Source organism: Equus caballus, chromosome 7 (assembly GCF_041296265.1).
Source record: "Equus caballus isolate H_3958 breed thoroughbred chromosome 7, TB-T2T, whole genome shotgun sequence".
Taxonomy (NCBI): Eukaryota; Metazoa; Chordata; class Mammalia; order Perissodactyla; family Equidae; genus Equus; species Equus caballus.
The window spans coordinates 75,057,098-75,129,186 of NC_091690.1; the positions used below are offsets into that span (position 1 = coordinate 75,057,098).

The window sequence follows — 72,089 nt, forward strand, 5'->3', positions numbered from 1 at the left end:
TCATTGTGTGGTCTTCTATATATTTAACATTTTCTGTTCATGTTTTCCTGGATATTGTTTCTATTTACCATAGACTGTCTTCTGCACCATGAGGAAGGGAGGAGTTATCCTGTCATGGGGAGGAAGAATCCACTGTTAGCACTTCATCTGGGTCCAGGGGTTCTCTATTTCTCCTGGATGTTGCTAGAGTTAAAGTGCAGACCTGCCTCAGTGGCAGAATCATTCATATTCATTTTTTCCACCTTTAGGCAAATTTCTCTGTGGCCTAAGATACAGCACAGTGAGGGCCAGGTTGGGGTTAGAGGGCAGAAGTAAAATAATCATATTTTCAATTGAATTCTCCAGTCCAACACTTTAGGATTGGAACATCCCTTAGAATAGCTTCCACTGCCCTTCCCTTTCAATATTCTCCTGTACAAAATGTAGGCTGTTTCATCCATCAATGTTATTTCATCATTTGTTCTATCTTTCATAATTTTCCTAAATTCATAGGTCAGTAATTATACTCTTATATTCTAGTGACACTATTGATTTCATTTTTATCCAGAACAATCTTCTCTTTTTTCTAGGGTGAGAGCATGTGTGATCTCTCCACTTTCTTTATAATTTTCAATTCTCCTTTTAAAAAATGTGTCTTATTGTGATACAATTCACATACAATACAATTCATCCATTTAATGTGTAAAATTTAATGGTTTTTATGATATTCACAGAGTTGTGCAATTATCACCGCAAAAATTTTTAGGACATTTTCATAATCACAAAATAACTGTGATACTGGTAAATGACTGGTGAGCAAAATCATGGGTGACCACTTCTCCCTTTCTTCGCCCTATGCAAGTTGCAAGTTTTGACTTACAGCTGTTCAAGGGAGCAAGAAGGTCTTGAATGAGAACTGGAATTGCAATTCATAACCAAGATTCACCTTTGGGAAAGTAAGAGTGAATCTAGACTGAAAAGAAATTGCCCTTTAGAGCCTGTCATTTGGGGCAGAGTGCTAGCAGGACACAAGTGTATAGAGTTGTCTCCTAGGAATTTGTTTTTCTGCAGGGTAAATGGCCCTCACCAGGCAGCTTCTGGGCTCCTAATAAAGGCTGTCTTTCTCAAATCTGACAACCCTCCTATTCCAGAGACCTCTCCCCATGAGCTTTCCTGGCAAAAGAGGACCTCTTTGTAGATGGTTTAAGGGTGCCGGACTGATCAGGGACTGTTCCCCCAGCCTCAGGACAGAAGGACTTTTCTGCCTGTAAGTTTGTGAGATTATCTATCTCTGTCTCTCTCTCTGGCTTTAAAAGACTCTTGACTGCTACCTGGGATGACTCTTCAAAGAGCAGAGGGCAGGATCAAATGAGTCACTTTCCAGAGCCAAGAGTTTTTCTTTGCAGGAGGTCAGTGTTTTGGTGCACTGCAGTCTTTTCTGAAAACATCAGGGATTATATAGTCTTCAGATAGTTTATAAAACCAACAGTTCAGAGGTAATTGGGGAACTCAGTAGTATATATTCAACAGATTCATTTATTATGTCAGTTTAAAAATAATTGCTGCAATGTTCCAAATAGTTATTACAAATATAGACGTCAGTCATAAGCATGTGTCCATTCATTTCACAATTAAAGAAATGTTATTTTAAAACAGGGATTGGCCAAAGCATGGCATTGGGAGTCAGCAGGAAAAGGGTTCAATTCCTGAATCTGCCAATGGTTTGTTGGGTGAATGTAGAAAGTAACATGAGTTCTCTGAGCCTCAGCTTTCTAACTTTAGCCTCAGTTCTTCCATATTAAAAATAAGCTAATAAGGTCCAATGCATGTTGTTGTGATAGCAATGGATATGACACTTTGTAGTGGGATCTGTCTATTTATCTGTTCCTAGCAGTCTGGTTATAGGAAAGAATTCTTCCTATAGATGGAGGAAAGAGACATTCAAATATATCTTTTCAAAAATAGTTATTTAATATTTCCTCATTAGCTTCAGTGCAAGAAAACTCAGTTGTGGTTAAGGAATCATAGAATTAAAAAAAGGGAACTCTAAGGTGACCTAAGGACTTTCAGTTCTTATGATGTGTCAAGGTAGGTTCACCAGTTGTAACAAAGGTACCATCTGGTGGGGGATGTTGCTAATGGGGAAGGCTACACACGTGTGGGGGTAGGGAGTATATAGGAAATCTCTGTACCTACCTCTTAATTTTGCTGTGAATTTAAAACTACTCTAAAAAATAAAGTCCTAAAGATCATAAAAACAACAACAGTTAAATAGGGTAATATTTAACATTTTTCATTCTGATTATTCCTATATCTAAAATTGATACTGGTCTATTAATTTAAATTTTCAATTCAATTCAATTGTCTTTTGTAATACTCTACATGAAAATTATTCACCAATCAGAAAAAAATCTTAAGTAACATTCTCAGGCAATATGAGAAGATACCCTCCCCCCCCAGCACCTTCCCCAACAAACACAGAGAAAGAGCAAAGGGAAGAGAATGAGATGCTATGAAAAGGGAAAGAAAAAGAAAGCTATTTCTACCCCCTAGCTTTGCTAATAAAGTTTGCTGCATTAGAATAGTCCTAGTATGTTTCCCTTGATTATGGGAGTTGAAAAAGATACCATGAGAAGCATGCAGAATAGCAGAAAGAGGGATTCAGACAAAAAGATATAATGAGGTAAATTCTCAGGTCCATAGGAGTCATTTAACACATTTTCATTATTGTTATTAGAGAGAAAAGCTGGCTTGAACACTTAGATAATCCACTGGGATCTCAATTTATTTGCTATTATAGAAATAGCATTAAATCCAGGGTCTTTTTTTTTTTTTTTTTTTTTACAGTAAAAAGCATATGATTTTAAGGTCCTTACTACTTTATTTTGAAAAATTGTTTTTTATCATCAGATCTAAATTAAAGCAAAGTCCGAGTCTCAAGGATGAATGCCAGATTAATAAGAAAACTGTTAGTTTTCCTCCTATTTTAAAATCTGTCAATATGATTACATGAAATTTATTTCTAATTTGAGGTGGCCATATATCAGGTATCACAGTACATGCCTGATATTAAGTGTCTAGGATCTATCACTATTATCAGTGGCAATGAATTCATTTATTCAACAGATCCTCTTAGATACTGTTGTGCCAGGCATTTTTCCTGCCTCTGAGATCACAGATCTGAGAAAAACTCATGACCTTGCATTTTCCCGTAGGTCATTTTCATCTTAGAGGCCATGCCTCTGCAGTCTCATTCGGAGGTGCTTTTTCTGTCTTTTCCTTAAATAACTGCTATTCCCTAGGGCTCTTTCCTCAGATAACTTTTCCCTTAGATTTTATTACTCCGAGATGTTTTTCATCACTCCTGTGACTTCAACCCAAACACTAGTTTGACAACTCTCAAGACTTACTATCAGAGTGGGACACACGGAGATTCTTGCATGTATGTCACAAGTGAAAAACTGAGGCTTGTCTTCCAACTGATGTCCAAGTGCTCACTCCAAACTCCTGGATTTTATTTTGCTTTGCATTGCCTCAATTCGAATTTCCAAGCCATTGACTATTTTAGTAAGTCCTCAAGAAGCTTCCTATATTGAACATTTTCCTCTTCTCCTTTCTACAAATAGTTGGAGAAACATCTTCTTAGCTACACCTCCTATAACCAATTATTCTCATTCAAATTGAAGCCACTGCCTGATCATTCAGGGGTGAGACTGAAAGTCACCAAATTAATTTACACTCAGATATTTTCTTTCCCAGAGTCATGGACAGACCTTCTTGGAGTACCAGGTCTACTTCTAATTCTGGACATTGCATACACTAACACTTTGTAGGTATTTGCATATTTGTTGAGAGAATGCAAGCATAAATGAGTGAAAGAGGAGCAAATGTTGAAAACCAAGCATTCTTCCTGTATAAAAAAATAGGTTGTCAGGAAACTTAGAGGAAGACCCAATATAGAGGAACTCCTTTGATCCTACAGATTTCTTAATCTGGGTGAGTGCGTGCTCATATCCTCAAACAGAGGAGATGGTTCATAGTCATCATCCTCCATCTGAGTGGACATGAGTCCAGACTCAGCGAGGATTTCTGAGGGGACTCCCTGCCCCATTATATTTTCAATGCCCTTTTGCAAAAATGGAATATCAAGACACTTTTGGGTAATTCTTCTCCAGTTGATATCTGAGAGTGTCCAATGAGTTTAATTGTTCTTGTAGGGGTTACCTGAGGCTGTCTATCTCCAGGCAGAATTTCCCTTAAACAATGTCAGGTTCACAGCTACCACCTATGTAAACATTTTAACAGCTATCACCCACCATGGTCTATTTTCACAGATTGATTGGTTCTTTACTAGTATTTAGTTTTTATCAACAGCAGTTTTGTATTTGTTCAATCAGAAGCATTTTTCTAGAAAATATTTAATATTCTATTTTTTATCTTATTTTCATTCCATATATAAGTACTCATAAATCTTAATGGATCTCTCAAATGTTTTTGCTCTGGAGACTAAGTGAAGAAAAGCAGGATGAATTGCCTTTTGTGTTGTCCTATGGTGAGCAGAAATATCCTATCCGCCCATGAGCATAGAATCACAGAACTAGAAAATATGTCACCATTATCTAATCTGATCTCCTCTTTTATACATGTATGTGGAAATATACTGAAGCCTAGATGTAACAAGTGGGCCTCTTGCTAAAACCCAGGTGCCATCATACAATTTAGTGGTCTGTCTCTTTCTCTAGTTTACCCAGCATCAACTGGAAATTGAAGAAAAGAATGGTGTATGAACTTCCATTGAAGAGCAGAACAGGGTTCATTAGAGATCCTAAATTGTATGATATATAGAAGAGAGCGAAATCATTTTTTCTTCCCTGTTTTCACAGAATCTTGTCATGTCTCCCAAGGAAATCTGTCCCTTCACTCATCATGCCATCCTTCAATCAGAGCATTTTCCACCCTGCAGTCTTCTTTCTTACTGGCATCCCTGGTTTGGAAACCTACCATGCCTGGATCTCCATCCCGTTCTGTTGTCTCTATGCCATTGCCATCTCTGGGAATGGCATGATCCTGCTTGTCATCATCACTGAGTCCAGCCTCCATGAACCCATGTACTATTTCCTCTCCATGCTATCCTTCACGGACCTAGGGCTGTGCCTTTCCACGTTAGTTACCATGCTGGGCATTTTCTGGTTCAATGCTCGAGAAATCAGCTTTGATGCCTGCATTGGCCAAATGTTCTTTATCCATGGATTAACACTGATGGAGTCCTCAGTACTTCTGGTGATGGCCTTTGACCACTTCATTGCCATCTGTAACCCACTGAGATATGCCACAATCTTAACCAATTCAAGGATCATCAAAGTGGGCTTTGCAATTGTTATTAGGGGGACAACAGCTCTTGTGCCTTTACTCCTGCTTCTTAAGCGCCTGTCCTTCTGCCATAGTCATATTCTGCACCATTCATACTGTTTCCATCCTGATGTGATGAAGCTTTCATGCACAGACACCAAGATCAACAGTGCATTTGGCCTGACCATTGTCATCTCTACTACTGGCTTGGATACTATCTTGATCCTCCTCTCCTATGTTCTGATCATCCACTCTGTGCTCAGCATTGCCTCCCCCGAGGAGCGTAAGAAGGCCTTTGGTACCTGTGTCTCACATGTAAGTGCCGTTGCCATCTTCTACATTCCCATGATCAGCTTGTCACTGGTGCATAGATTTGGGAAGCATGCCCCTCCCCTTGTACACACTCTCATTGCCAATGTTTATCTACTCATCCCTCCTGTAATGAATCCCATTATCTACAGTGTGAAGACCAAGCAAATTTGCAAGGCAATCTCAAAATATTCCTTTCTAAGCTAATTTAGGACATTTTCAGTGTGTCTTTTCTTTACGTAGTATCTCTGACTTATGTTTGGTCATTTACTAGTGTGTATTATGACTATATATTGAAGAAGCCTGTTTATACATACTTTCATTCTTTTCTGATGGTCCATTTACTGACTATTAACACATTTCTGGAGTGTGAATTCTTTGAGAAAAGAGGCTATCTTTTGTGTACCTCTAACTATCATAAATGCTCTACCTTGCACAGAATATTGCCCCAATTAAAAAATGTCTGCAAAATAGACAAATGAAGCCATACATTGGGGTCCAAACAGTCTCACCAACTCTAGGGTATGAAGCTATCCAAGGGATGTTTGATATAATTTAGGTCAATATGAAAGTCTAAGTTGCCATAATTCTAACCATTTATTGGTAATGCTCTTTATTCCCCCAAATAGATTATTCATGGCTGAGGAACATGAATAAGTGCAGAAAATGAGAAAAAAATCAAATTAAATGCATATTTTCCTATTTTCTAAAAAGAGTTCTTCAAGTCCCTTCAGTAAATGTAATAACATTTTAATTATGCAATACCTAGTGATTCACCTTCTAAATATGTGTCTAATGGGGTAAATGGCCAAAGACGTATTGTGATGTTCAACACATCATTATGCATTGCAATGAAAATTTGGAAACTGCTTAAATAATTACTTTTGGATATTGAGTAAATAAAATATGAACTATCATGCAACAAGCTAAACACTGATATAGATATAAATGATATATTGTTACGAGAATAGATAGATTTGTATACAGGGTACTTATCACAGTTTGTGTGTGTGTTTCATGTGACTATGCACACACATGTACACACACATGACCACTCACACATATACATTATAAAGGTATGGATAAACATGTTCCAAATGTGAAAAGTGATTATCTTTTGATAATTGGATATTTTTTTGCTTATGCTTCCTTGTACTTCCCTGCAGTTTAAAAATGCTCAATAATGAGTTTTTAAATTTTTTCAGATAATGAAATAATCGATTTCTATTTAACACCCGCCTAAAAACATGTCAACAAATAAGAGGCATATACTGCAAGAGAAGCAAAAAGTTTATTTGGGGTCTCAGAGAATTGCCATTTGGGAGACACAGATTTGAGTAGAATCTCAAATGTGCTCTGATTACAGGAGACAGGCTTGGGGTTTTTATGGAGAAAAAGGAGGAAGATGAGATAGGTAAGTTGTATTAAGGGAGAGTTCATTGGTGTTAGATGGGGTAAGGTTAGGCTTGTGCTTCATAGATTGGCTTGAGATTCAGTCATCAGGCAAAAGGCTAGACTTGTACTTCATTGATTGGTTAGCGATTTGGTCATCAGCAAAGTTCGGTTTCCTCAGTCCTTACAAACAGGATAGCCTTGTCCTCACTGACTTGTTGGAATGTTGGTACTTTGGTCCAGTTTTGAAGATAAAGAAAAGAAGACATCTAAGGCATTTCCTCTGAAATGGCTGCTTTGACTCTGTTTTAGTATGGCTCCACTCTTGTCATCTTTCACACACAATAACTTTTTGTTCTCCATCTTCCATACAATTGTTATTCCCATGTGTCTTCACAATTTTTCTTCAAATTTTGGTAAACACTGTGGGAAGTACTGGAGGTGAAACAGTGAAGACACAGTCTCCATTCTTAAGGAGTAACAATCAGATTAAACATACCTAAACTGAAATAATATTTTAACTAGTGGTTTCTTTTGAATGAGACTGTGCATAAAACATTGTACCAGATGCTAAGATAAGTCATAAAGGGTAGTCTCTCTTTTTCCCAGGAAGAGCCTGAACTAAGAGGAAAATCATCAGCCTAGGAAATTCTTAGCCTGATGAGAAAAAATATGGCTTCAAGAAACCTGTTATTTAACAGAGGAGATATAATACATATTCAAATCTAAGGAATAAAAGAATAAACAGTGGAGATTCAAATTTTGTCGATGCTCAGGAAAAATTTTGAAAGTGGAGAATTTTGAAGATGGGGCAACCAAATTTTTTAATGTGTTTTAAAATAGATGTGTTTGAGAAGTTTCTGATAAAAGCAACAATTTTGACAAATGTTGCAATAAGAAGCGTGATTCATGAAGTGTGAATTACATATAATTTTGCATAGTATAGTTGTATGTGTGCATTAATAAAATCCATTTTAAAGTATGTTCCTTTTCCCTCTTTATAAAATGATACAATTCATAGAAAACCACCTAATTGTACTTTTTCTTTAATCTTACAGGAAATACTTTTCTCTCTTCTATTAGCTATATTTTCTTGTGAATTCAGCATTGTCCAATACATAGGTATACAAATTTTTACAACTTTTGCGTGTATTTACAGACCTATGAAAGAATGCTTATTTAGCACTGTCTGAGCCTATGCTGAAAATAATAGTCTGATTAATCTGATGTAGAATTTGGAAGAGTAAGTAACCAAGTGTTCTGCTGAGACTCTATGAGCTCATTGAAATTCTATATGAGAATGTTCCTAATTGATATTTCTGCATAACTGATGTATTGTGGCTTAGAGGGAAAATTTGACATTCTTGTAATTTAATTTGATATTGCATCAAGCAGGGAACTGTACTATATAATGTAGCCTCAAATAAGATGCGTGTATTCTTCAGTTGCTTCTCAAGGATCTGTTGGAATGTATTTTCCTAAGAAAAGAGAAAGATTAAATTCCATACTGAGAAATTTCTATTATGGTATTTAAATTCAAATGCTTTAGGGAGCCTATTGAGGTCTTCTGTGACATGGATCTTGTCTCCTTGTTTAGCTTTTTGACTTGCCACTTGCTCCCTCACCTGCACTCAGGGTTCTAGATGTGCTGAATATGTTATGGCTCACTCCTTTTTTTCCTGTGCCCTATTCTCCCTTGTTTCCTGACAGACCTGGGGCTGACCTTCCTGAAGGATAAATACATGCTCTTCTCTGCTCTTATCATAAATATCACCAGTTATCATCACTGGGTTTTATGTCTCTTTTCTCACTGGGTTTTGAGGCCCGGGAGAAAGCAACTCTATTCTATTCTCTGTATTACCAGTGCAAAACCCTGAAATGTGATGGATACTTAAAGTGTTTTATGAAAGAATTAATGAAGGTTTTTTTTTTTTCATAAATGGAGAGGTTTCTTAAAAGTGTACAAAATTCACTCAGGTGATGTTGGAGGAGGGTACATTTATCAGCTGGGTGTGTGTGGAAGGTCGGGCCAGGAGTGAGCTCATGCATACAGCAGGTATTTTATTTTGAAATTTTAATCACAAATTTACTTTTAATAAAATTTTACCATGATACAAGGGCAGGGAACTGTAATACCGGCCCTGTAGAGAAATGACAAAGATACGTATGATGAAGTAGAAGGGGAAGGAAGCCATGAGGGAGAAGGAACCCTTGGGGAGCTTCATACTCTGCGGGCCACAAAAAAGTCCACCAAGAGTTTGCTAATTAAGCAATTTCACGCAGCCTGAGTCACAGCTCCTTATATATGCTACCTATCCCTGAGCAGAAAACCTTCCCAGCTCCTCAGGCCTTTTCCTGGCAAACAGGCCTGGAGAGAACACATCTCCATACTTTGTAAGTAAAACTGCTGCATTCAGGGAAAACATTAGACTTTATACATACTTGTTTCCTTTAAGAATGAGGAAGATTTTATTAACTACAAAAAGCTTTCATGGGTGCATTAAGAAAAATTGTGGAAAACTTTTTCCTGAAATCTGTATTTGGGGACATTATATTTTAACTGATTGGGATCCATTGGTCTATAGACCATATGTCTTGATGCTTAGAACAATTTGTTAACGTGCCCTTGAAGTCATGAATTTTCTGCTTAATTGTATGACATTTCAAAACCATTGTCTAAGGGCAGCTGGCAATACTGCCACCATCTACCACCAACACCGCCCTCATCCTCATCCTCATTTACCATTATTAAATGCCTCCCACGTACTAGTTATCAGATTAAATGCTTTACAAATGCCATCTCATTTAATGCTTTCAAACTAATGCTACTGGTAAGCTACCAGTTTCACAGAAGTAGAATCTAATGTAAAGAGCTTATTTGTAAAACCTCTGCTACTTGGTGGCAGAGTCAGCATTTGAACCCAGGTTTGCTTCACTCTACAACCATATTAGTGACTTTCTTTAATCAAAAGAGCGAACTCAAGGTAGTCCTGCTGAGAACCTGCAGCATGCTCTTACGGTGGGACTGGTATATTAGCTTCAAATAAAGAAAGAATTACTATCAAAAAATGGAGAGAGGCACATAAAAGTTTACTCTGAAATACTAGAACAGAGTCTTCCACCAAAAAAAAAAAAACCCCGCGCACACACCCACACCCACACCCACACACACACAGCTCATTTTGTGGGAATGAAGGGGAGTTCAGTGAGATTCTTAAAATAGTCACATAAGTAATTTCAGGCTACACAGCATGAATTAAATGGACAAAGCTGTAATGTGTTGAGATCCCGATATGTTTCTGGAATCCTTGGTCAGTTTACAACTCTTAGATTTAATTTATATCAAAAAGTATCTGTTGTCTTCCCACACTGTACAATACAGTGCAAGGTATTGGGAATACAATGATGAAAAACAGTGATCTACCTGCCAGTAGTTTATTTTAGTTGGAGAGGCATGTTTTCAAATAACGCATAGTCATGCAATGGAATGACCACTATTTTAGATGTATGAATAAAAAAGGATGTGATTCCAGAGGAAGAAGAAATTCCTTCTTACTTGACTTGGAGAAGGTGATACCACAAAACGCTTCCAGAAGTAAATAAATTAATGTTGAATTTATAAATGGATCAATGGAGCAATGAGTCTAAAGAATTCAGGCTCATTCAAAGAAGAGTTGAAACATATAAATTAGCCAAAGCACACCACTGTGAAAGAACTTCCTGTATTTGGTAGTTTGGTGAAGAAGGAAAAGTCCTGTACCAAAAGGTTCCTAGGGTAGAGAAGAGGATAGGCAGCAGCAAAAGCAGATTTTGGTCAGATTGGGAAGATCCTCGACTGCTATAATAAAGAGAGAAAGAGTTTTGACCTCATGCTCAAACAATGAAGAGCTCTGTGTAAACAGTGACATGAATGTATTTTTAAGAGATCAGGTTGGTATCAATATGGAGATAGTTTGGCAACAGTTGAAACTTATGAGAATATTGCTGTAGTTCCTGTAAAAACTAATGGGAGTGTTATGTAAAATAGCGGTAATGGAATTGGATAATGAGGACGGTGAATCAAAGGCCATTTCAGAAGTTGAACCTATATTAAGTCTAGATATTGGATGGCCTAGATAGTTGTGGTAGGCAGAATTCTAAAAAGTCTCTCAAAATTCCTGCCTTCTTTGTACTTGTCTAGTATAAAACCCACCTCTTGAATGTGAGTAGACCTATAAATACGATGGGATATCATTCCTATTATTATGTTGCATTATATGGCAAAGGGAGTTTGCATATGCAACAAAGGTCCCTGATTCCTTGACTTTGAGTTAATCAAAATGGAGATTAGGCTGGGTGGGCCTGAGTTAATCATGTGAGTCTTTAAAAGAGACAAGAAGCAGCAGAGATTCTCCTGCTGGATTAGAATAGTCAAGATGCCATGTTGTGAGAGGTCCAGAAGGCTGGGACTGAGGATAATCTCTAGGAGCTAAGAGCAACCCATGGTGACACAGTCAGCAAGAGAATGGAGACCTCAATCCTACACCACAAGGAGCTCAATTCTGCCAACAACCTGAATGAGTCTGGAAGAGGACCCTGAGCGCCACATAGGAACACAGTCCTGGCTGAAACCTTGACTTTAGCTTAGTGAGCTAACTCATGTTGTGCTCAGACATCTGACTTACTGAAATGTGAACTAGTGAATGTGTCTCGTTTTAAAGCATGAATCGGTGGTAGTTTTTATGCAGCAATAGACAACTAAATATACTCTATATGCAACAGAGTATATTTCAGTCCAAAAAGAAGCCTGATTTCAACTATGGATGTAAACCATTAAAGAGGAAAACGAGGATAGACGAATATTCATTCAGTAGGTTGTTGCTGAAGGGTTGGAGACACATGCAACACGGAAGCAGGGTTAATAAGAAATTGTTTTTTCTTTCTTTTTTCTTCCTTTCTTTTTCTTCCTTCCTTTCTCTTTTTCTTTCTTTCTTTCCTTCCTTCCTTCTCTCCCTCCCACTCACTCTCTCCCTCCCCCCTTCCTTCCTTCCTTCCTTCTTTCCTCCCTTCATTCCATGTTCCTTCTTTCCTTTCTTCCTTCCTTATGTTTAGAGTGAGAAAAAATTTGTAATATTTACAAACTACGGTGATGGTACAAATGAGAGGGAATACAAGTTTTAAAAAGATAAGGAAACATTGGTGAGTTTATTTCTCAAAGCTGAAAGAGACCTATGTGTTCATTCTTTGCTCAGTGTTTAGAAAACATCTACATACCTTGCCCTTTTAAAGGCGAGACAATAATTCCATGCTGAATCCCTACCTTTAAACACTACCTTTTAGCACTTTGTATCGCACAATTTAGTGGCATTTCTAAAATATCTGAAAGTACATACCTTGGATGTGCTTAGAATATCTTCATGGTAGTGTTTACCTACCATCTCCTGCACAGGTCACATTTATGTTCTCAAGGAAGCCTGTCTTGTCCCTTCCCCCACACAACTTTCTAATATATACAGCCTCTGTATTTTAAACTCAAACCCGTTATTGTATACATCACACTGCATTTTGTTTCTTTACTTATTTGTTTTCCTAACTATCCTATCCTTTTCTAAATACCCTTAAAGGCAGGTCCCATATCTAATTTGGTTCTGTATCTCTATAGTCTGGATTACAGCGTGCACTCAGTAATTTAACGTTAAACTTAACTCATGTCAAAATTAATTGAGAAGCTAGGTGGAAGGATTGTCTTTGGAAAGGAGCAAGACTTGTTCTTCTTCTGATTCAGGAAAGAATGAAGAAAGTTTGAGAAAAAACTGCGGAGGAGGTAGTGATCACATGAAGAAAATATTAACCAGTGGACATTGCCTAAGTTCAGATTTAGATAATATTTTCATCTTTCTTCTCAACTCTGAGATAATATTACATGTGGCTTATGGAGAGGGGTTTGGGTATAGAAGTGGGAAAGAAAGGGAGAGAAATAATTGTATAGTATTTTAACTTTATTTATTTATTTATTTTGAGGAATATTAGCCCTGAGCTAACTGCTGCCAATCCTCCTTTTGTTGCTGAGGAAGACTGGCCCTGAGCTAACATCCATGCCCATCTTCCCCTCTCCTTTTATATATGGGACACCTACCATAGCATGATTTTTGCCAAGTGGTGCCATGTCCACACCCGAGATCCGAACCAGCGAACCCTGGACGGCCCAGAAGTGGAATGTGTGAACTTAACCGCTGTGCCACCGGGCAGGCCCATCAACTTTAATTTTTTAAGGTGATAATAGCTTATATTTGGTGAACTTTTACATCGTAGTTAGGTACCCTCCTAAGATCTTCACATACATTAACTAATTTAATCCTTGAATTATCCAATAGGTTGTGTATATCATTATTATTTTAGAGATGGAAAAGTTCAGGCACACACAGTTTAGTAACTTATCGTGTGGGTAACTCAGAAGATAAATACAGTAATCCATGCTTGAATGTATCAAAGTTTAGAATATGCATATGCAATACTAAAAAATTTATTTGGAATGCCAAATAAAAATTCAGAACATCAAAATATCCATAATACTTTTGAGAGCCTTTATACTCAAATAGTTCTGTTTGTAATTGTCTTGACTGCTTATACTTGTTATGTGGTATGAGAATTAATTAGGTACAGTTCAAATGATCATATTGCAAATAGATTGTATGTTTTATACAGGATATTGTCACATCCACCAACACATAGTAGCTGTTAATGTTAGCTGTTCATTAAGCTGGAGATATTCAACCTGATTGAAAGAAAGTATTCAAGAGATAAAGGGAAGATTTCTTTGGGGAAAACCAGACGCTAACTTACTTCATTTACTATATCAGAATCACTATATATACTGTTTGATATTCATCTAAAATTTCATATAACCTTATAGACACATTTCAACAAATATTTATTGACTGTCTACCTTGTGAAGTCAGGAAGTGATGAGTACAATCTCATTCAACAGATGAGTGAAATTAAATAAGATGGGTTGTTGTTAGATTTGTGTGTGTATGAATACATTTCCTGTTTCTGCTCCTTTATTAGATGTGTTCTTGGCTTTCTTCCTTTGTGTTATTTTTACGAGTCTTTATGAGCTCTTGTAGATATCGTCTTTTATACTTGTTTACCTAGTGAAATAATTTCAGGTTACAAACATAATAAACAAATGCAATTTATCATTTCAGGACACTCATATTACGATCCTGCAGTTGGAGTTCCATATGTCAACTGTACAAAATACTACAACCTCTTCCATCATTTTCCTGCTAACTGGTGTTCCTGGACTGGAAGCCTTCCATACCTGGATCTCCATTCCCTTCTGCTGTCTCTACGTAACTGCCCTCTCAGGAAACAGCCTGATTCTCTTTGCCATTGTCACTCAGCCCAGCTTCCACGAACCCATGTATCATTTTCTCTCCATGCTGTCTACCACTGACCTTGGCCTGTCCATATCCACACTGGTCACCATGTTGGGTATATTCTGGTTCAATGCCAGGGAGATCAGCTTTAACGCCTGCTTGTCACAGATGTTTTTCATTCAACTTTTCACTGTCATGGAATCCTCAGTGCTGTTGGCTATGGCCTTTGATCGTTTTGTGGCCATTTCTAACCCTCTTAGATATGGCTCTATCTTAACTGATATTAAAATAGCACAGATTGGAGTAGGGATTATCACCAGGGGGACATTAATACTGACTCCTATGGTGGTGCTTCTTAAACGATTGTCCTACTGCCGCAGCCACGTGCTTCACCACTCCTATTGTTTCCACCCCGATGTGATGAAGCTGTCATGCACAGACACCAGGATCAATAGTGCAGTTGGGTTGACAGCCCTGGTCACCACTGCTGGGGTGGATTCAATCTTCATCCTCCTTTCTTATCTTTTGATTATTAAGACTGTCCTCAGCATTGCATCCCCAGAAGAGAGGAAGAAAGCCTTTAGCACATGTATCTCCCATATTGGGGCTGTTGCTATTTTCTATATTCCATTGATCAGTCTGTCGTTTGTTCACAGATTTGGGCAATGGGCCCCACCTTATGTACATACCCTGATTGCCAATGCCTACCTGCTCCTCCCCCCTGTGATGAACCCCATCATCTACAGCGTGAAGACCAAACAGATACGCAGGGCTGTGCTGAAAGTTCTCCATCCCAGTGCAACAAAGAACTAGATAGTTTTTTCAAATTTTGCTAGTCCTGGTCATTGTATGGATGAGTAACCCCATTTAGAGATGTTAAAATGTTGAGACTCATGTTTGGGATGAAGGCATCCCAAAAGATCACTTTGGCTTTAAGTAAGAAGACTGTTGGCTTAAAGATAAATTTAGGCTGGAAATTCTCTCTCGCTGTTTTCCTCAGATAACCACAATAATATTAACATTTCTTCATTTAAGATGAAAGATTTTCAATGACTTCGACACCAATGACCTAGTTTAGGTTTCAAATCTGGAAATTTTTTTAAAGAGGAAGATGGAAATAAAAACCATTTAGTTGCAAATTATTGAGTTTTATCATCTGAATCTTGTATATATAACTGGGATTGGCCATGGTTATGGAATTGGTCCAAATATTCTTACTTTTCTGTTTTGCCTATGACCTGCCTGACTTTTAATATAATAGCTAGTATCATCATCAATACATGCTTTACTGCTTTGTCAGTAACCTAAACTTTTTTGGTCAAATATTCTTACTTTCCCTCAGCTCTTTAGGGAAGAATTTTAGCACAAGTATTGTGTGAAAAATAACTCTGCTTAATTCAATTACAATCTGTATTGTTCCTTCAGAAGGACTAATATGCTTAATAAGCCTTTTTTTCATTGGCAAATATCATCTAGAAATAAATTTCTCTGAAGTCTCAAGATTACTAGGAGCCAAAGGCAGACACAGTTTAATCTGGTTGGATTTATGTTGCCATATTTGGACTCTCTCCTCAAGGAAAGTTGAAGTGGGTATGTTAGTCAGGCTTTAGATGGGAAAACAGAAATCACTCCAGTTGTTAACATTGGGAGTATTTAATCCATGGAACTAGCTAAACAGTTATTGGAGGGCTGAGAAGGCACAAAGAGAACACAGAAATAATACAGAGCTAATAACTGTAGGACGTCACTTCTACCTGTATGTCTGTGGGAACAAAGAGAAGAATTTGAAGTTATGAAAACCTAGAAGCTTGGTAGAAGATCACCCCAGAGCTGAGACTCAGACCTATAATGAAAGGGTGCTGTCCTGCTGGTTCTAGTACCCCAGGAGCTCAGAGGATGGACTAGACAGAGCCAAGACTCAAACCTCTGTGAAAAGGTACTTCATAGCTGGAGCTCATGCCTCAGGAGCACAGAGGAGGAACCCTCATGGAACTGGGAGTCAGAGCCATGGAAAGGGGCACACTCTGCCTGGTTCTGTTTCTTCCAATGGAATATGAGGAGATTGTTGTTGGGATTGTGGGAACAATTAAAACTAGAACCTGGATCCAATGCTACTGGGCAAAGAACTATAGCTGTTGTGACAATGACAGGATCAACAAGCAAACATGCCAAGATACTCGTCCTTCCAGTAGCTTCCAGTCTCCTTCTAGCATCCTCCATTTAACAGAACATAGCATGGAAGCAGCTGGAAAATGATAACTGTGATTCATGATTCCCTGCCTTCTTTTCAACAGCAGAGTGTATAGAATGGTGTTTTTAGTGCTCAGATACAATATCATTCTAGCCAGCACAGTGGGTAATGTGCTTGTAACAATTAAGCTCAATATGGCTATGATAAAGGTTTCCTTAGTTGCTCTAATCTGGACTTTTCATCGTAATCATAGTATCTAGTAAGTATAGGTAGATAAGCGCTTTATAGTTCCCCACACATTTCTACATACAATCTTCTCGAATGCTGCTTGTTGAAAATTTCCAGGAAACATTGGACTTGAACAATTCTTTAGACTACAGGGACCTAATTGACATATACAGAACATTCTTTACAACAGAGGTTGAATACATATTCTTCTCAAGCACATAAGGAACATTCTCCAGGATAGATCACATGTCAAGTCCCAAAACAAGTCTTAACAAATTACTTGTAATCTCTACCAGGGATTCTGAGGCTTCTTCATGTCTTGTGTATGTGTACGACTGTTCAGACATCTTGTTTCTTCTCAGGTGGGAATTTCAAAAGGTTCTACACCTTTTCTTGATGCTGAAGAATCAGGCTGGGTGCTTCCAGCCTCTCATTTGCTTTCCCTAGGTTGGTGCTGATAGTTCAGCTTTGGGTGCCATCTCAATCCTGCAAAATCCAGCCATTTTTTTGTGTGGGTTCACAGGCCATCCGCAAAAGCTCACACTCTCCACCTGTGGGGATGCACACAGGAAGCTACCCAAGGAGGGTATACAGTGAGGTGCATGGAGTATTGGGAGTGTCTGTAGGTCAGATAGCAGGTCTGAGGTGAGGCATCCCCATCAGCTTGTGGGCAGGCTTCCTAATGAAGTCCCCCAAGGGGTTAAGATGACCTGCACCCCTTCTGTGAGTTCCGAATCACTGGCTGCTGTGCTCCCAGCCTCTTCCTGTCCCTCAGTTATGCAGATCCACCTCAGTATTCTGGGACAAGTGGGAAAGACATGGGCTTCTTTAGCAGCATCCTACACAGATGGGGAAGCCAGGTGCTCCCTCACTATTCTATCACTTTCCCCTAACTAAGAGGGAATCTCTCTTGGTACTGAGTTGTCCTGCCTTGGAGTAGTATGATGCAGTTAAAGTGAAATTGTTCTTCTCTTTGAAGCATCTATTTTTGGATTTTTTTTAACTCCAATGATGAGCTGGAACTTCTCCACTATACTCAAGACTCCCAGTAAAGTACTCTTGTCTGTGGGTGATTATCAAAATCAGTTTTGTTAGGAGGGGAAATGGTAGAGAACTCCTATTCCATCATCTTGCTCACATTCATGGTCTTGGCCCAGAGCTATGGTGTCTCTCTAGGCCTCTGTCATAATATAGTCTGAAGAGACATGGAGCAGAGGGACATCACAGAAATCATAACCCTGGTGCAATATATTGATGAAATGATCAAACCATGTTAATCATGCGGGATGGACAAGAAGTAACTAGTAACACATGCACTCCAGACGGTGGCTGGCAACTGTTTGTGGCCCACTGTTCTGGGGCATGCTGGGACATCACTTCCACAGTATCATGTCTTGCATCTCCCACTACAAGAAGTATGCACAATGCTTAGTAGGCCACTTTGGGTTCTGCAGGCACACACACTGCCTGTGCTTCTCTCCCCATCACTTTCCACACATAATTAGCAGTGGCCTATCTGACTCTAAACTTTTCTTGAGTACCAAGTGGATATTCAGACATTTCAGTATATTTTCTGCTAAATCATTAGCTTATTTGTTTAAATTCTTTCTGAGTGAAGATGAAAGCTTTAAGTATTTGTGGGCCTAAGGACTATGCTGGTTAAGAAATCAAGCTCTGATCTGGCCATACCCTAACATGTGAAGACAGTTGTCAGCAGCTTTGCTCTCTCCTCCTTCCTCTCACATTTATGTTTCTGGGGCAAAAGAGAAGGAGTCTAAGATATGCTACATGTATATCTCTGATGTGGGGGCACTTCTAAAAATATTCTGGATTTAATATCCTATTACTTAATCTAATGTTAAGGGTGTGTGTGCGTGTGTGTGTACATACATGTGGCTTTATCCTGTCAGTTGAATCCAACTGAAATGATGTATTTAGGAATTTTTTATTGTGTGGTCTTTCTATATATTTACTATTTTCTGTTCATATTTTCCTGGATATTGTTTCCATTTACTATAGACTGACTGCCTTCTGTGCTGTGAGGAAGGGATGAGGACGGAGAATGTGCTATTGGCTCTTCATCTGGGCACAAGGTCCTCTGTTCCTCACGGATGTTACCAGAGAGTTAAAGTGCAGACATGCCTCACTGGCAGAGTCAGTCATATTCATCTTTTCCACCTTTACTCAAATTTCTCTGTCATCTAAAATTTGGCATGAAGAGAGCCAGGTTGGGGTTAGAGGACAGAAATAAAATGACTGGATATTTCCGTGGAATTCTTTAATCTAACACCCCCGAACTTGGAGCATCCTTTAGACAGCCTCCACTTCCCTTTCCATATTCTCCTGTACGTATTTTGGGCTATAGTTTCATCTATCTATGTTGTTTTGTTTTTGCTCTTTCTTTCATGGATTCTCCAAATTTATAGATCACTGATTATACTTGTATTTATATTCTAGTGTTATTATTAATTTAATTTTGATTCCAAACATGTTTTCTCCTTTTTCTAGGGTGAGAGTAGAGTACGTGTGTTCTCTTCACTTTCCTCATGTAATCTCCAATCCTTGTCTTTTTAAAAAAGAAATATGTAACAGTTTTATTGTGATAAAATTCACATACAGTACAATTTATCCATTTAATATGTAAAATTTTAATAGTTTTTAGTATATTAACAGAGTTGTGCAACTATCACCACAGTAAATTTTAGATCATTTTTATAATCTATAAATGGAATACCCTACCCATGAGCGGCCACATCTCATTACCTTCCATCCCACCCAGCCCTAGGCAACCACTAATCTACTTTCTGTCTCTGTAGATTTGTTTATTTTGGACATTTCATATTAATTGAATTATGTAATATATGGTCTTTTGTTTTATATATATTTAAATATGTATATATTTGCATATATATTATTTTTTTTCCAATGTTAAATCAACTTTACATTTCTGAGATGAATCCCACTTGGTCATGGTGTATAATCCTTTTTATATGTTGCTAGATTTGGTTTGGTAGGGTTTCATTAAGGATATTTGTACTTATATTCACAAAATATATTGGTTTTTAATATTCTTTCCTGCGATGTCTTTGTTAGTTTTGACATCAGTGTAAAATGGCTTCACAGAATGAGTTGGGGTGTGTTCTCTTCTGTTTTTCGGAAGAGTTTGTGAAGAATTGATACTATTTTTTCTTTAGGTGTTTGGTTAATCATCAGTGAGTCCATCTAGATCTGGATTTTTCTTCTTTGGAAGCTCTTAAATTACTAATTCAGTGTTATCAAAAAGCCCACTTTTGCTTTTGTTGATTTTACCTATTGTTTTTCAATTCTCTATTTCATTAATTCCCCCTAATATGATCGTTAATCTAATCATTATTTTCTTCCTTTTGTCTCGTTTAAGTTTAGTTTTCTCTTTTTTTAAAAAAAACAAAAAGTATCTTATAATGGAAGTTTAGTAGTTGATTTGAAATATTTCCTTTTTCAACATAGGCATTTGCAGCTATAAATTTTCCTCTAAGCATTCTTTAGCTTCACATAACAATTTTGGTATGATGATAATTTTTGTTCATCTCAAAGTATTTTCTGATTCTTGTTGTGATCTCTTTTTTGGCCCATTATTTAGGAGTGTATTGTTTAATTTTCAAACATTTGTGAGTTTCTAAATTTTTGTTACTGATTTATTATTTAATTCCATTGTGGCCCACTTCTCTTGGAATTAAACCCCTATTTTACATGCATGGCACTATGGAAGATAGCATATAGTCTTCTCAACTCGTATCTGTCATCATGATTCTTCTGCCTTATGATAGAGCTGGGGAGAGGGCGACTAGGGCCCATGTATTCTCTGACTGCTGTGTCTGGGCTAGAGCCTTTGCTTATGAGTGAGGCTGGGAGGATGAAGGGAGCCACTGACCTCTAGACTGCACTAACCTGGAATTTAACTTCTACCACTGGAGCTAGGGTGGGGGGGAATAAAAAGTACTGAGGTCTGCCCCTCTGGGAGATACCATAGCCTTAGACTGAGAGCTGGAGGGGTTGGGGAGAGGTGAGGGATTTAGAAAGGAAGTCCTGTGTTCTTTACTAGCCCTACCTGCAGTGGAGCTATCAATATGCTGAGCCATGGGGGAAGGGAGGGGTGAGAGCTGGCTGTGATTCAAGTGCCACTGACTTCCTACTGTGCTTTTAGTTATTTAATGGATTCTCTTGAAAAAAGGATTTTTCATTTGCTCTATGCTTTTAGGTCAATTTTCAGACAACTTAATAGTTTATGCCCACGTCTATACATAATTCTCTGTATTTAATTCTACTATTTATGATTGGTTCCCTGGGTAGCATGTCCACAGATCTACCCATGCTACCATTCTGAAAGGTGATTTCTTCAATTCTTGACTTTATAGTTCAAACAACAATTTGTGATGATTTCCTGATCTTCTCAGGTTAGATTAAACACTCTTCTTATATATTCTTATTACTCCTTTTGCTTATATCTATATATTGTAACATATCATAGTCCATTAGATTTTGACTTGGTGCTTTCTTATCTAAGTATTTCACTAATTATGACAGTATCTTGTTTGTCTCTGCCACTCTATCATATTGTGCAGTGTCCGACAATAGTAGCCACTCAGTAAATGAAAGAATGAATCGATGGTAATTAAATTATATATAAGAAACATAGGTAATAGGGTCTAATTTAATCTAAGATTAAACAAAACTTAATAAATCTTTATTATGCATACTTTAAGAAGAAAAATAAGGACAGAAAGGTATGAGTTATTATTTTAAGAATAATTTTGAAAGCTTAATCTAATGGGCAAAGTGTTCATTTTAGCCATTGTCATTCATACTTTCAAAACTTTACTAATATATCCATAATATTAGGACATTTCATTGCTCATTGCTAAAGAGTAGAGTAGTAATATTTCAATTGAAAATAAAAAATAAATTTTCACCAAACTGCATCGCCCACTCACTCCACCCAACCTTCTATGTTTGTTTGCTTTTTTCTTTTTCCTGAGGAAGATTAGCCCTGAGCTAATGTCTCTGCCAACCTTCCTCCACTTTATATGTGGGTCTCTACCACAGCATGGCTGATGAGTGGTGGAGGTCCACACCTGGGATCTGGGCCTGTGAACCTGGCCCACTGAAGTGGACTGAGCCAAACTTAACCACTATGACATGGGGGAGCCCTGCCCACCACCGACCTCCTAGTTTTTTTTTTTTATTTAGGGTCACTGATGGAAGAGATCATATTGGTTAAGCACTAGGTCTTGGAAATGATAACTAAGGAGTCGATTTTATTGCAGAGTTGTTAGAGTCAGACTCAGATCCCTTGGGAAAGAGGAATTTTTAAATGACCCTACGGATCTGCTTAGTTTTCACACTATAAATTATGGGATTCATCACTGGTGGAATAAGCAAATACATATTAGCCATAAGAGTTTGTACATAAGGAGGTGCCTTTTTTTCCAAACCTGTGGACAAAGCACAAGCTAATGAAAGGGATGTAGAAGATGACAATGGCTCCAATGTGGGAGATACCAGTGCTAATGGCCTTATGCCACTCCTCTGGGGAAGCAATACTTAGGATGATCTTGATAATCAGGATATAGGAGAGAAAAATAAAGATGGAGTTCACTTCTGCAGTAACTAAGAGGGCAGTAAAACACTGTTGATCTTATTGTCGGAACATGAAAGCTGGATTATGTCAGGATGGAAACAGTAAGAATAATGGAGCACATGACTTTGGCAGAAGGTTATATATTTAAGAAGCAGGACCAGAGGCATTAGGATCACTATGCCCCTGAAAGGATGGCAAACCACACTTTCAGGATTCTGGAATCAGTCAAGATGACAGCATATCTCAGTGGGTTACAAATGGCAATGAAGTGGTCAAAGGTCACCACCAGGAACACTGAAGACTCCATGAGAGTAAAGAGTTAAATAAAGAATGTTTGAGCAACACAGGTGTGGAAACTGATCTGTCTTGCATTGAACCAGAATATGTCCAGCATGGTGACTAGTGTTGAAATACACAAGCCCAGGTTGGTGGTGGAGAGCATCAAGAGGAAATAGTACATGGGATCATGGAGACTTGACTTGGTGATGATGACGAATAGGATTATACCATTCCCAGAGAGAGCAGTTACTTACAGGCAGCAGAAGAGGATTGAGATCCAGGCATGGGCCCATTCAAGTCTAGGGACTCCAGTCAAGGGGAAAGTAGGAAAAGTGGAGTTATGGAAGGTTGGCGTTATGGTCTGCAAGAGAAGAATTCTCTTGTAAGATCTTGACTCCGTAAATTTAGAATTTAAAATTATTTTTAGGTGAAGTTGAATAAACATTTTGTAAAGTTAACAAAATAAAGTTTGGCATCTACATGCACTCATGTGACCACTTCCGAGATCAACTGATAAAACATTACCACTAACACTTAGAGCTTCCTACTGCCTATCCTCATCAGTGTCCTCTCACATAGTAAGCATTATTCTGACTTCTATTACCATAGTTAGTTTTCTCTGTTCTTGATCTTGATATCAACAGAATCATGCAGTATATACTATTTGCATTTTGCTTCTTTCACTCAATGTTATGGCTGTAAGATTCATCACCAAAATAAGATATTTAAGCCAATTTAATTTCAATTTACTTAGCTAAATTTATTTGGTGTTTATCACTTACTATCTTGTACTACTGTCAATACTTTTTATTATGTTTTTATGCTTAAACTGGATTATAATCTTATTAATATGGTCTCATGAGAATAGAAGTTTCTTTTTAGGTAATTTTTGCTTAGTAGAATTCTTTGCTATTAGTAGTTATTCAATATGTTTTTGCTAATTGACTTATATTTTATTTGCCTTTCCTGAAATAGTCTATTTAACCACAAGTAGGACTTGGCCTAAGAAAAAAATTGACTAATATTACCCTGGAATTTTAGAATTATTAAACTCAGTTTCTAAGTGAAAATTCATCTTAAATTAGCAGGGAAACCTTTCTTTTCAGGGACTACTTACACCTAAGAATTCACCCCAGATGATGCCAGTTCATCCTGTCCCGTTTCATAAATTCACTAGAGGGAACTAGAAGGAAGATTCTTCAGTTCTTGTAAATTTGAGCTGGATATTGTTCTTATTTTTTTTTTCTGGTGAGGAAGATTAACCCTGAGCTAACATCTGTTGCCAATCTTCCTCTATTTTGTATGTGGGATGCTGCCACAGCATGGCTTGATGAATGGTGTGTAGGTCTGCACCTGGGATCTGAACCTGCAAACCCCCGGCCACCCATTATGCCACCAGGCCAGCCCTGATATTTTTCTTAATTTTTAACCCTAAAATACTTCCTTTTTTTACCATTGTGGATCCTGCCTCTATTGTGGTAAAGAACAATGAGAATAGTAATCTTCTTTTGTAACTCGTACATCCCAGTCCTTAATTTGGCCTTTAATCTTACAGGTTTATTTACATATATAGTATTATGTGACTGATAAGTCATGTTGTATATAACAATACTTTACATAGATTATTTCATTTTAGCCTAAAAAATACCTAAGATATAGGTATTTCTATTATAGATGCATAAAGTGAAGTTTAAAAGTTTGGATAAATGCCAAAGGTTATAAACTCTGAAAGAGATGACATTGGTAATCAGAAAATAAGACTTTAGAATCTATGCTATTAACAACTACACTACACTTTCTAATGATGATAAGGATACAAATGAAAATGATGTAATTCACTTCAACAATAATATAGTTCTCTATTAATAAATAACACAAATGTGTTAGAGATATCTATGCTTGCAAATCTCTTATTTAAGATTTCTATGGTTCAGAGTCAAAACAATTTTATTTCAGCATTGCATATGTTTTGTATGATATCTAAACAAATTAATGAGACAATTTTAGCAAATAGTAAGTTCTAAAGCATAATATTTGATGCTAGAATTCAGATTAATCTGTGGTGGATATAACATGCTTGTTATAAAAATGAAGCTATTACTCAAAACATATTTTTAACTTCTTTAAGATTTCTATTGTTCATTTAGAAGCCATCCAAGATCATTTCTGTTAAGTATGCCCAGTTTTATAAATTTTGTCATGTCATTGACTGCATAACTTACTTATGAATGTAGATAAAAATTAGTTAGACTATTTCTCCAAACACGTTATCTATTTCTACATACTTTTAATTCCACAGGCATTCCATGGACAATGGTTTTACTCATTTATTTTCATATGTTAAAATATTTATCTTTATCCAAGGTAACCTCCTAAGATCCATATATCTAACTCTTTGATTTCTCCATATAAGTAGCTCAAAGTCAACTCAAGCACAATGTGACTGGGTCTGAATTAGTCCCTCAAAATTGTAAACTCTGTTTTCCCCATTTTGATTAATAAGTCTATGGATCTATGGTAGCTTCATGTATCAAGTTGCCTAATCCAGAAATCTTAATGTCTTCTCACTTCCCATCTGTTGATCATCAATATCTGTCTCTATTGCCACTCTTTCTAATTTGTGCAGCATATTGCTCTCAGAGTTTTCTTTCTAAGATTTAAAATAGACTTCCACTTTAAAGTAATTTTAGCTAGTATTACCTGAAATAGTCTCTTCCAACTTTCTATTAAATTTTCAAAAAGGATAAAGGGAAAAGGGAACAGACCAAATAAGTACTAATGTTAAAACTTATAGATGTCCTAAATCCAGAAAGTTTTGAGGGTAATTAACTGCTTCTGACTAAGGAATACAGAGATTGACTGAGCCAAAATATAGGACAGCACGTAACACCATTAACACAGTCTACTCTCAGGAATCTAGCATCTGTAACAAAATAAAAAACGTAATCAAGCATTTCTTTTTATAAGACGTTTGACTATATGGTGACCGAGGACATTTTCTTTTTTTGTTTGTTTGTTTTGTTTTGTTTTGTTTTGTTTTTGAGGAAGATTAGCCCTCAGCTAACTACTGCCAGTCCTCCTCTTTTTGCTGAGGAAGCCTGGCTCTGAGCTGACATCCGTGCCCATCTTCCTCTAGTTTATACGTGGGATGCCTACCACAGCATGGCTGCCAAGCAGTGCCATGTCCGCACCCGGGATCCGAACCAGCGAACCCCGGGCAGCCGAGAAGGGGAACGTGCAAACTTAACCGCTGCGCCACCGGCCCGGCCCCCGAGGACATTTTCTTTACACCAGGCATGTCATCTCACGAAAATCATCCAAAGATAATGGCGTAAGGGTTGGCGTTGGTAGAGACACATTAAAGTTTGAAGTGAATATTCACTCAAGTACATCTTTGTCAGCAGAAGAGGAAACAGAAGAAAATCTGACAACAGCACATTTTGGGAATTTAGGTTTTCATTTCCTCTAACCCTTCAAAGCGGCCAAGAACTAGACAGTGTTGGTGGCATGGATGTTACCTTAGTGAAATTGTAGGCTGCTAGAAACTAGGAAGTGGGTCACGAACCACCCTCTAGATAATCATGCTTGTTGCGACAACAGCCATGAGGAAGCCACACACATAGTTAATTGGGAAAAAAAACTGTGAGAAGATCTTCCTTTGCAGTAAGTAGTGTATAAAGGAAAAAAAAGCTCGCATGAAATCTTTAACATATTGCATAAAAAGAACACGGGAACAACATCTGGAAAATTCAGGGTATTAGCTTATATGAATATGTAATAATGTCTGTAAACCACAAAGCACATTGCCTGTCACATCATAAAGTCTTAGGCATCGTCATCATAGATGTTAAAACCTCAGTGGAACTAAGAAAATATCCTAAGGTAATTCAAGTAATAGAATCATATAGCATTGTGAAAGAAAGAGAAAACATTGGAAAGAAAGGCCAAAATAATGAGATATTAGAAACATAATAGAATTAAAGCAAATATTGGATATAATCAAAATCAGAATTGAAGTAAAATAATTTAAATCAGTTTGATTTGGAGAATACATTTCAAAAATCCTCCCATAATGCATAGAAAAAAATAATGAAAAGAAATAATAAGAAAATGATATTTGAGCAGGGCAAAAATGTGAAAATTAAAAAAACTGAGAATTAATGTCCTAGGAAAAATAAAGCAGAACAACTAGAAGAAAAATGACTGTTTTAAAAAAAAGACTGCAATGTTCAGAGATTGCAAGAACTCATTGTTTTCCATGTAGAATCAGTGAAGATGGAAATTTATGTGAAATATTTGACATGCAACTTTTTAAAAACAATCTACAAGTTTTCGCAAAGGAAAAAAATAGTTCCTATAAATAAATTACAATCAGGCTGGTTTTATAAACAAAACAAAAGACATTTTTTAAAAAAATATTTCACTCACTATGAAGAAATAAAAGAATAAACTATATAAGAAAAAATTACAAAAAATGAGCAAGACATATACTGAAGACTACAAAATATTGCTGAGAGAAATTTACAGATATAAATAAATGGAGAGACACCATATGCTCATGTATTAGAAGACTCAAAATGGTCAAGCTGGGTATGGATCTCTAATGGATCCATGAATTCAATGTAGTATCAGGAGCCTTTCTTTCGTAGAAATTGATTCTAATTCTAAAATTTATAAGGAAATTCAGAAGACTTATAATAAACAAAATAGTTTTAAAAAGAAGAACCCTGTTGGGGTACCTATACTACTAGATTTCAAAACTTAATTATAAGCTAATGTAATGAACATACGTACCCCAAGGATTATTATATAGATCAAGAGCATAAAATTGAGAGTCCATATTTAAACCCTTACATTATGGTCAATTGATTTTCAACAAAAGTGCCCAGATGATTAAATGAGGGAAAGGATAGACTTTTCAACAAATGGTGCTAGAACAATTGGATATGTCTATGCCAAAAAAAAAAAAAAAAGAGAGAGAGAGACAGAAAACAGAAAAAAGAACTTAGACCCTTACCTCATACTGTCCTCATGAAGATAAGTCACAGACAGGGAGAAAATATGCAAGAAAAACTTGTATCTGGAATATATAAAAACAACTCTTACAACTCAATAATAAGACAAACAACCCAATTAAAAATGGGCAAAACATTTGAAAAGATATTTCGCTAAAGAAGATATACAGAGGCTAGTAAGCAGAGGAAAAGATGATAAGCATTGTTGGTCATCAGGAAAATGAAAATTCAAAATACATTGAGATACTACCACCCACCCACTAGAATGGCTATAACCAAAAAGAAAGATAATATCAAGTGTTGACAAGCATGTGGGGAAACTGGAAACGTCACACGTCGCTGGTGGAAATGTAAATTGGTACAGCTGCTTTAAAAATCAGATTGGCAGTTCCTTTAAAAGGTAAACATACACTTAGCATATGACCCAGAAATTCTACTCCTAGGAGTCTACCAAAGAGATATGTAAGCGTATGTATATGAAAAACTTGTACACAGATGTTCATAGCAGCATTATTCACAACAGCCCCAAATCGGAAACAACTTAAATGTACATCAACTGGTTATGGGTGAACAAAATGTGAAATACCAATACAAGGAGTACTACTCAGCAATAAAGAGAAGAAAATACTGTTACATGCTACAATGTGGATGTACCTCAAAAACATTACGCCAAAAGAAAGAAACCGGAAGAAAAAGACTACATATTGTATAATGCACTTTTATGAATAATCCAGAAAAGAGAAGTGGGATTAAATGCAAAATGAAACCAGGTGATGCCATTGGGTTGATGAAGAAATGTTCTAAAACTGAATTGTGGTGATGATTGCACATCTTTAGAAATTTGCTAACAATCTTTCAATTGTATAATTATTATGACACAAGTAAAAATACACAAAGTAGATACTTTGTGGTATACTTTTTACGACATGTAAGTAATGGTTTTAAAAACCTTAAAAATAAGGCTGGATTTAAATTTCTTTCGTGAAATATTGAGTGTCATAAAGCAATAGAATTTTTCAGTAAAACTTATGGCAAAATCTGATATCCTGCCCGGTTAGTTTCACTGGAAAAAGTAAGAAATATGTAAAAGCTCAGAAAATATACCCACCATATAATCTTCTTTAAAATAAAATTTGAAATACTACAATATTTCTTGGTTGAGAACCGACTGCAGGCTGAGAGGAAGTCAAGAATAGAAATTCACCATTTGAAAGGATTGACAGAGTAGAAGAATTTGACCAGAGTAGAAGAATTTGACTAGTGTAGAAGAATTTGTCATGATTACTAAAAGAATCAATAATACAGAGAATTGTATTGAAATTATATTAGATGCTGATATAATTAAAATAATTTAGTACCTATTTGGAAGCAAATACAACCCAGGGACAAATTAAAAGCATAGGAAAAGGCCTAGGTAAACATTTACTGGAGTTTAAAAGAAGCTTCTGAAACCAGTAGTAATAGAGTGAGTTATGGAATAAAAGGAGTTGGGTAAACCGACTATCCATTTGAAAAAATATAACAAAGCATACACCATGATACATATTTAAATTAATTCTTGATGGTTATATGTTTAATTATGAACAAGCACATACAGTTTAGAATAAAATGCAGGCAAATATTTATATAGTCCTTGAATGACAATTTTTTAATGACATAAAAGCTATAAACCATAGAGGTAAAGATTGTTATATTTGATTTGCTAGAATACAAAGAATTGTTTTATGCAAAAACAACTTCCATAGAATTAAAATAGTAATTACAAATTGGAGGGAATATTTGAAGCACATACAACGTTCAACCGGAAAATGCGCTTATTATATGGCAGTAAAAAAATCACAATATAAAAAATGGGCAAAAGGCATTAAAATGGAATTCTCCAAGGAAGAATTACTAGAAATATGGGAAGAATATTAGATTTCACCACCAGCTAAGGGAATACTAATTAAAATGCTAGTTTTTAATCAACTATTTGACAAACATTAGTAAGGATTGCTGGGCTGCAGGAGAACTGCACTCTCAGAGGTGAGGAGCGACTGAGTAAGAGGTCCATTGGCATTATTTGTTCAGACACTTAAGACTCAATTTCCTGTGAATTACCAGTTTAATTTCGCAGAAATTACTAGTAGTGATAACAACAACCACTACTGCTTGTAGGCATATCATCATATACATATACAAAACAATCATTCCTTCAATCATATGTTTATTAATTCTTTCAATGATTAAGTACCAAGTGTCTAATTTTTGTATTTAATCCTCAAAATAACCTTTTATTTTCAAGGTAATAAATAATGTTTATGGACAGATTAATATACATACATACACACACACACACACACACACATAAGCAATTGTGCTAAATTCCTTTAATTTAGAAATTGGCCTTATTCCCTATTGTACTAAAAAAGCATGGAGCAGATTTTATATTTTATGATTACTGAAAGATGAATGACATCTATGTTTTCAACTTATTTGTTTCTTTGACATTTTCCAATGTACTGTTTCTTCATCTAATCCAAGGACATTCTCTAGATCTCTAAAAAATAAATTTCTATTATTACAAAACATATGTGTCGTATCATCAATTTGCCCGTATTTTCTCAGCATCATTGTGCTTTCTAGAGAGGAAAAAGGGGGAGGGTTCAGGAACTGGTGGACTAGCATGCGCTTGGTGTCAGGCAGGACCAGACAGTTTGGGACTGATATCCATTTTGTGATCTCCACCTCCCAGTCAACCTCACTCTAGTCAACTCTTAATATCTATCAATAAAATACATGGATGTGTAATTGGACATAAGTTGGAATATGTGCCTGAAGATTCGGGAAAAGAGGACAAGAGCTTTATCTTTCTCTAGTTTCGAAGAAGTATGAATAATTGAGAAAAGGGTAAAACACCTCTATTCTTTTCTGATGAAGAATATGAAGTCTAATTTTCTGCATTGTTAGTTGTCTCCTATATATGGAAAGGCCAGGAGTCAAATCCTGCTGCAGAGGAAAATCAGTTGCCATCACATGATGATTTATTAAAACAATGAATACCTACACAGTCTCCTGGAATGACAAAATGCTGTTGCTATGATTAAAAATCTCATGGATTCAATTAATTTCATTAATTTATTTAATTGATTTATGCATTTGTAGAGACGGATTTGAGAAGGGCTGTCATCATATTTTTCTAGATTTAGGAAGAGCATCTGTGGAATGTTACAAAGTTAACCACCTCCATGGAGGCAAAGTGGTGACTGTCTCCTGACCTGAGGCACTGCCATCTCAGGGTCTGGGGCATGGACTGAAATGTGAAGTAGATGAAAGGTTGGAAGATAGAAGATAATATTCTCAGAGAGAAGAGAAATTAATATTGAGCCAGAATCTTTGCTACATATCTCTACGTGTGTTACTTTAATCTAACAGCACCACTACTTGGCTGTGACTAATATCCCCAGTTTTCAGGTGAGATGTCTTATTGTCAGAGTGAAGAACTTACTGAAGGTTCCCAACCATCGATACAATGGATCTAGGGTATGAATTCAGGTCTGTCTGACTCTAAAGGTGTGGTCATTTCACTGTGCCAGCCTGCTTCTGATGTTCAGACAAAATTAAAAATAAATAAATCAGTTGCTGCGAACTTAAGAGACTGAATGGAATAAATGTGCTGCAGCAAGTGTAAACCAATGAGAAATGTAAATTTAACAATAGCCAGGATGACCCTTGATTGTATTTTGGGGTTTTGTTATTATATGTGTCAGGAAATATATACATGTAACAAGCACAGTTTTTGTTGAGATTAGCAAACAGATGAAAACAAAACATCTCTATGGGCTGTGGAATTTCTAAATAAGCAGCAGGTCCGTAGAAGTGAACAAAATAATGGGGAATCCTAACTAGATCAGGAGCTGGGCGGGTATAGAGATCAGGGACCAGGGATAAATGGAGAGGGTCATACCTTTCAAGATGTGGAGAATGAGAAGGGATACAAATAGAGAGGCTGAAGGAGCAACACTGGAAGGTTAGGCGAGTTATTGTCTTTAAGTTCACTTCCAAGAAATTCTTCCTTGTGTTTAAACTAAGTTACTCATGTTGCAACTTAAAGTCATCCAACACATTTTATTATAGATACAACCAAGTACTGTCTGATCTGAGAGCAGCGGCTTGACTTGGCCTTTAGAAAGGAGGAGAGACTTCTCTCTCTCTTATTTAGAGTGGGTATATGCATGTCACCCATTTACCTTTGTTAACGGAGAATTTTACACGGAAACTTGATTGTGTAGTCATTTACCCAACTGGGCTGAATACACCCTTGGTGGATTTCTGTGCCACTCTGTTACGCGTCACCTCTCTGCCTCCTGGGCTAGTTGGGTGGCATCAGGAAATACAGATGCTAAGACAAGTGGAAAGAACCAAAGAATAGTAAACGTGTTGACACAGTAACTCTGTTTTTACATATTTTAATTAAAAAATGGAATTGAATTATTGCTTTGAACTTGGATACAGCATTTAAGATGAAGATCCAGTATTTCCTCTTGATTTTATTCTGCTATATGTTTCTTGCATATAATCTATTACATAGATTTTTGTGTACAACTAAGAGGAACAATAGATGCTTTGAAAGTATCTCCAGGTAATAGCATAGTACCAGCTACATAGTACGTATGCACTACATGTTTGTTAAAATGAGCAAATGCATTCCTAAAATTCAGAAGCAAGTGGTAAAATAGAATTACAAAGTCAAGTGGCTGGAAAGGGGTGGTCCAGTGGATAGAAGAAGGTCAATTTGGCTGCATGGCAACTCAAGTGAAGTAACTTCCAGAAATAAAATTATATTCATTAAAATTACATTAATTAACATCTATATAGTGATTAATATTTCCCAAGTAATTCAGGTACATTATCTTCTTTAGTTTTAGTTGTTCAGGTGAAAGCAAAAATTTTTATATAACTGATTGATGAACACAGTGCTTGACACAAAATCAGTGGTCAATAGTGTTTATCAAATTAATTTATCCCTCACTCTTTTTTTTTTTTTTTTAAAGATTTTATTTTTTCCTTTTTCTCCCCAAAGCCCCCCAGTACATAGTTGTGTATTCTTCGTTGTGGGTTCTTCTAGTTGTGGCATGTGGGACGCTGCCTCAGCGTGGTCTGACGAGCAGTGCCATGTCCGCGCCCAGGATTCGAACTAACGAAACACTGGGCCGCCTGCAGCGGAGCGCGCGAACTTAACCACTCGGCCACGGGGCCAGCCCCAATTTATCCCTCACTCTTGAAGATTTATTTCACAGTCTAGAAAGGAGGGTGATATAAACAAGCAAAGTAGAAGTCATTTTATTCAACTCTACTGGGTTGATGGTTAGGTTAATTACCTAATAAAGTTGTTTAAATATGAGTCATAAAAATAATTTTAATCTACATTGTATATTTTCTTTCAACCTAAAACTTATATATGTGATTTGTTCTTCATCATTTGATGTAGACTAAGGGCCTCTAACATAGCTCTGAAAACTGGAATTCCATATTATTGTCTTTTCATAAACAACATCTTTAATACACTGTATATAATTTACATGTAATTTACATTATAATAATTATGACAAATGAGAAATAACAAGTAGCCTACAGTTCACTTACTGGAGGCGACGTGGACTTGCCAATTGGAGAATGAAAGAATTGGCACATACATAGGTTTTGGACAAATGTTGTGACAAAAAGGATATGCCTTCACATACACACGGCTGTTTTATTTTTCCTGGTGCTCTTTTTAATACTTACATGTGACCTATGGGATGAGCTACTCAGATCCTCAAGAGTCTCCTATGAGTATCTTTTTAATAGTACCCTTTTGAGCCACTAAAATTTATTAGAATGGTAATTTAATAAATTTGCCACAAGCACTAGTATGTTTCCTTTAATGAAATATACTAAGTAACATGCATATGTAGTTTCCTGGATGCTTTGTAGACCAATAATACAACTCAAACTAAATAAAATTGTCCAAGATTTTTCTTGCACCTTGTAAAATTCCCCAAACACATTTCCTTTCCCATCATTTTATTCTCTTGCTCAGTTCCAGCTAGAGTTCTCCAAAGGTGTCTAATCTTTTCTTTAGCAGGTTTAGCCAGTAGCACACTTTTTTTTTTTTAAAGATTGGCACCTGAACTAACCTTTGTTGCCAATCTTTTTTTTTTCTTTCTCCCCAAAGCCCCCCAGTACATAGTTGTATATTCTAGTTGTGACTGCCTCCGGTTGTGCTATGTGGGATGCTGTCTCAGCATGGCCTAATGAGCAGCGTCATGACTGTGCCCAGAATCAGAACCGGCGAAACCCTGGGCCACGGAAGCAAAGCACACAAACTTAACCACTTGGCCATGGGGCCGGCCCCAAGGAAGCACACTTTTTAACGCTGTGGGCTTTTGAACATCTCAAGATAGAGCCCCTGAACTTTAATATTCTGTGTCTTCTATTTTTCTGAGTCTTCAAGCAGCTAGCAGGCATGTGGAATTACCAGAACAAAGCTCCCCCAAATATAAAATTCAGGAAGCACAACCAAATTTCTAAAGCAAGTCTACAAATCAATTCCTTTATAAAATAGCAATTTTCAAGCAAAAGATGTTCTTTAAGCAGATAATACAAATCTTATAATCTAAATTCACTTGAAAGAATATGATGGGTAGAGAAAACAGAAGAATAAAGGAAGATTTTGTGTTTTCATATTCTTCAATGCTATGTCCAGACAGGACCTATGAATTAAAAGTGTCTAGAGTATTCTCTCATCAGGAGTAAAATGGTGACATAGTACTCCTTACTTCCTCCACAGAGTTTCTTCTAAAATACTCTTCTCCTCTATTTAAGTCTGGAAACATTTTCGAATCAGATGGCAAGAAAAACAATAACTATAATTTTGCATATCAACAATCATAGCACTTTGCACATTATTTTGTAATTTTTTTCTATGTCACTACTTCACACATTAGACTTTAAGCTTCTTGAGTGCAGAGGAATATGTTTTATTGATCTTTTAATTTCTGTTGCTTTTCACAAGGCCAAATACACAGTAGGCCCCCAGTTGTTGATGTGCTGGTAAACTGAATCTATGAAAAATAAAATCCTCATTGGTAGTGTATGCCAATTTGCATGGTATAAATGCTGATTTCAAGTGGCCAATATGACACTCCTGAACTCAGAGTTGAGAAGAGATGTACATTATGGCCTCTTGCAAGCTGGCGGGGGCTGGCTCCATCACATTGCTGCCTGTGGTGTTTGTATGTACATTAAACACCGCTCCTATTGCCACATTTCCAACTCAATAAAATTGATGTGGCTCCCATCAGCTTCCCATCTCCATTTTCCTCTGAACTGTTCTCCCATTTTATAAAACTGAGTTTTAAGTTTCTACCTGCCTCTCAAATTGATATAGTTATCATAGTCCCTTTTTAGGAACAAAAATACTTTAGGTCTAGCTATATGTAACTGTTTATAGTCAGAGCACCATAAATTATTTATCTCAGTTCTTAGATTGGTTACAAGAACCAGAGTGGGTACCTCATGGCATTTGTGAAACATTGGAAATTTTATGGAAAATAATATGACTATGTTTATACATGATTTTTTGTGGAAAAGGGTTCATGGATTTCACTAGATGCCAAAAGGGCCATTGTGCAGAAAGAGGTTAAGAACCTCTGCCCCAAGCTTCCTTACATTCTGCAATACATCATGATCTTTTCCAGTTCTCCAAAGTTCCCGTTTCCTGTAATGAATTAGCTAGTGTCCCTAATCCTGAAGGTTTTCTATTGACTGTCCCATACTGGATAGTGATCTATGACTTACATTCCAGGACTTATCTATTTTTATGTTTTGTATTACTAATTATGAATGAAGAAAACAAGCTAACGTATCCTCTAAGAAGGACAACACAACTTTTTAAAGGCATAATTAATGGATGGGGAGATCCAGTTCTAATGTTTGATCTTATAACATTTTTCCTAGAAGGTTTTGGTAGAGAATGGAATACACTAGTGAAGAGAGTGATGTTTAAGATACAGATATCCTGGACTCAAATTTCAACCCTGATCCATGTTAGATGTCTGGTCTTTGATGGCCTAAATGTCTTTAGGCCTCAGTTTCTGCATCTCTAAAATCTAATTAATAATATTATATATTTCACTGAAATTTTTTGAAGAATAAATGGAATACGTATTAAAGGCTGTTAGTAGAACACATAATAAAAAATAAACAAATACTAAATGTCATTTAATTGCTATGAGTATTGTTTTTATTGTTTTATTCTTATAGTTCTCATATTTCCCGTATTGAATTATAGAATCTTAGGGGTATGTCATACTGGAATTTTATGAATGAGAACACAATTATGCTTACTAAATATTTGTTGGTTAAAGGAAAAAAAGAATATTTGATAGGCGATAACCTACCATGGTTTCTTGTCTACAGTGAAAGTTATTTTTTACCGGTTTTTCTCAAACAGTCATCTCTGTTTATTTTGTAAGGAGAAGACTGAATATAACCTTGTGAATCTGTTTTGTTTTTACACTATAGATAATGGGGTTGAGCACAGGAGGCAAAAGCAGGTATATATTGGCCATCAACGAATGGACCACTTTGGGTGCTGATCGACTGTAGCGATGCACCAAGGAGAGGCTTATCATGGGGATGTAGAAAATAGTGAGAGCTCCAATATGGGAGACACAGGTGCTAAAGACCTTGTGTCGTTCTTCAGGGGAGGCAATATGGAGGACAGAGCGAACGATCAAGATATAAGACAAGATGATGCATAGTGTATCTACTCCTGTGGTCAGGAAGAGGTCTATTATCCCACAGATGCTGTTGGCTCGAGTATCTGAACATGCTAATTTAATCACATCTGGATAGTAACAGTAGGAATGAGAAAGGACATTCACTCTACAGAAATACAGGGGCTTAAGGAGCAAGAGTAATGGCACTATTAACACTACAGTGCGTATAATCATTAAGAGGCCCATCTGAATGATTCTGGAATTAGTGAGAATGGCAGTATACCTCAGAGGATCACAGATAGCCACGTAGCGGTCAAAGGCCATAGCCACCAACACCCCACATTCTATGATGGTAAATCCATGAAGGAAAAACATCTGGACAATGCAAGTATCCAGACTGATTTCTCTTGCATCGAACCATAGGATGCCTAATGTTGTTGACATTGTAGAAACAGTCAAGCCCAAGTCAGCAGCTGACAGCATGGAGAGGAAATAGTACATGGGCTCATGGAGACTCTTCTGGGTAATGACGACAAACAGGATCATGCAGTTCCCAGAGAGGGCAACGGTATACAGAAAACAGAAAGGAATGGAGATCCAGGCGTGGACAGACTCTAGGCCAGGAATGCTGGTCAACATGAAGGTTGGAAATTTAGATGTCAAGTTACTTAGGATCTCCATGTTGTTCTGGATTTGTAGCATTTATCATCACAATGCTCACGTCCTATAGAAATAATAAATTACATCGTTACACAAAAAAATCTAGATAAATTTCCTTTTGTTTAGGAGAGTTATCTAAGGTCATGTTGAAGGACTCTATCATTTTGAAAACTCTAAATCAAACTCTAACATTCATCTGCATTTATAACCATGGATATTTACCCAATATATAAACATTTTTACCCTGAAATTCAAGGAAAACATGTCCATATAACTTTATACATGTTGATGATAAGTATTTTTATATTGACACAATTTTAAGCTCCATTAGACATAACATTCTATGAATAGACACTTGGTTAAGAAAAATCAATGCATTTAATTTTGAATATGCCATGTATGAAATGACTGAGAGAAATTCACTTAAAGTAATCCGTGGGTCTACAGTACCCATGTGGGCATGATCTCCATGCAAACATCTCCAGATTTTTCCAGATATAGATTTGGAAGTTATCATTGTATAAGTGTCATTTTAATCCAACCTCAGAGTGGTTGAATAACCTCAGAAAGTAGGGTTATAAGAGAAAATCAGTCAAGATGGAACTCTGCAGAAGTTATTGGAAAGGACTATTATGCTAAAGTAAGATGAGACTGGACACTTTACAGGAACCATAAAAACCAAGAGAGCATGGTGTCACAACTGGGTGTTACATGAACAACACTGTCAAATTGCTTAAGCAATCAGGTCTGCTAAGGATTAGAAATCTCAAATGCAGCTAGGAGCCCATGTAATGGTCACATTAAAGACCCTAGAAAAGTGTAGTTGAAGTCCAGCAATGAAACCTGAAAACCTGCTACAGTGACTTGAGGAATGAATAGAAAAGTAGTGGAGGCACAATGTATAGTAATTCTGGAAACTTAGTAAAGGCATGGAGAGAAACAGGTCATGACTAAAGAAGACTGTAAGGTGGATGGAGGACATTTGCAAGATTGAAAAGACTTGGAGAAAAATATATATTTATGAACTGAGGTTAAAGATACAGAAGATAGTGAGAGATTGAAAATATAGAATGATAGTAATTAATTGGTATAGAAGAATCGCCTAAGAAAGTAGTAGGAGATTAAGTACAGAGTATGATAGTATTGAGCCTTCAGAAAGATGAGGATTATCATTTCCACTGACACTGGAGATAAGTGGCAAATGGGTATGTTGATGGAGTTTTATGGGTATGTTATCAAGGGGACATTTTCAGGCAGTGCCTATATGTTTTAGGTTTTTTTTTTTTTCATTTTCTTTTATTGTATCCAAATATACTAATATAAAATGTACCAACTTAACCATTATTTAGGTATACGGTTCAGTAGTATTAAATATATTGATAATACTGTGCAACCGTCATCACCATTCACCTCCAGAACTCTTTTCATCTTGTAAAGCTGAAACTCTATACTTATCGAACACTAATACTCCATTCCGCAAATTCCCCAGCCATGGCAACCACCATTCTACTTTATCTGTTTCATATTTCTTTAAATATTTAATATAAGTGGAATGACGCCATATTTGTCCTTTTGAGAATGGCTTATTTCACTTAGTATAATGTCCTCAAGAGTCATCCATGTCACAGCATATGTCAGAATTTCCTTCCCTTTTAACCAAAGCCCACCTTTTCCCCTGTGATTTATAAGGGGGTGATTTGCTTCTGTTTACAGAGTATAAAGGGATGGATGATGATTTGAGGATAAGATAGGGGTTTTTAGGAGACACTACAGAAAATAGGAGAGGCACTTGAATTAATACCCACAAAAATATTATAAAGTCTTGTTCAACGAAAATTTTAAAAATAGTTTTCAAAGTAATATATTTAAATTGATAAATCAATTCTATGAAGACAAATGAAATAATACCAATATTAGCTACTATAATATTAACATTTTTCAATAAAGCTTTTTAAAATACTAAAGTTTATTTCCTGAGAATAAATACTCTGTAATAAGTATACATATTACAATTCCCATTATGCTAGTTTTCTATAGTTCCTTTTAAACTCCAGTTTTCATGGTTTCCATCCAGTCTTAGAAAAACCATTACAATATTTAACTATAAACTAGCAGGGGTCAGATATCTGTGTGTTATATGGATCCCTGAGGACAGGGTGGACCCTGATCTTCTGTGACTTTTTCAGTAAGCCCATATGAAAGTTTGGAAATAGGTAACAAGCAAAGCACAAAGTCAACACAGTGGGCACCTTACTCTCCCCTCACCAGCTTCATGTGGGAAGAGGAGACTTTGTCTTCACTAGCAGAGAGAGAACAAGACACAGTTCTGGAGCCATGGACTTTATAGTAAAGTGGGATTGAGCTGTAGGGCCATCGGGAAAATATGGAATCTCCCTGGGGCTGTAGACAGAGAAAAACTGAAATCCCTCTCTCTCCATCTCTAAATATAGGACAACGCTGTGTCGTCTCAGAAGGGTCTTACCTACTAACTCAAGTAACCAGTGGTTCACAAGGATGTTAAATGCAAAGCAAATAACCCAAATCATCTGTAGAAGTGGGAAGTTTAGACATTGTTTTAGGCACTAGGGAATAGAGAGACACATGTCACTGTCTATGGATTCTCAGTATGCTGAGAAGATAAGAAAGCAAACTAGTATTCACTGCAATAATTTTGGGGACAATGAAGAGAGAAGAAATATGTACCCCAAACTTTATGAGCCACTGTGAAAGAATTAAAACTGTTCCCTTCAAAGAGCACATAATCTAACTAGAGTTTCTGCCCAAATACTTTCTTAATGGACAGATTATAAAATAATAAAATAGTCTCTGATTACCCCTGCCTCCTTGTCCTCAAGCCCTTGTGTAATTCTTTGCTCTTGAGTGCGGGCAGTATTTGTGACTTTCTTCTAACCAGTGGTATATGGCAAAGGTAACAGGATACCACTTCTACACTTATGTTTCACAGGATCTGGCTTTGATGAAGCAAGCTGTCCTGTTTGGCAGGCCCACATAGCAAATAATTGAGGACCTTCTCCAGTCAACAACCAGCTAGAAACTAAATGTGATGTTTTCTAGCCAATAGCCAGAAAGAAACTGAATCCCTAATTTCTCTAATAGACCACAAGGAAGTAACTGAATCCTGCCAATAGCTATGTAATCGTGAAAGCATATTCTTCCCCAGTCAGGCAGGCTATGCTTCCCAAAGACAGAGGCAGGGCAGGGCACAGCCACCTGTGCCCCAAAAGGTGGAAGGAAAAGGGAGGAGTAGATGGGCAGGCATAGGGGAAGGTAGCATTCTCTTGCATCCCCCACCCCTGCCCTGGAGCTCAGAAGCCTTTGCTTGGGGCCAAAGGCCAGGACAAAGTTGGCTCATAAATTGGTGGAGGGTGCCCTTATCTCCTTCCGCATCCCAGAACTGATGGCCAAGAGACTGGGGCGCAGACAGAGCTACCTTTATAGCAAATATTTGAGCTATTCTCAAATGAGACCCTGGTCCTGAGGGCACCTTGATTACAGCCTTTCAGAGACTCAGCTAAGCTGGAGATTCCTGATTTACAGAAACTGTGAGAGAAAATTTTGAGTTCTTCTAAGTAACTACATTTGTGATAATGTGAAATACAGAAACAGGTAACTTCCATTTAAAGGATAAAGAATTTTTTTTCACTTGCTCTTGACCTGTCTTCTGTCTCTGGCTCCTAATGAGCAGAGAAGCACTAACATACAGAGTGACATCTACCTCTGCCCTCAGTGACACTTTGTGACTGCTTGTTGAGATTTTGAAGTTATCTAGGACAAAGATGATGCTTTTTATTGTTTGTGCATTCTCTAAAACACCCAGAATACATTTGGATACATCATAGGAAGCAAATGATGATTTGTTGAATCACAAATAAAATTTTAATAGAAAGGTAATAATGTCATTCAGCAAATTATTCATTTCATTTAGTGTACTGCTCAATGATTAACTATATATAACTGCAACTCAGCCAACAATATAGAACAGAGGCCAGCATTTTTGTTTTTTCTTTTCTGTAAGGACAAGACGGTAAATATTTTAGGCTTTTTCAGACCATACAGTTCTGTGTCTTCAATACCAAATTTTGATGTTATAGCTTTGAAACAGCCATGGACATTTCTATATCGGCATGGCTGTGTTCAAATTAAACTTCATTTATAAAACCAGGTGGTAAGACAGATTTGGTCTGCAGGTTCTAGTTTGCCAATCCTGATAGACAGCCTTACTAGATATCCTCTTCTATGCTATCCCAATAAATATACTCTGTTCTACACCAAAAGTAACTACTATCCTGACTTCCAATATCCTGGATTAGTTCTGCTTATAATTTGCAGGGATAGTGCAATAGAATATAGATATATAAATTGAATAATACAGTATGTATACTTTTGTTTCTGGCTCTTTCACAACAGTATCTGTATGAGATTTTTCCAGGTTGTGGATGGCAGATGTTCATCCTTGTTAATTCTTATAATTAGATGAACACACTAAAAATTGTCACTTTTTCTTTTCCTAGACACTTCAGTTGTGTTCAGGTTTCGATTATAAGTAACTACGCTGCTACAAATATTATTATATCTTTTGGAGCAAACATAAGCATTTCTGTTGTCTGTATTCTAGCGGTTACATTGCTGGGTCAACTTTGAGATGCTATCAAACAGTTTTTGAAAGAGTTTGTGGCAATTTACACTAACAGCAGTAGCATGGGAGAGTTCCTGCTGATTCATATTTTTACCAATATTTGGGATTATTAGTATTTTTAATGTTAAACTTCTTGTGGGATTGTAGTCTATCTATCTGATTTTCATATTAGTTTATATTTTCCTGACTAATGATGATGTACACCTTTTCATAAGGTTAATTGGTGAATATACTTTTTTTATGACTTGCTTGTTCCAAAGTTTTCTCCATTTTCCATTGGCTTGTTTGATTTTTCTTATTGATTTTATAGAGTTCCTTATATATACAGGACACAAATCCTCTTTTTAATATTAACTTTCTTGAAAGTGTCTTTGATGAACAGAACTTACTGCATTAATTTAGATTAAACTGTTTTCCCGTTATATTGAGTGTCTTCTACATTCTGTTTAAGAAATAGCAGCTTACTACAACAACTTAAATATATTACCCAATGTTCTCTATAGGAACTTCAACAGAGGGAGAAAACATATTCTTCTCAAGCACACAGGGAACATAATCCAGGACAGACTGTATGTTAGGTCACAAGACGAATCTTAACAAAATTACCCTCAGCCCTAACAGGGAGTCGGAGGCTATCTCAGATGTTTTCTATAAATGCGATTGTTCACACATCCTGTTTCCTCTTGTGGGGGAATTCTTAAGATGATATGCCTTTTTTTGAACCTCCAGATCCAGGCTGGATGCCACTGCCATCTCGTTTGCTTTTCTTAGGGTGGTGCTGATAGTTCAACTTTAGGTGCTTTCTCTCAGTCTCACAGACTCCAGCCAGTTTTCTATGGGCTCACTGGCCATCTTCCAAAGCTTGCACTCTCCACCTATGAGGATGCACAAAGGGAGCTAGCCAAGGAGGGTGGTGAAGTGCTTGGAGTATTGGGAATCCGTGTTGGTCAGATAAGGTGTCTGAGGTGAGATATCCCTCGTCAACTTGTGGGCAGGCTTCCTAATGAAGTCAGCAAAGTGGTTAATAGGATCTGCATCCCTTCTGTGAGTTCCAATCCCTGGCTGCTGTGCTCCTAGCCTCTCCCTGTCCCTCAGTCATGGAGATCCCCTTAGTATTCTGGGTGCGGTGGGAAAGACATAGTCCTCAGGATACTGTGTAGCACCCTGCACAGATGGGGAAGCCAGGAGCTTCCTCACTATGCTCTCTCTTTCCTATGTGGAAGAAAGGATCTCTTTTGGCACTGAGCTGTGCCACCTTGGGGTATTGTGATTCAAGCAAAGTGAAGCTGTTCTTCTAGTCTTCAATGCATCTATTTTTGGATTTTTCATTCCAATGATGTGCTAGAACTTCTCCCCTGGACTCCCGACTTCCACAATTATATTCTTGTCCACGGGTGATTATCAAAATCAGTGTTCTTTGGAGGGAAAATGGTAGAAAACTCCTATTCCATCATCTTACTCACATTCATGGTCTTGGCCCAAGGCTATACTGTCTCTCCAGACCTCTGTCATAATATTGTCTGAAGAGACCTGGAGCCGTAGGACATCCCACAGAGCATCAGAATGGTCCACTATGAAAATGATATGATGAAGCCTTATCACTCTTATCAGCTATGAATGAAAGCATATGATGACATGGTGAAATCATATCATGTCATATCAGCTAATCATGTGGGATGGAGAAGTAGCTAGTAACACATGTACTCCAGAGCGTGGTTGGCAACTTTTAGTGGTCCAGTGTTCTGTGACATGCTGGGACATCTCTTCCACAGTAAAGGAAACCTATCCTTGCATTTCCCACCACAAGAAGGATGCACAGTGCTTACTAGGCCCCTTTGGGTTCTGGAGGCATGCACACTGACTGTGCTTCTCTCCCCATCTCTTTCCACATCTAATTAGGTAGAGTCTAGCTGACGCTGAACTTTTCTTGAATACCAAGAAAGTCCTCAAACATTTCTATATATTTCCTGTTAAAGGATTAGCTTATTTGTTCACTTTCTTTCTGAGTGAAGATGAAAGCACTAAGTATTCACGTGCCTAAGGACTATGGATTAAGAAATCAGGCTCTGGGGGCTGCCCTGTGGCCGAGTAGCTAAATTTGTGCCCTCTGCTTTGGCAGCCTGGGGTTTGCAGGTTCAGAGCCTGGGTGCGGACCTACACACTGCTCATCAAGCCACGCTGTGGCAGCATCCCACATAGAAGAACTAGAATGAATTACAACTAGGATATACAACTATGTGCTGGGTCTTTGGGGAGAAAGAAAAAAAAGAGGAAGATTGGCGACAGATGTTAGCTCAGGGCCAATCTTTCTCACCAAAAATGTATACCTTAAAAAAATCCCCCAAAACTATGATTTACCTACATGTCATATCTGTAATTGGTAGATTATATTAAAAAAAGAAAGAGAGAAAGAAAGAAAATAAATCAGGCTCTGATCTGGCCATACCCTAACATGTGAAGACAGTTGTCAGCAGCTTTGATTTCCCCTCCCTCTCTCTTCATATTTAAATTTTTGGGGGGCAAGAGAAGGTACTCTAAGGTATGCTACATGTATAACACTGACGTGGGGACACTTCCAAATCTATTCTGGATTAATATTCTATTACTTAATCTAATGTTAAAGTGTGTGTGTGTGTGTGTGTGCGTGTGTGTGTGTGTGCCTACATGGGACTATTCCCTGCCAATTTGTAGTCCGCCTGAAATGATGTATTTAGGAATTTTTCACTGTCTGATCTTCTATATATTTAATATCTTCTGTTCATGTTTTCCTGCGTATTGTTTCTATTTGCTACAGACTGACTGCTTTCTGCACCATGAGGAAGGGAGGAGACATCCTGTCGTGGGGAGGGAGAATCCACTGTTAGCTCTTCATCTAGGCACGGGGATTCTCTGTTCCTCCTAGGTGTTGCCAGAGCATTAAAGTGCAGAACTGTCTTGGTGGCAGAACCATTCATATCCATTTTTTCCACCTTTAGGCAAATTTCTCTGTGGCTGAAATATGGCACAAAGAGGACCAGGTTGGGGTTAGAGGACAGAAGTATAATGACTGGATATTTCAGTGGAATTCTCTAATCCAACACCTCCGAACTTGCAGCATCCCTTAGGGTAGCCTCCACTTCCCCTTCCATATTCTCCTGTACATTTTTTGGGCTATAGTTTCATCTGTCTATGTTATTTTGTCTTTGCTTTCTCTTTCACGGATTCCTCAAATTTATAGATCGCTGATTATCTTTGTATTTATGTTCTAGTGTTATTATTATTAGTTTAATTTTGATTCCAAACATATTTTCTCCTTCTTTTAGGATGAGAATAGTTTGAACACGTGTGTTCTCTTTACCCTCCTTATGTAAGCTACAATTTTCTTCCTTAAAAAAATGTTTTATTGTGATAAAATTCTCATACACTACAATTTAACATGTAAAAGATTGCAAGATTTTAGTATACTCACAGAGTTGTGCCACTGTCACCACAGTAAATTTTAGATCATTTTCATAATCTGCAAATGAAACGCCCTACCGGTGAGCGGTCACATCTCATGACCTTCCATCCCATCCAGCCCGAGGCAACCACTAATCTACTTTCTGTCTCTGTGGACTTGGTTTTTTGGGACATTTTATATAAACTGAATTATATAACATGTGGTCTTTTGTTACTGACTTTTTGCAATTAGCATAGTGTTTTCAAGGTTCATCCTTTTTGTGGTAAGTATAAGTGCTCAACTCTTCCTCGTTGACAAATAATACTTCATGTTATGGATCTATCACGTTTTATATAGCCATTTTTTAGTTGATGGACATTTGGGTGGCAGCACCTTTTGTTGAAAACACTATTCATTCTTCATTGAACTTTTTGGTGTCTGTTTCAAAAATCAATTGACAAGAAATGTGAGGGTTTATTTCTGGAATCTTAATTCTATTCAGTTGATCTATATGTGTATCCTATGTCAGTACTACACTGTCTGGATTACTGTAGCTGTGTAGTAAGTTTTGAAATTGCTAAGTGTGAATCCTCCAATTTAGCTTTTCTTTTTCAAGATGGTTTTGACTATTCTGGATGCCTGCCCATTTTGAGGCCAGCTTGTCAATTTCTGTAAAGAAACAAACTCGAATTTTGATAGGGATTGCACTGCATCTATAAATCAATCTGGAGAGAATAGCCATGTTAACCATATTAAGTCTTTAAATCAGTAAACATGGCATTTATCTTTCCAGTTATTTAGGACTTTTTCAATTTCTTTGAGCAGTGCTTTTGTGTACAATGTTGTCAGTAGGCAAATCTTATACCTCCTTAACTAAGTTTATTTCTAAGTATTTTTATGATTCTTGATGCCATTGTAAATGGAATTTGTTTTTGGTAATTTCAATTATGGATTATTCATTGCTAGTGTAGAGAAATACAATTGATTTTTTATATGTTGATCTTGTGTTCTGCAACTTTGTTTAAGTCATTTATTAGTTTTAATACTTTAAAAAATAGATTTCTTAATATATTCCATATAAAAAATCAGATCATATGCAAAAAGAAATAGTTTTATTTCCCCCTTTAAAATATGGATAATTTTTATTTCATTGTTTTTTCTAATTGACTTGGCTAGAACCCCCAAGACAGTATTGAATAAATTGGTAAGAGTGGGCATCCTTGTTTTGGTCATCATTTTAGGGTAAAACATTCAGTCTGTAGCATTAGGTATAATGCTACTTGTGGATTTTTCATAGATATCTATTATCAGTTGAGGAAATTTCTTTTTCTGCTTAATTTTTGAGTGTTTTTTATCATAAATGGATATTGAATTTTGTCAAATCTTTTTCTAGATATACTCCTCTAGTGAGATTGTCATGGAGTTTTCGTCCTTCATGCTATTGTTTTAGAGTTTTATATGTATATAAATCCAGTATTTGTTTTTTTTCCCCAATCTTAAGTAAATCTTGCATTTCTAGGATGAATCCCACTTGGTCATGGCCTATAACCTTTTTTATATTTTGCTGGATTTGGTTTTCTAGTGTTTTATTGACGATATCTACAGCTATATTGACAGATATATTTCTTCTAACGTTCTTCTCTGTGATGTCTTTGTCTGGTTTTGACATCAGGGTAAAATGGCTTCATAGAAAGAGTTGGGGTGTGTTCTTTCCTCTTCTGTTTTTTGGAAGAGTTTGTGAAGTCCTGATATTATTTTTTCTTTAGGTGTTTGGTTAATTCACCAGTGAATCCATCTAGACCTGAGTTTTTCTTCTTCGTAAGTTTTAAAATTACTAATTCAGTGTTATAAAAGAACCCACTTTTGATTTCGTTGTTTTTTCCTATTGTTTTTCCATTTCATTAATTTCCACTAGTCTAATCATGAATCTAATTATTATTATTTTCTTCTTTTTGCTTTAAGTTTAGTTTGCTCTTTTTTTCCCCAGTATCTTGAAGTGAAAATTTAGTAGTCGATTTGAGATATTTCCTTTTTCAAGATAGATATTTATGGCTATAAATTTTCTTCAAGCACGCTTTAGCTTCACTTCACAATTTTGGTATGTTGATCATTTTCATTCATCTCAAAGTATTTTGTAATTACCAATGTCATTTCTTTTCTGGCCCATTGATTATCTAAGAGTATATTATTTAATTTTCAAATGTTTGTGAATTTCCAAATTTTTGTTATTGATTTATAATTTAATTCCATCATGGCCCACTTCTCTTGGAGTTAAACCCCTGTTCTACATGCATGGCACTACAAAAAATAGCATATGGTCTTTTCTGCTTGCATCTCTCATCATGAATCCTCTGCTTTATGATAGGACTGGGGACAGAGTGATTGGGGCCCCAGTATTCTCTGACTACCATGCTTGGGATAGAGCGTTTGCTATATGAGTGGGGCTGAAAGGATGAAGACAGCCACTGATGTCGCGACTGAACTCACCTGGAATTTAGCTTCCACAATTGGAGCTGGATTTGGGAGAATGAGAAATACTGTGATCTGCCCTTCCTGAGAGATAGCATAGCCTTACATTGAGAGCTGGTGGAGATGGAGGTAGAATGGGAGAGTGAGGAAGGAAGCCCTGTTCTTGGTTACACCAGTCTGGAGTGGAGCTGTAAATATGCTAAGCTGAGACAGAGGGAAGGGTGAAACCTGGCTGTGCTTCAAGTGCCACTGACTCCCACTGTTCTTATACTGATTTAATTCTTTCTTTCTTTCTTTCTTTCTGTCTTTCTTTCTTTTTTATGTAAGGAAGATTGGCTCTGATCTAACATCTGTTGCCAATCTTCCTCTTTTTGCTTGAGGAAGGTTGTTGCTAAGCTAACATCTGTGCCAATCTTCCTCTATTTTGTATGTGGGACACCACCTCAGCAGGGCTTGATGAGCAGTGTGTAGGTTTGTGCCCGGGATCTGAACCCGTGAACCACAGGCCGCCAAAGAGGAGCACACGAACTTAACCACTATGCCATCAGAACAGCCCCTGATTTAATTCTTTAATTCTTATAGTAATATGATAGAGTTTTTTGAATTAATGGTTTTTCACTTACTGTATGCCCTTAGGGCATTTTCCAGAGAATTTCAATGTTTATACCTATATCTAAATATAATTTTCACTATTTATGATTGTTTTCCTGGAGAAAGTGTCCACGGATCTCCTTATGTTACCATTCTGAAAGTTGATCTCTCCAATTCTTGACTTTATATTTCAAACAACACATTGTGATGGTTTCCTGATCTTTCTAGGTGGCGTTAAACATTCTTCTTATATATTCTTATTACTCTTTTTGCTTACATCTGTATATTGCAAGATATAACATATACATCAGATTTTGATTGGTTGCTTTCTTATCTGCATAATTCACTAATTATGACAATATCTTGTTTGTCTCTGCCACCCTGTCATATTGTGCATTGCCTGGCAACAGGAGCCACTTCGTAAATGAATGAATGAATCAATGGTGATTAATAATATGCAAGAAGAAATAGATAACAGGGTCTAATTTAATCTAAGTTTAAACAGAACTAAATAACTCTTTATTATCTATACTTTAAGAAAACAAAATGGGTCAAAAAAGATATATTATTTTAAGTATAATTTTGGAGGATTGATCTAATGGGCAAAGTGTTCATTTTAGGCATTGTCATTCATGCTTTCAAAACTTTACTAACACATCCATAATATTAGAATATTTCATTGCACAATGCTAAAGCATAGCTTAGTTATAGTTGTATTGAAAATAAAAAATAAATTTCTACCATTCTGCATCTGCCACCCATCCAACCCACCCTCCTAGTTTTTTTGATTTTGAGTCATTGATAGAAGAGATCATATTGATTAAGACCTAGGTCTTGGAAGTGACAAATAAGGATTAGATTTTATTGCAGAATTGTTACAGTCAGACTCAGATCCCTTGAGAAAGATGACTTTTTCAATGGCCTTATGGAGATGCTTGGTTTTCACACTATAAGTAATGGGATTCATCACTGGCAGAATAAGCAAACACACATTGGCCATAAGAGTGTCCTCATAAGAAGGCACCTTTTGCCCAAACCTCCGGACAAAGTACAAGCTAATGAGAGGGATGTAGAAGACGGCGGTGGAACCTGTGTGGGAGATACCAGTGCTAACGGCCTCATGCCACTCCTCTGGGGAAGCAATGCTCAAGATAATCTTAATAATCAGGATATAGGAGAGAAGAAGAAAGATGGAGGTCACTTCTGCAGTAGCTATGAGGATGGTAAGTCCTAAAACACTGTTGATCTTATTGTCAGAATGTGAGAACTAGATTAGATCAGTATGGAAACAGTAAGAATGATGGAGCACGTGGCTTTGGCAGAAGGATAGATGTTTAAGAAGCAGGCCCTGGGGGCCGGCCTGTGGCTGAGTGGTTAAGTTTGCTGGCTCTGCTTCAGCAGCCCAGGGTTTTGAGTTTGGATCCTGGGTGTGGGTGTGGACGTGGCACCGCTCATCAATACATGCTGAGGTGGTTTTCAGCATAGCACAACCAGAGGCACTCACAACTAGAATATACAACTACGTACTAGGGGGCTTTGGGGAGAAGAAGAAAAAAAAGAAGATTGGCAACAGATGTTAGCTCAGGTGCCAATATTTAAAAAAAAAATAAGAAGCAGGACCAGAGACATTAGGATCTGACAAGGATGAAAAACCACTCTTTGATGATTCTGGAATCAGTCAGGTTGGTAGCATATCTCAATGTGTTACCCATGGCAAGGAAGTGGTCAAAGGACATTGCCAGGAGCACTGAAGTCTCCATGACAGTAAAGAGTTGAATAAAGCATGTTTGAACAACATAGGCAAGGACTGATCTACCTTGTATTGAACCAGAATATGCCCAGCATGGGGACTAGTGTGGAAATTCACAAGCCCAGGTTGATGGTGGAGAACATCAAGAAGACATAGTACACAGGTTCATGGAGACCTGACTTGGTGATGATGACAAATAGGATTATACCATTCCCAGAGAGAGCAGTGATGTAGAGACGGCAGAAGGGGATGGAGTTCCAGGCATGGCTAGCTTCTAGTTCTGGAGCTCCTGTTCAGGAAAAAGATCAGAGAAGAGGAAGTGATGTTAGGAAAAGATGACACGATTACTATGGAAGAATAATTCTGTTAGAAAAATGTCCTAGAATGAGAAATGAAAACACCATTCATCAACTTCATTGTGATTTCTATTAACTGTAGTTACATAAATAAATCAAATGGGAGATTATTCTTAGGCCTATATCTCTCCCTTTTGCTCCCCAGTTTTTATTTCTTTTCTTTTTTGCTGTATCGAGCTTCCCTCCATGGTGGCTATTTCCTGATTCATGTTAGAGAATGGACCGTCTTTTTTTTTTTAAGTCTCAAGGATATTTTTTGTCTTTTTCCGCTTTGACCCTAAGCATTTTCTTTTCCCCTTCATTACATTCCCCACACAAGGGAGAATTGGATGAAGATAATCTGAAATTACCAAGAATTTAATGGAGACCTCAAAGTAACATTAGTTTTCAAAAGTAAAATTTATTATTTAATTAGAAATAAAATAATAGTTGAATATTTGTGTTAATACTAATGCATTATCATGGAACTTTATCATACATGTTAAAGATATATTGCCTTTTCAGCAAATAATTTTGTTTAAGCAAATAATTTTATGCAAGTCAAAATATCCTATTCATTATTTCTTGGGCAATGGATCTTACCCCTGTCTTGCTAGGGTCGTTTCTAGTCTAGGGTTACATTTCTGATCTTGATTTTTTATTTTCTTAGCTGCTGACACTTTAGTTGTAGTGATACATAACTGTTAAAAAAAATTCTCTGTAACATCAACTTTAGCAATTAGTCCTTTCAGAGGGAACTGTATTCGATTTCAGGGCTAAAAGTGGACTGAGTGTACAGAGGCCAGATATTAGTACTTCCCTCTCCAACTTAGTGTCACTGCAATCATTGCCACCTTTTACTTACCTATAGCCTCAGAAAAGCACATTTACAGAGAATGTTTTCATCGAGTTAAATAACACATTTGAGTTTTCAGCTCCATCAAAAGGCAGCGTCTGAATTGAGACTTACTGTTACATAGGTGAGGTCCTGGGTAAGTTTTCTCCTTACTTTCTCCTTTCCCATATTGACCTAACTCTTGTGACCCAGTCACCTTACATACTGGAAAGTCTTGCTGAAATCGGCACTAAGCCAATGTGGTGCTGTCTGAATACTCTAAATTTTCTTCTCTTTGGCATCTTGAAGACTGCATGCTTTCCTCATAGTCGCAGTCATTGACTGGAACTCCACTGGTCCTTCATGAACATTAGGAATTATGATGCCTCCGACCACTTGATTTAGAGAATATACTCGTGCAGCTGTGTTTTACTGACACAATATTACCTCCTAACATTCTGGTGCCGGATCTTTGTGACACCTCTTGTGACTACTTATTGTATTGTTGACTACCGTTTTACTAATCCCCAGCTGCTAATCCTGTCGAGTCTCAACTTTTATTGCTGGTCTCACAGGCTACTGAGATCCCAACATATCTTGCATATGAGACTGCTCAGTTCGACTTTGACCACAAAATAGCCATACATTTTTGTTTTTGCCATTTAATGTTAATATTAAGGAGATTGAATTAGATAATCTCCATTATTTTTTTTCTTATTCTATGCAATTGAAGTTTAAAAAGACACCACAGAAATAGGCTTGTGAGTATTACTTAATATCCTAAACATATGAGAGATTATGGAAAGGGCCCACATGCAGAAAATTTCAAGTGTGTGCTATAGTGATTATGGAATTTTTACTATGCTGATTATAAGGTGAATCGTGTTCCATTGACTTCATAATTATTTGATTGCAAAGTATATTAAATAAAATAAAATCAATTTCTCACTCAGTTTTCTGGCATCATTCAAAAACTAATATGTGAAACTAAAAATAAAAATCTATTGTTCATCAGGTAATGTTAGAAGAACATTTTAAAGGTTATACATATAGAAAGATAGTAAATGTTATATTAGAAAAATAATGTCCTGTGACTGGAAACTCTAATACAAATTTAGGCTGATTTAATTAAAAAAATAACAACCCAAGAAAGTTGATATCTAAAACCAGTGTTCATGGGAGGAAAGTAGCAGCAGGAAGGTTCAAGAAGAAATACAATTTTGGTGTTAGAAGTCTCTTCTAAGGACATCTACGACATTGGTTTTACATGTCTTCATTTATAACATTTTAGAGTGAGGTAGAAGCCTAGAATTTTAGATTGGAAAGTAACTTAGAGATCTTTTAGTTCCTTCCAAAGAATGAGATTAATTTTGTCACATGGTCTTCTAGTTGCCTAAAAGCGACTAATTAATTTTTAGTCTTATACCTGTTAAGGTGAATTGAAGGGATAGTGATGGGTGTATGAACTAAAAAAGAGCACTTTGAAATTATAAAGTTTATAATCAGCCAGGAGAAGAGAAAACTAAGACCAAATACAGGGTTGTCCTCACATGGCTGAAGCAGTATTATATTTGAGAAGAATTACATTAGATCTGTGTGCCATACACAGGGCAAACCTAGAACCAACAGGAGGGAGCTTCTAAGATGCTCTTTTAAGAAGCAGTGCTCTAATGCATAGAATGAGCCAGAAAAAGGCAGTGGTGAGCTTCTAATACTGCATGACAAAACAGTCATTTTGTCTATGCACAAGCACAGAAAATCAGATGGATGCATTCATCCAGTCATTTAGCAAATATATATTGCACATCATCCCCACTATCAGAAAAAGAACTAAAATCTCATGCCCTAGTACCAATGAATCACTATTATTATTATTATTATTTTTTTTTTTTGAGGAAGATTAGCCCTGAGCTAACATCTGCTGCCAATCCTCCTCGTTTTGCTGAGGAAGACTGGCCCTGAGCTAACATCCGTGCCCATCTTCCCCTACTTTATATGTGGGACGCCTACCACAGCACGGCTTGCCAAGTGGTGCCATGTCCACATCCGGGATCCGAACCAGCGAACTGCGCACCGCGGAAGGGGAACGTGCAAACTTAACTGCTGCGCCACTGTGCCGGCCCCGAATCTCTATTATTTTTTAACAAATTCTTTGTCTCTTCGAATCTCAACACCAGGATTTGGGCATATGACCCTAGGTATCCCATATTCTATATTTTCACTTAAAGAATTATATTGTTCTTGCTTTTTATGGTAGAATTCTACACTGATGAGTCAAATTCAGTTTTTGGGCCAGATCCTCCATGTCTAACACCCATGCATAAAACATTGTAGATATACTATCTAATTTAAAGAATACCAGCAAGATTTAAATTGACCACATAAACTGATTTTTTTTTAATTTTCAGAATTTCACTGTTTATGAATTTTTCGGAATGGAGATTCAGTACATTGCAAAGAACCTCTATTTTTTATTTCTAAGCAGTGCTAAAAACAACAAAAATCCAGGACCTTTACTGTTGTAAATTATTAAAGCAAAGGCAATTCCACAGTGTCTTGTGTTTGCACGGCTGTTATTTTATAATTTCCTCTTAGAAACACTTCCTCTGAAGAAACTGAATCTCTTTCTGTGCAAGGATGCCACATCAACCTTCTAACATTAAGGCATAAACACTGCCCCTGTACTGACATCAAGTGAAGAGGATGAGGAGGAGACCCATCTCTGAGGTCTCATTCAGCCTCCAGAGTGGAGGTTATCTATGAGGAACCCATGCCAGGAGAGTCATTTACCCATCTGCAAACCTATTCCTAAGGGATCTTTCTGGCCAGTAGCATTTGCTGGTTTTGCATTTGTGCTGCAGTCACTCTGCATGCCTAATCTACTCGCTTTCCCATGTGGTTTAATGTACTGCAATTGCTAAGGTTGTTTTCTTTTTAACTTGCTGTGATGAATGTTGAAATATATGCCAGGAAAATATAAATGTTGGACAAACATGAGAAGTGTATAAATATAGTTTTCACACCTGCCTTGGGAAGGAGATCACTGAAATTATCCTATATACTCTGGAATTTTAGACACAGTTATTCCACAGAAAGAAAGATCTCAAAGATTATTTTTCCCCCACAGACAGAGAGCAAAACAAACAAATTTTAGATTAGAGATAATAAACAAACAGAGAGATATATAGTTGTACCTTGTTATAGCTCAGTGGCTCCTCAAGTCGACTGAGTACTAGATATGCCTGGGGATCTTGTTATAAATAGAAATTCTTAGGCCTCATCCCAGAACTAATAAAACAAAGTATTTGGGGAGTGGGGTTCAGGTTCTGAATTTTTATAGATTTTGTTTTTTAGAGCAGTTTTTATGTTCATAGCAAATTTGAGTGGAAATCACACAGTTCCAATACTCTTCTCTTCCCGACACACTCACAGCCTCCTCCGCTATCAACATCCCCCGCCAAAGTGGTAAGTTTGTTACAATCAATGAATGAACATTGGCACATTATTACCACCCAAAGTCCATAGTTTACATTAGGTTCACTCTTGGTGTTGTGCATTCTATGGATTTTGACAAACGTATAGTTACAGGTATCCACCATCATAGTCTCATATAGAATAGCTTCACTTCCCTAAAAATCCTCTGTGTTCCACTTATTCATCCTTTCCTCTTCCCAATCTCCTGGCAACCACTGATCGTTTTGCTGTCTCCACAGTTTTTCCTTTTTTCAAAATGTCATATATTGAAATTCCATAATATACAGCCTTTTCAGATTGACTACCTTCACTTAGTATCTATCTAAGCTTCCTCATTGTCCTTTTGTGGCTTGATATCTCATTTTAGCGGTAAATAATATTCCATTGCATGGAAGTACCAGGAGTCTGTATTTTCAACAAGACCCCCATCAATTTTTATGTATCCTGCCCTGTACAATAATTCTTATGGATCAGCCATTAGAAAATACTTCACAGACTAAAGATACCTTCATCAAAATTGGAATATCAATTAAAATTTTATGTAGTGAATATTACATTCCCATTGACTTACATTATTAATTCTAATAATAAAACTGTGTTATTAATTCTCATTTCCAAGCGGCCTTCTATCATTTTAGTTTTGCTTCTTCCCATTTCCTTCTGTCAGGTGATTTTTGATTTTACACCATGGTTGCAGTAAAGTAGGATTAGTATTTAAAGTTCGTTGTAATTTGAATTATTCAATATTTATGTCATTTACTAAGTTTTCTTGAAAGAGGGTATATCTATAATAAATATTTTAATGAAATTACATCTTCATAAGTTATAGGCCTCACTATGCAATAAGCTCACTCAAAGCAAGAAGCTAATCTTGTTCATGTTTATAGTCTCAATATATGCCCCAATACCTAGTTCATACTAGATGGAAGATGCATGTTGCTGTTGAATGAAGAATACGAATATAAATTGAGATTGTCATGTCCTTGGTTTTATTCATTCTATTTTTATGGCCACAGAACTCTGAGCTTGTGATGCCTCGTTTGGTAAAGTGAGTCACTGTCTTATCATTATCTTTAAAGAAGTGAATGTGTGAAGTAAGGTGGGGTAAATTAGAGTGCCAAAATCCAAGGCATCAAGCTGGGCAATGAACTACTGTAATTATGGTAGGGTACTTAGTGACTATGGTTGATGGGAGGTGAGTCTGCAGAAGTAATTCTTAGAGCTAGCATTCCACAGCATTTCTATGTCTATACGAAGTAGCAGTCCAAAACTACCTTCCCAAATAGACATTCTGGATGTGGAGAGAACTAGCCAGTGGGGTTTGGAACCACATGTGGCTAATACTAAGAAGGTGTTGAATAGGAGATATGAAGGAAGAGTAAGATATATAGGAATTCTGAGTAATGAGCACATTTCTCTTGTTGGTTTTATGTAGTTGTTAAAATAATAGGCAAAATGCCCCTAGGAAATTCTGTTGCTGTCTGAAATACAAATGATAAAGTTTACTTTAAATTTTATTTCTCAATATCAATGGATATAAATGCATAGAAAAAGGAAGGGTAAAAATCAAATTTATACAGTGGTTACCTATTGAGAAGGTGGAAAGACTGGACTTGAGGGATAATATCAAGGAGGACTTTGGGCTTTTCTATAAACCTTTTATTAATGAGAGCATATTTATTATTTCTCATATAAATAAAATTAATTTAAAAGCCTTTTAAAAAGTTATTTTCTGATTGTTTTATGGAAAACAGAAGGAGGAAAAGGTACAAGGTTGGAGATCTAGAAACCTGTAAGGAAACTGTTGATTTAGTTTAAAGATTTTAGTGTTCTAGACTAAGTCCAAGGGTGAAGATGAAGAGAGATTGTGGCATCAGAATAGGCAAGAAATACAGATTCATTGGATGCAGGAGCAAAAGATGATTAAGCATTTGAGGATGGTTCATTAGTTTTTGTCTTTGGCATTAGGGAAGGTTTTAAAAAATTACATGATAGCTGTTAATTCTGGGAAGCCATCTATTCATGAAAAAACTGGCTTAAATTATTCTTAGTTAAATTGGGGCATATGCAAAGTGGGATAAGATCTGAGACTGTAATCTCTGGTTCTAAAATTTCCCTTGCCCTATATGGTTTGGACAGTCAGAGCTGTGATCAAATGCTAGAAAATATAGGCAGAAAAACTAGGATCAGTTATAAGAGAAATTTCTTATGCTATACATGCCAAATATTGAATTGAATGACTTACCACTGAAATTGTACAGAAAGATTATTTGATAGTCTATCATGTTCAGTTCAACAGCAATCATTGAGTGTCTGCTATGTGAAAAGTATTCTCCTAGGTATTGTAGTAGCTTCAAAGAAAATCAAGCCTTCTTTTTTTTAATTTAGGGAATTTACAGCCTTGTGGAAGCAATAATGATAATGATAATAATATAAATTTAGATATAAAACACAGCCTATAATACACAAAGGCAAAAAAAGATACAGACAAAGCAATACAAAAGGCAAATTATGGGAAGGAGAGATCAGATATCATTGGAGCAATCATGAAAAATTTAATGAATAAGATATTTGAAGATGAGCCTTGACACATGAGTAAAATTTCAAGGTGGAGGAGTGGGTGTCAAGGTTGAAGTGGAGTCAACAGTAAAGGCCACCATCAGGAAAGTTCCATATACATGATGGAGCAGTTAGCAGACTGGTTTTCTTAGACTGCAGAGGATGTGAGAAGACAAAGAGATAGATTAAACTTTAAAGAAAAGTTAAACCTAAATTGTGGAGGACTTTAACTATCATAGACAAGAGTTGTTTCTTTTAGTCAGTAGTTGAGAAATAAACATGGGAGTGATGCCTATTAGTTTGTTTTTAAATTTTCTTTGAGCTGGATATTTGGAAAATTAATTCAAAGAGAATGGCTGGTGTTTTTGGACAGAAACAGCATAGAGAAGGGAGGTCAGTTAGTCATCTACAGGAATGGAGTAACTGACAGGTAGTGAGAATCAGAATTAGCATTTTGATGCAGAAAAGATAAGACTGTCTTAGGTAAGATTAACGACATTGTAGAGATATTTGAATTGGATAATGTCTAGTTCCATCCAACTCTAAAACTACAGAGGTCTATAACTCCATTTTGTGATGAATTTTCACTGACTTTGAAATAGATCTTTATAGTAGCAGTAATTGCTAAATGTGAGTTCCCTTGGAACATACAAGTTTGAGCATAGCTTTTTGAATCTGCTTTGTTTTCACGCTATAGATGATGGGATTCATCACAGGTGGAATGAGCAAGTATACATTAGCAATGAGTGTGGGTACATAGGGTGGAACATGTTTTCCAAATCTGTGAACAAACGACAGGCTGATCAAAGGGATGTAGAATATGGCCACAGCAGTGATATGAGAAATGCAGGTGCTGAAGGCCTTTTTCCTCTCCTCAGGGGATGCAATGTTGAGAACGGAGCGAATGATCAAGACATAGGAAAGCAGGATAAAGATAGAGTCCACTCCAGCAGTAGAGATAATTGCAGTTAGTCCAAAAGCACTGTTGATCTTTGTATCTGAACATGACAGCTTCATCACATCTGGGTGGAAGCAGTAGGAGTGATGGAGCACATGGCTGCAGCAGAATGATAAACGCTTAAGAAGCAGAACTAGTGGTGTCAGAATGACAGTCCCCCTGGTAATGACTGCCAAACCAATTTGTGTGATCCTTGCATAAGTTAGAATGGTAGCGTATCTCAAAGGGTTAGAAATGGCCACAAAACGATCAAAGGCCATAGCCAGGAGCACCGAAGATTCCATAAAAGTGAAGAGGTGAATGAAGAACATCTGTGATAAGCAAGCACTGAAGCTGATTTCCCGGATATTAGCCCAGAATATTCCCAGTACTGTCCCCAATGTAGAGATACATAAGCCAATGTCAGTGGTGGACAACATGGAGAGGAAATAGTACATGGGCTCGTGAAGACTTGGCTCAGTAAGCACTACGAACAGGATCAAGGTATTTCCAGAAAGGGCAGTGAAATAGAGGCAGCAGAAGGGGATGGAGATCCAGGCATGGGCCCATTCAAGTCCAGAGACCCCAGTCAAGAGGAAAGTAGGGAAAGTGGAGTTACAGAAGATTGGCATTACGGTCTGCAAGAGCAGAAATTTCTTGTAAGATCTTGACTTTCTAAATTTAGAAGTTAAAATTATTTTTAGTTGAAGTTGAATATACATTTTGTAAAGCGCAAAAAATGAAGTTTGACGTCTATATGCACTCATGTAACAACTTCCAAGATCAACTGATAAAACATTATCACCAGCCCTGAAGGCTTTCTAATGCCTCATCCTCATTTATGTCCTCTCCTATAGTAAGCATTATTTTGACTTCTATTACCACAATTACTTTTCTCTATTTTGATCTTGATATGAATAGAGTCATGGACTATCTACTATTTGCATTTTGCTTCTTTCACTCAATATTATGTCTGTGAGATTCATCACTGAAATAAGTTACTTAATTACATTCAATTTAATTTCAATTTACTTGCTTAATAGAATTCTTTGCTCATAATAGATATTCCAAATATCTTTGCTAATTGACTTATATTTTATCTGCCCTTCCTGAAATATTATATTTAACCATGAGTGGGGCTTGGCCTAATTGACTAATTTTGCCTTGGAATTTTGGAATCATTAAACTCAGGTCTAAGAGAAAATTTATTTTAAACTAGCAGGGAAGCATCTCTTTTCAAGGACTACATATACCTAAGAATCCACCCCAAATAATGACCGTTTGACCTGTCTCATTATGTATATTTACTACAGGGAACTAGAGGGAAGATGCTTCAGTTCCTGTGAATCGGAAACTTGATACTGTTTTTAATTTGTAACACTAAAATACTGCCTTATTTACCATTATGGAGCCTGCCTCTGTTGTGGTAAAAATTAATGATGATAATAATAAACTTCTTCTGTAACATGTATAGCCCGATCCTCAATCTGGCCTTGATCTCTTACAGGGTTGTTCAGATACATAATATTATGTGTATTATAAGCCATGTTCTATATAATGTTCTAGGTATTTTACATGTTATTTCATTTGAGCCTATGAAAAACCTAAGAGAGAGAGATTTTTATTGTAGATGCATAAAGTGAAGTTTAAAAGTTTGGTTAAATTGTCAAAGGTTGTAAAATCTGAAATAGATGACATTGGGAATCAGAAAATAAGACTTCAGAGTCTGTGCTATTAACAACTACACTACATTTTCTAATGATAATGATGATAACAATAATAATGATATAATTCTACTTCAACACTAATTTAATTCTCTATTGATACATAAGGCAAATGTATTAGAAATATGTACGTTTGCAAATCTCTTATTTAGCATTTCTATGGTTCAGTGTCAAAACAATTTTATTTCAAGATTGTGTATGTTTTGTACGACGTAAACAAATTAATGAGAGTAATTTTAACAAATAGTAAATTCTTAGCATAATACTGGATGCTAGAATTCAAATTAATCCATGGTGGATATAACATATTTATTATAATGAAGCTATTGTTCAAAATATATTTTTAACCTCTGTAAGATTTCCACTGTTCCTTTAGAAGCAATCCAAGATCATTTCCACTAAAAGTGTCCACTTTTATACAATTTTATCATGTAATCGACTACATAGCTTACTTATGGATGTAGATAAAAATTTGTTTGACTTTTTCTCCAAACATATTACCTATTTCTACATATTTTCAATTCCACAGACATCCAATGGACAATGGCTTTTATTCATTTTTTTTTCCTACTTTAAAATATTTATTTTTATCCCGGGCTAATCTCCTAAATATTAGATCCATATAGCTAATCCCTTGATCTCTCCACTTAAATATCTCAAAGTTAACTCAAGCACAAAGGGATTGCATCTGAATTAATACCCACAAACTGTAAATTATATTTTGATTAACATTTTGATTAACAGCTCTATGGATCTACAGTAGCTTGATGTATCTGGTTGTCTAAGCCAGAAATATGAATGTCCTTCCACCTCCCATCTGTTGGTCATGAATTTCTGTCTCTATTGCAACTCTTTCTAACTTGTGCACATATTGCTCTCAGAATTTTGTTTCTAAGATTTAAAATAGACTTCCATTTGAAAATAATTTTAGCTAGTATTACATGAAACAATATCTCACAATTTTCTATTAAATTTTCAAAAAGGATAAAAGAAAAAGGAGCAGATCAATGAAGTACTAATGTTAAAACTGATAGATGTTCTACATCCAGAATTTTTTGAGGGTGATTAATTGCTCCTAACTAAGAAATACGGAGATGGGTTGAGTCAAATTATAAGGCAGCACTAACACCATTACCACAGTCTACAGTTAGGAATCCAGAGTCTGTACCAAAATAAGAAATGGGAACGAGACGACTCTTTTTATAAGATGCTGAACTATAAGGTGACCCAGGACATTTTCCTTGCACCAGATTTCTCATTGTGAGAGACTCAGCCAAAGATAATGGCATGAGGGGTGGCATTAGTAAAGACACATTCGATTTTGAAATGAATATTCACCAAAGTACATTTTCTTTTCAGCAGAAGAATCAGAATAAAATCTGGCAACAGCATATTTTGCGAATTTAGGTTTTAATTTTCTGTAATATTTCCAAGTGGCAAAGACACATTCATTGTTGGTGGATCAGAAACTGCACTCCATATAATCATGCTTGATGAGGCAGCAGCCATTAGCAAGCCACACACATAGTTTATTGAAAGAATAAGTGTGAAAAGATCTTGCTTTACAGTAGGGAGTGTATAAAGGAAAAAAATATTAGCATGAAATCTTTAAAATATGGCATAAAAGGAAAAAGGGAGCAACATCTGGAAAATTCAGAGTATTAGCATATATGAATATATAATAATGTCTGGAAATGAAATAACACATTGCTTCTCATATCATAAGGGTTCAGTTGTTATCATAATAGATGTTAAACCTCTATAGAACTAAGAATAAAATAGCCTAAGGTAATTCAGGTAATAGCATCATATAACATTATGAGAAAAAGAGAAACCATCAGAAAGAAAGGCCAAAATAATGAGATACTAGAAACATAAGAGAATTAAAGCAAATGTTAGATATAATCAAAAGCAGAATTGAGGTAAAATAATTTAAAGCAATTCAATTTTGAGAATATATTTGAAAAATTCTTCCATAAGGCATAGGGAAAAATTGTGAAGAGAAAATGATATTTAAGAAAGGCAAAAAGGGAAAATTCAAAACAACGAAAATTAATGTCCCAGATAAAATAAACCAAAACAACTGAAAGAAAAATGACTGTTCCAAATGCAGTGTTTGGAGATTGAAAGCACTCATTGTATTCCTCGTAAAATCAGTGAAGATGGAATATATATAAAATATTTGACTTATACAATTAAAAAAACTACAAGTTTTCAGGCAGAGAAAAATAGGATTCCTATAAAGAAATTATAATCAAACTGGTTTTACAAATAAAATAAAACACACTTTTAAAAATATTGTATTCAATGTACAGAAAAAAGAATGAAATATGTAAAAAATTACAAAAATGAGCAAGAATTGTATATGGAAGACTAGAAAACATTGCTGAGAGAAATTTTAAAATACGTAAATTAATAGAGACATCATATGCTCATGGATTAGAAGACTCAATATTCTTAAGAAGTTTATGGATCCCTAATGGATCCGTAAATTCAATGTAGTATCAGCAGGCTAATTTTTTTTTGTAGAAATTAACACTGATCCTAAATTTTTTTGGAAATTCAGAAGATTATAGTGAAAAAATAATTTAAAAAAAAAACTAAGTTGGAGTACTTATACTACCAGATTTCAAGACTTAATATTAAGTCAATGTAATCGAGACACATGACACAAAGTTCATCATATAGATCAACAGAATAAAACTGAGAGTCTAGATTTAAACCCTTACATCACGGCCAATTGGTTTTAACAAAGGTGCCAAGACAATTAAATGAGGGAAATGACAGACTTTTCAACAAATGATGCTAGAACAATTCGATATCCCTATACAAAATCATCCCCCCAAAACAAAAAGAAACCTTAGACTTTACCACACGCTGTCCTCAAAATTAGCTTCAAATAGATCATAGACCTAAAGGTAAGAACTTAACATCTGAAACTTCTAGGAGAAAATATAGGGGAAAATTTTGTGGCCATGGGTTAAGAAAAGCGTTCTTAGATACCAAAACAAAGCTATGATCCATTAAAAAAACTGATCACTGTCAGACTTCTGCCAAAAAAAGAAAAAATGCAATTCAAAATTCCCCTTAAGAAAATGAAGACAGACCACAGACTGGGAGAAAATATTTACATGAGAATCTTTTATCCAGAATATATATATATATGAATTTATATATATATAAATGCTCTAACAACTCAATAATATATGGAATGATCCAATTAAAAATGGACCAAAAATTTGAACAGATATTTCACCAAAGAAGACATATACATGGTTAATAAGCACAGAAAAAGATGATCAACATCACGGGTCATTAGGAAAATAAAAATTCAAAATACATTGTGATATTGCTACCCACCCACTAGAATGGCTATAATTAAAAAGAAAGGTAATAGAAAGTCTTGGCAAGCATATGGAGAAACTGGAAATATCATAGATTGCTGGTGGAAATGTAAAATGGTACAGCCACTTTAAAAACCAGATTGGCAGTTCCTTAAAAAGTTAAAAATAAATTTACCATGTGACCTAGAAATTCTACTCCTAGGAGTCTACCAAAGAGAAAGGAAAGCCTATGTATATGCAAAACTTGTACACAAATGTTCGTAGGTGCTTTATTCATAATAGCCCCTAATCGGAAGCAACTCAAATGTCTATCAACTGGTTAATTGGTGAGCAAAATGCAAAATACCAATACAATGGAGTACTATTCATCAATAAAAAGAAAAAAATACTGTTACATGCTACAATATGGGTGTACCTCAAAGACGTTATGCTAATTGAAAGAAAGCAGAAGTAAAACACTACTTTTGTGTGACGCACTTTTATGAAATATCCAAAAAAGACAATTTTTAAAGATAGCAAGGTTTGCCTCTGTCTAGCGGTAGGAGTGGCAAAACAGCAGGAGGTAACTTTTTGGGGTGATAAAGAAATGTTTTAAAGCTGAATTGTGGTGATGATTGCATGTCTAGAAATTTACTAAAAATCTTTGAATTGTATAATATTTATAACATTAAGTAAAGGCACAAAGTAGACACTTTGTAGTATATTTTTTATGATATGAGCAAAAGTTCAAAAACTTAAAAATAAGACTAGATTTAAATTTCTTTCAAGAAATATTGAGGCTCAGAAAGCAATAGATTTACTTCAGTAGAATTTTTGGCAAAATCTGATAACCAGCCCAGTTAGTTTTATCAGAAAAAGAAAGAGACATACAAAAGCTCAGAAAATATACCCACCAAATATTTTTCTTTAAAATAAAATGTGAAGTATTGCAATGTTTCCTGGTTGAGAATTGACTTCAAGTTGCAAGAAACAAAGCCAATAATAGGAATTGACCATATGAAAGGATCGACAGAGACATTTACCAGTGTAGAAAAATTTTGCTATGATTACTAAAAGGATCGATAATACAGAGAATTGAACCTCAAATATTATATTATATACTGATATAATTAAGATAATTTAGTACCTTTTTGGAAACAAATACAACCCTGGGACAAATTAAAAGCACAGGAAGAGGCCTAGGTAAACATTTGCTTAAGTTTAAAGGAAGATTCTTAAACCATTAGTAATAGAGTGAGTTACTGAATACAAGGAGTTGAGCAAACTGACTATCCATTTGAAAAAAATATAATAAAGAATACACCATGATATATATTTAAACGAATTCCTGATGGTTAAATATGATTAAATCACATACATTTTAGAACAAAATGCAGGTAATAATTATATAATCCTTGAGTGAGAATTTTCTAATCATGACATCAAAGATATAAACCATAGAGGTAAAGATTGATATATTTGGTTTGTTAAAATACAAAGAATTGTTTTATGCAAAAACATCTTCAGCAGAATTAAAGAGTTATCACAAATTGGGGAAAATATTTGAACCGTATAAAATATTCCGTTGGAAAATGTGCTTACTGTAGGACTGCAAAAAAACCCTGATAATATGAAAAAATGAGCAAAAGGCATTAAAATTCCTAAAGAAGAACTCCAGAAATACAGGAAAAATATTCAATTTCACCATCAGCCAAAGGAATACTAATTAAAATGATTCTTTTTAATCAATTAGTTGACAAAGGTTAGTAAGGATTGCTGGGCTACAGGAGAACACCACTCTCATGTGGTGAAGAGCGAGTGGGTAAAAGGTCCATTTGTCATTATTTATCAAACACTTAAGACTTATTTTCCTTTGAATTAACAATTTAGTTTCTCCCAAATCATCAGTAGTGATAACAACAACCCCTAGGGTTACTGTGCATTTCATGTGCATATATAAATCAATCATTCCTTCAGTCATATGTTTATTAATTCTTTCAATAGTTAAAAACTAAGTGTCTACTTTGTGCATTTAACCCTCAAAATAATGTTTTATTTTCAAGGTAATAAATAATGTTTATAGACAGATTAATGTATATATAAACCATTGTGGTAAATTCCTTCAGTTTAGAAATTGGCCTCTTTCATTATTGAACTAAAAAAGCATAAGGCAGATTACTGTATCCTGTGGTTACTGAGAGATAAACATCTATGTTTTCCACTATTTTGACATTTTCCAACGCATTGTTTCTTCCTCTAATCCAAGGAGCTCTCTCACATCTCTAAAAAATAATAAAATTTTGATTCTGACAAAATCACATGCACACCATCACTGGTCTGCTCATAGTTTGTTTCTCAGAATCGCTGTGCTTTCTAGAGAGGAAAAAGGAGGAGAGTTCAGGAACAAGTGGACTAGCATGTGCTTGGTATCAGGCAGGACCGGACAGTTTGGGACTGATATCTATGTTGTGACCTCTGCCTCCCAGTCAATCTCACGCTATGTCAACTCTTAATTTCTACCAATGTAATACATGGGTGTGTAATTGGACATGAGTTGGAATATGTGTCTCAAGATTTTAAGAAAAGAGGACAAGAGCTTTATCCTTTTCTAGTTTCTAAAATGTATGAGTAATCAAGAAAAGGGTCAAACACTTCTATTCTTTTATGATGAAGAATATGAAGTCCAATTTTCTACATTATTAGTCATCTCATATAAATAAATGTCAAGAGTCCTATCCTGCTGCAGAGGAAAATCAGTTGCCATCACATGATGGTTTATTAAAACAGTGAATACCTATACAATCTCCTAGAATGACAAAATGCTGTTCCTATGATTAAAAAGGTCATGGATTCAATTAATTTCATTAATTTATAATTGATTTATGCATTCATAGAGAAGGATTTGAGAAGGTCCTTTATTATATTTTTCTGAATTTAGGAAGAATGTCACAAAGTTAACCACCTACATGGAGGCAAAGCAGTGACTGTCCCCCATGAGTGTGCTGACCTGAGGCACTGCAGTCCCAGTGTTTGGGGCTGGGACTGAAATATGAACTAGGTGAAAGGTTGGAAGGTAGATGACAGCAAAGTTTTAATATTCTTAGACAGAAGGGAAATAAATATTGATCCAGAATCTTTGCTACATATCTCTACATATGTTACTTTAATCTAACGGTACCATTAATAGGCTATGACTAACATCCCCAGTTTTCAGGTGAGATGGCGTAGGTTCAGCGTGAAGAACTTAGTGAACATTCCCATTGATTGATAAAATGGAGCCAGGGTGTGAATTCAGGTCTGTCTGACTCCAAAGGTGTGGTCATTTCACTGTGCCACCCTGCTTCTGGTGCTCAGACAAAATTAAAAAGAAATAAATCAATTGCAGCAGACTTATGAGGCTGAATGGAATAAATGTGCTGCAGCAAGTGTAACCCAAAGAGAAATGTAAGTTAAACAATAGTGAGGATGACCAGTGATTGTATTTTGGGATTTGGTTATTATATGAGTCAGGGAATATATACATGCAAGAAGCAGTTTTTGTTGAGATTAGCAACAGATGAAAACAAAATGTCTATATTGGATGTGGAATTTCTAAATAGGCATCAGGCCCATAGAAGAGATCAAAACAATGGGGAATCCTAAATATATCAGGAGCTGGGAGAGTGTAGAGATCAGGGGCCTGGGATAATTGGGGAGGGTCTTACCTTTCCAGATGTGGAGAATTAGAAGGGATACAAATAGAGATGTTGAAAGAGCAATGCCAGAAGACCAGGTAGGTTATTGTCTTTAAGTTCACTTTCAAGACATTCTTCCTTGTGTTTAAACTAAATTATTCATTATGAAGCTTAAAGTCATCTGACACATTTTATTATACAGACAGCCAAGGACTTTCTGATCTGAGAGCAGCTGCTTGACTTGGCCTTTAGACAAGGAGGAGAACTTTCTCTCACCCTTATTTAGATTGGGTATTTGCAGGCCACCGGTTTACCTCTATGAATGGAAAATTTCGTAAGGAAACTTGATGGCGTAGTCATTTACCCAACTGGGATAAACACACCCTTGGGGGATTTCTGTGCCATTCTGTTTTGCCTCACTTCTCTCCCCCGGGGGTTAGTTGGGTGGCATCAGCAAAAACATATGCTAAGACAAGTGGAATGAACCAAACAATGAATAATAGACATATTCACACAGTAATTCTGTGTTTACATGTTTTAATTAAAAATGAATTTGAATCATTACTTTGAACTTGCATACAACATTTAAGATGGGGATCCAGTATTTCCTCTTGCTTTTTATTTTGCCATGGTTTCTTGCAGATAATCTATTACGTAGATTTTTGTGTACAACTAAGTGGAATAACAGATGCTTTGAAAGTATCTCCAGGTAATAGCATAGTATCAGGTACATAGGATGTATGCGTTAAATGTTGGTTAAAAAGAGCAAATGTGTTCCTAAAATTCAAAAGCAAGCAGTAAAATAAAATTACATAGTCAAGGGACTCCATGAGGATGATCCTTTCAACAGAAGAAGGTAGATTTGGCAGCATGGCAACTCAAGTGGAAGCAACTTCCAGAAAAGAAATTATATTAATTAAGATTATATTAATTAGCATCTGTATAGTAATTAATATTTTCCAAGTAATTTCAGGTACTTTATCTTATTTAGTCTTGGTTGTTTAGGCAAACACAAACATTTTTTACTTAGCTGACAGGTACTAATGAATACAGTGCTTGACACAAAATCAGTGGTCAATAGTGTTTATCAAAGTAATTTATCCCTCTCTTTTGTAGATCTATTTCACAGTCCAGAAAAGAGAATCATATAAACAAGCAAAATAGAAGTCATTCTGTTCAACTCTATTTAGTTGATGGTTAGTTTAATTAGCTAATGAAATTGGTTAAATATAAGAGTCATAAAAATAATTTTAACCTAAAATTAACTTTCAATTTCAAACTAAAACTTATACGTGTGACGTATACATCACATCATTAGATGGAGAGTTTGAGCCTTCTAATGTGTATTTGAAAACTGCAATTCTACATTATCTTCTTATTACAAATCCTATCTTTAATTCATTGGATATAATTTCCATTATAGTAATTTCGATAATTGAGAAAAAACAAGTATCCTACAGTTCACCTATTGGTGGCCACGTGGACTTGCTAATTGGAGAATGAGCTGTGAGAGTCCAACAGGTTGCTAGCATCAGTCGGTATATTTCACAGAGGGAACAAGGATTGCTGGTTACTTTAGCGAGTTGATTCAGTAGAACTTGCATGGAAATCTCCTTCTTAAACTACTTTATTGAGGTATGATTGACATAAAAATCTGTATTTATTTAGTGTATACAATTTGATGAATTTGGGGTAAGTGTACAACCATGATACCATCATGACCATCAATGACATAAACATATTCATCATCTCCCTAAATTTCTCCCCATCCCTTTTATTCTTATTATTTTTTGTGGCAAGAACACTTAACATAATATCTACCCTCTTAGCAAATTTTAAGTATACAATAGAGTATTGTTAGCTATACACCAACAACTACATGAAAAAGTGCTCACTATCACTAATCATCACGGAAATACAATTCAAAACAACAATGAGATATCACCTCACGCTTGTTAGGATGCTTATTATTAAAAAAAACCAAAAGTTAACAAATATGGGCAAGGATGAGGAGAAAAGGGAACTCTGGTACATTGTTGGTGGGAATTTAAATTGGTACAACCATTATAAAAAACAGTATGGAGGTTCCTCAAAAAAGTAAAAATAGAATTATCAGATGATCCAGCAATCTCACTTCTGGGTATTTATCTAAAGGAATTGAAATCAGGATCTCAAAGGGGTATTTGCATTCCAATGTTCACAGCATAGATATTTTAATATTTATAATTTTTATACCTTTTGGAAAAGTGGAAAAACAGGAGAAAAGAGACTCACCAAGGATAGCAGGCAAGTAGTTGAAGCCTTTCCCTTGTTGAAAGAAGCAGAATAATGGAGTTCCACGAATACTGTGTTATACAACCAGAAAACCAGAAAAGTTTGCTCTGCTAGTAAGTGTGTGGCTCAAAGAAAAGATATCTTGGCTAAAATTATCCGTCTGTTTATCTGGAGAGTAGAATGATGAACTAGATAATCTCTGAAATTTGATTTTAAAACTACAAAGGATTAGGATTTAGTGTTTCCTTGGCCGGTGGAGTTTGTTTACCATTTGGACAGCAAGAGAAGCCACTGAAATATTTTTAAGCAACGTGATTCTATTGTAAGATTAATCTGACAGTTACATAGAAGATGTATTTCAATGAGGGGACACTGAAAGTAGAACCGTCTGATGCAATGTGCCTATAGCAAAGAGAGATTCTGAAGGTACAGAGTAGTGGTGTTGGAAGTGAGAAAGCACGTTAAGTGCGGCATCAAAGTTCCATTTACGTTATACGGTAACAGTTTCAATGTTGAAGGTAGAAAGGCCAAAGGTGACATCCATAAATCAGGCTTGGTTGGCTGAAAGAAGGGTGCCATCACAAAGGGAGATCCAAAATTTTTAGTTTTTATGTAAAAGAAATTTCAAAACAAAGACGTGTTGCCAGGGGTTAGAGGATTACTCGGTCAAGTTTTTTCAAAGAAGGAAAACTTTTAATCACTTTACATCTTTCATTATCAGAAATAATGTTGACTCATCAACAGAAGGATCAGATTGTTTCTAAAGAAAGAAAATAAATTTGGTTTGGGACATGCTGAATTTGATGTACTGATTGGGGCATTTGGATTATTTTGGTAGGAAGAGATAGAAATGATTCATGAGAGTACATGTCCTTCCAGAGCATGTTTTATTTATTTTTTACACATAATAGGGGTCAATAATATTCCCTGAATAAATAAATAATGAAGAAATAAATATGTAATATTGTGAAAATTATTTTGAATAATGGATTTCTTTTCTCTCTACCATAACATAGGGCAACGAGTACAGACACATATATTGAAGTTACTATAGACATTTTGTAGTTGTTTTCGCATATTTTATTAAATCTCATAAATTGTCCCAGAATAAGCTTTTTATTAGTTTTCTTAAAAGTTTAAGTGTATAGCACTATTTGTTATCAGTTAACATTAAATAGAATTTGTAAAACAGTCTGTCAGAATAAGAAGTTCTTTGACACAATAAACAGAAAAATTTTATGAAGGATCTAAATTATAAGGAGAGATATTTTATTATTTCTATGCCTAACAAAGTAAGCTTTTTATCTTGATTACTTCTTAATATTTGCTTTGAAATATCTGCATTTGTCTTTGCTGCCCGGCAGGAAAGATGATGTGCTAATACATGTGTTTGTGCTTTGTAATTTTATGTAACTGTTTATTAATCATATAACCATGGATTTCATAATCCTTGGTGCTTTTACCTTGAGGAGTTTTGCTAAAAGGGAAACTTTCAAGTTGAAAATATTCTTCTGTTTACTCAATCATTTACTCCCCAGGATCATAAAACCCTTGCTTTAGAAACATCTACCATTTAATCAAATGTTCTTCATGCACTCTGTTGCATAAGGAGTGGGTATAAAAGTGGTGTTGGGAAGTTCTTTGGCAACAATATTTTCTGTTTTCTGATAACAGCCTTAAACAAAAAGGCAACCCGATGCACTGGGCCTGTATACAGGAACCTGATTGAAACTAGCTCTGTGCCTGCATCTCCTACTGTCATTCCTGGTCAACAGAGGAGAGCCACTTCTCAACTTCTTAGTGCTACTGGTATTATTTTCACAGCTTATTCCTAATGGCCTTGTTGAATAGTGTGTCCTCTGAGCCTCTCATGGAACACACCCTTGGGTGAGTCTTCTGTGTTAACCTATCGATCCCAGTGTGCTCCCTTTCCTCACTCATTTTCTTCTATTAGTAAAATAGTGGGGGCTGGCCTGGTGGCATAGTGATTAAGTTCACGTGATTTGCTTCAGTGGCCCGAGGTTTGCTGGTTCAGATCCCAGGCACGGACTTACACACCGCGCATCAAGCCCTGCTGTGGAAGGCATCCCACGTGTAAAGTAGAGGAAGATGGGCACAGATGTTAGTTCAGAGCCAGTCTTCCTCAGCAAAAAGGGGAAGATTGGTGGCAGATGCTAGGTCAAGGGCTAATCTTCCTCAAAAAAAAGAAAAAATAATTGTTCATAAAAGAAGTGGAAGTTTGACTACAATGTAGATTAAAAGCAAAAGGGGAAGGAATGTGGTATTTTAGAGTGGGAAGTAGCATGACTCAATCTGATGTTAACCTGCTGCATGAGAAGAATGGTGAGGATAGAAGTCTGGTTTGAAATCTGGGTAATGAAGTAAATAAGAAAGCCTTTTACTTTAAGGCTGAGAGATTTCAATAAGAGCCATCCCAAAGGAAACGTTTTGATTCGTTTTCTTTCCATAAGTTGATCAGATGGCAGTGTACTAGACCAATCAATTGAAGAGAAAGAAAAGGAGGAGAACACAACAGATGCACATTAATGAAATAATTGGGACGTACATAGTATATGGAAAAACGTAGTAAAAACAGTGATATGCCTTCACATGCACACAGCTGTTTTTTCTTTCTCGTCACTCTTTTTTGTTACTACACATGACCAATGGGATGAGCTACTCAAATCCTCAAGACTCTCCTGTGCATATCCTTTTAAGGGTACCCTCTTGAGCTACTGAATTTGATTAGAACATTAATTTAATACATTTACCTCAAGCACACTCTACATCCTAAACCAAGCACTAGTCTATTTCCTTTAATAAATTATACTAAGTAACATGTATATGCAGCATCCTGGATGTCTTGTAGACCAACGATACAACTCAAGCTAAATAAAATTAGCCAAGTTTTGTTTGCATTTTTTAAAAGTCTCCAAATACATTTC

General features: G+C 36.2%; 4 protein-coding genes and 2 pseudogenes across 4 annotated transcripts; 2 read left to right on the forward strand and 4 right to left on the reverse strand.

Moving 5' to 3' along the window:
• Positions 1-4,905: 4,905 nt before the first annotated feature.
• On the forward strand, positions 4,906-5,844 carry OR51F5D (olfactory receptor family 51 subfamily F member 5D). Its single transcript, NM_001391298.1, has one exon. The coding sequence runs from the start codon at positions 4,906-4,908 to the stop codon at positions 5,842-5,844; it is 939 nt and encodes a 312-aa protein (NP_001378227.1).
• Positions 5,845-14,252: 8,408 nt separating this feature from the next.
• Positions 14,253-15,203, forward strand: OR51F23 (olfactory receptor family 51 subfamily F member 23). Its single transcript, NM_001391669.1, has one exon. It carries the CDS (start codon positions 14,253-14,255, stop codon positions 15,201-15,203), a length of 951 nt encoding a protein of 316 aa, NP_001378598.1.
• On the reverse strand, positions 22,108-23,027 carry OR51F20P (olfactory receptor family 51 subfamily F member 20, pseudogene; annotated as a pseudogene).
• OR51F1C (olfactory receptor family 51 subfamily F member 1C) lies at positions 36,207-37,166 on the reverse strand. Its single transcript, NM_001391301.1, has one exon. The coding sequence runs from the start codon at positions 37,164-37,166 to the stop codon at positions 36,207-36,209; it is 960 nt and encodes a 319-aa protein (NP_001378230.1).
• Positions 37,167-49,079: 11,913 nt separating this feature from the next.
• LOC111774411 (olfactory receptor 51F1-like) lies at positions 49,080-51,368 on the reverse strand (annotated as a pseudogene).
• A 6,468-nt stretch (positions 51,369-57,836) lies between these two features.
• On the reverse strand, positions 57,837-58,781 carry OR51F4 (olfactory receptor family 51 subfamily F member 4). Its single transcript, XM_001497442.3, has one exon. It carries the CDS (start codon positions 58,779-58,781, stop codon positions 57,837-57,839), a length of 945 nt encoding a protein of 314 aa, XP_001497492.3.
• Between the last annotated feature and the right edge of the window lie 13,308 nt (positions 58,782-72,089).

Bases quoted from the DNA above. Each gene is read 5' to 3' on its own strand.
- OR51F5D (NM_001391298.1), top strand. From the start codon at position 4,906: ATGCCATCCTTCAATCAGAGCATTTTCCACCCTGCAGTCTTCTTTCTT.
- OR51F23 (NM_001391669.1), top strand. From the start codon at position 14,253: ATGTCAACTGTACAAAATACTACAACCTCTTCCATCATTTTCCTGCTA.
- OR51F1C (NM_001391301.1), bottom strand. From the start codon at position 37,166: ATGCTACAAATCCAGAACAACATGGAGATCCTAAGTAACTTGACATCT.
- OR51F4 (XM_001497442.3), bottom strand. From the start codon at position 58,781: ATGCCAATCTTCTGTAACTCCACTTTCCCTACTTTCCTCTTGACTGGG.